Source organism: Enoplosus armatus, chromosome 12 (assembly GCF_043641665.1).
Source record: "Enoplosus armatus isolate fEnoArm2 chromosome 12, fEnoArm2.hap1, whole genome shotgun sequence".
Classification (NCBI taxonomy): Eukaryota; Metazoa; Chordata; class Actinopteri; order Centrarchiformes; family Enoplosidae; genus Enoplosus; species Enoplosus armatus.
Genome location: NC_092191.1, coordinates 7,214,982 through 7,287,070, shown reverse-complemented (window position 1 = coordinate 7,287,070; position 72,089 = coordinate 7,214,982). Strand labels below are relative to the sequence as shown.

Below are 72,089 nucleotides of genomic sequence, written 5' to 3'. Positions count from 1 at the left end.
GAAGTGCTGCAGAGCTGGAGACATTTGGGTTGTAAGTTTCCTAAATGACATCCAAGAGAAGAGAGCAGCAAATGTAGGACACAGAGCGACATCAGCAGCAGCGTTTCTCCCTGTACAGAAAAAAAGGGACAATTTTTAAGAAAGGGATGTTCAAGTACTCAAACCAGGGTCTTGAATTTAAAGGGGGGTCACAGAAACAGAAGGAACAACAAGTTAATTGTGTTAAAGCAAGCTTAAACAGAAATAAATCTGATCATTCGTAGGGGAGGGAGTCATAAATAGACAAAATAAATAATTTAGTACACTTAGAAATGACTACTGATCAGAGGTTTCACTCTGCAGCTGTAAAATTATATCCAAACATTTTTAAAAACCTTCTCAGACGTGGGTCAGTGGGACAAAAACCTCCATCGAACGTCTGTCATGGGAGCGCTGACATGAAAAAGTTTGGGCAGCTCTGGTTGCTTGAATGAGTCTGCGGGCCTATTTGCATCCCCTAAACCTGTCCCAGTAAACTAATTGGCGTTACTAATAGATGGCTGGATGAACTGCAGCCCTGTATGGTAATGAATTCACACGATCCGGTGTCATAGCTGAAGGAATTGTTAAAATGCAAATGAATGATGACCCTGTTATGTGTCTATCAATTTGGGGATCCACGTTACCAGCGCATTACAATGAGCCCCTTGTTCATGCACAAAAATACAATTAGGCCCACAGGCAGGAACAGTTCAGCATGAGGCCCTGTACAGAAAATTGGATTTAACAACAGACTTTCAAAACTGTTAGCTAATTTGAGCAATAAATATAAAGTAGTCCAACCATTTTGAGGGTAATTGCAGATTTCACTGAATATTAGGCCTGAATATATTTTTTGCATAATTTCCTCTCAGTGTGCAGGAAGATGTCACATGTGGAAGACTCACCTCACTGTCAGACGGGCTCTTTTGTAGCTCCTATGTATAGGATACTGTTGAGAGAAAGGTGCACTTCAGATAGCTTTGAATGCACTGAAATCTGCTGTGTGTGTGTGTGTATGTGTGTGTGTGTGTGTGTGTGTGTGTGTGTGTGTGTGTGTGTGTGTATGCCTCAAGAGATTCCTGTGCAATTTTCTAAACTTCTTTCAGCGCTCCTGTGTTCCCCTCTCTGATCCACATATTGTTTTGCCACTGACAGATGCCAGAATACAGCCGTGTGTGTGTGTGTGTGTGTGTTCATGTGAGCCAAAAAAAGCAGAGCCAGCCTGATGTTTGAAATTATCTGTACTACTATTTCATCTTCCCTACAGCTCAAAACTAAAGACAAAGCAGAAGGCAGGCAGGAAAAAAAAGAACATAGAAAGACCAATATGCAAAGCAGAGCTTGCATTCACACTTCCACTGCAAAAGACAACACCTTTTTGTTTGGGTTTGGTTCCCTTTTTCTGCTTAAAACTGAGAGGAAATCCACAAATAGTCTCATATATTTAGAGGGTCAGACCTTCCTCAGATCTTCAAACACTGTCACAATGATGATAATTGTTCTATCTGTTGTTTGTTTCCTTTAGATATTAATTATACAGTGCACAGTTACATAGAGCCCAACTAATTTGAGTATGTGCATTGTTCTGGTGTAAATACAGCATCGCATGTAGCTGATTTTCTACTTTCCACCTCTGGAGGTCGCTGTAGATCCCATGTTTTCCACTCTAATTCTCTCTCTATTCAGTTCAGTTCAAGGAAGCTTTGTCGGCATGACATTTTGATCAAAAGATACGTTGCCAAAGCATTTACAGAGAGGAAGTAAATAATACATACAGTGAAGACATTGAAAAGCAGAGATGTACAGGGCATGTAATGAAACAACTAATTACTGAGCGCAGATGATGAAGTACCGCACATGAAAATAAAGAAAAATCTTTTCGATTTATACATAATTTGTTTACACTTGCATGATACACAGCGCTGCTTTTTGTGCTACATTCAACTTGTTTTCTGTGTCTGTTCACTGTATTTGTGGTGCTTATTTCAGGCAACGGTGTATTTTTATTTTTATTTCAGTCCCCCTGAAGCAGATAGCCCTTGAGTGCAGGTTTATTTTTTGTCTGAAGCAAAGAAAAAAAGCATTTTATGAATCTGGCAGAAGAAGCGATTCAGAGAAAACCTCTGGCCATCCCTGAGACATTACGACTGTATGCTTCACAGCTTCTGCCTTTCCTTGCCAGCATTCATTATATTTTGCTTGTCAATGGGTTTTTATATTCAAAGGTGCTCAACACAGACAGCTGTTTGAAAGCAACTCTGAAAAGGGATTCAGATGATGATCTGTATTTTTCCCACTAAAATGCAGCATAAATGGCATCTCAGCATGCTTTATGGAGGATTTCTTTACTGAAAATACATTTAATAAAACATTTTAAACACACAACAGTCTCATTTACAAATGGTATGCTTGATGTAAAACCCTTTTATCTCATTATATCTAAAAAGCTTTCTCTTCAACTCTCTGTCCTATATATTTCTTTCAATGGACACAGACATATTGTTGCATCTGTTGCCAGCTTGTTGTGAATCTGACCTTTAATTTACTGGTAAATTTGGGGATAAAGACGTTTAAGCCCATTTGCACTCGTTGTAAACTGTTTAGCTCAGCTTCAAAGCAGCAGGGGGCCAAAATAATGAAATAAACCCATAAAAAGCAGCTCACAGGGGGCAACAGAGAACGCAGCATCCAAGATCAGTGTCTCACTCACTCCTTTGACAATTTCTTAGGCAACTCTGACTGATTTGAACACAGTAAGTTGGTTGTGCGATTAGTGGATCATTTTTGATACAAGACAAGATACAAGAAGGGGATTCTCCAGTTTGGGCTTGGCAAAATCACCTGTACTGTCTTGGTAGTTTGAGGGACACTGCGACCACTTGGAACACATCCTGTCCATCTATCCATCGATCCAGCGGCCCTCCACAGTGTGTCCCACAGCTTCCCTCATCATGCTTGTAATAGAGGCAAGCAAGACGGGAGACATTCTGGGAGACACTGGCTGGCTGACAGAGGAAGAGGAAGGGAGGGGGGAGGGGGGGGCAGCAGACAGATGTTTGAATCTCAGCCCTGGGGCCAATGAGATCAATCCATCCTCCAAGGCAGAGACAGAAACAGAGAGAGATGGAAGCAATGTCTATTAGTACAATTGGCTGCACTTTTTCCTCTCTGCATCCCAGACGTCCTGATCCTCCTTTTTTCTTGGCGAGGTGAGCAGCACATCCAAACCCATTATAGATCCAAACACCCTGAATACCCCTGGACCGAGCTGCCCCTGTGAGGAAGAGAAAGAGCAGTAGAGCTTGGAGGAGACTAGGTGAAATAACAAGAATCATACAAACATGTTGTCTGTCACATCTTCTCCTCTCAAGCTCATATTTTTAGTGTGAGTACAGTAACAATGTGGAGATCTTTAGGTTGTAATAGATGCTGCAAAAAATATAAAGAAATATTCAAATGGAAGGCAGGGTTTTTGTTTTTGTGACTCTTTTTGAAAGTATTTTAATGCCTCCCCAAGTTTTGTATTGCCACATTTTACAAAGTTTGATTTTATGAGTAGATGTCAAAATAACATTAAACTGGAGATTGAAAAAACTTTCTTTGCAGGGTTTTCTCAGTTGTAGATTTACAACAATTCACACAACCATCGAGAGTGATTCAAATAGAGCATAACGTTGACTTAAAAATACAAAGGAACATACTATACACTTCACTTCAAACTACAAACCCAACGTCCCCTCAGCTAACTCCTCTCAGTAACTCCACAACACAAACTTTTTGTCTGCGTCTGAACCTCCCAGAAATATTCAAATATTCAAATATTATATATTCATTTCCAGCTGATGGTGGGAGGAAGTCCGTCCATACAGTTTAATGATCTGATCATCTGGTCCAGTGTGGCTTCTGTCGTAGGAGTCTGGAATGCAGCCATTTTGACTGAGTGTAAAATATTCATGAACTACCATTGGTAGCCCATCTGACTGGCTGGGGAACAGCTGCTGGGTCTCTGTGCCTCTAGAGGTGCAGCATCTGCCCATTTGAGGAAAGTGAATATGTGTTTGTGTAAGTGCATGCTCGAGTTTACATGTGTGTTTCTGTGTGTGTGTGTGTCTGTGTCTGTGTGCATGCATGCCTTTACAGACATGCACTTTCTGAAGTATGTGTGTGTGTGTGTGTGTGTGTTCATGTCTCAGGGGGACTAGACATCAGGAGAAACAACTGTGTATTTAACTTGCTTTTCTCCAGATGGTGGAGGATCATTTTAGAAATCATCAAAAAGTCTCAGTTTTATCAGGTTCTGTGCTTGTCAATCAAATATCACCCTCACACACACACACACACACACACAGACACACAAGGAGAGCAGCAGCAGTGCAGTGGGCTCTGCTGTGTGTGTGATGTGTTAAAGTGAAAGCGTCTTGTACATCTGAAGTCTCTGTCATTCTATATGTATCTGTTTGTGTCTCAGCATCAGCACATCACAGCTCAGCAGTGTGTGTGTGTGTGTGTGTGTGTGTGTGTGTGTGTGTGGGCTGTTCACACCCGTGCGTGTGAAGCTCACAGAGAGCTGTGCAGCTTTGGCTATGGCTGCATGATGGACATCTGGAAGCTAAATTGGTTAATGGCGCCTCCAAGCCAACAGCCAGCCGGCCGTCCCCTCGCTGAGCTGAGAGAGGGAGTGTGTGTGTGTGTGTGTGTGTGTGTGTGTGTGTGTGTGTGTGTGTGCGTGTGGACTGGAGTGGTGGGGGGACTCTACATCTGGCCAGCCGTGCTGCCACATACAAACACCCCTGCTGGACATTTAGGGGCTTTTCCCTTCCAAATTAATTTTTTTGTATTATCTTCAGAGTACACTCCAAACAAAATCAAATTTGTTGTGTGCACACAAGCAAACAGGCATTAGAGACCATACAGAAGCAGCACATTTGGCTTTGATTGCCGCACCACAATCTATTGTTGCATGCGAAATAGTTATACTAGTTTTAAGATAAGATAAGATGAGATAAGATCCTTTATTAATCCCTCAGCGGGGAAATTTGCATTGTCAATGTTAATGCAGCTTGATATTTAAAAATACTTCTTGTTTAGAGGAACTTCAGCCTATGTCGGCTTTCATAGTGACTCAGCTGTCTAAGAACACTTCCTTTTATTCATCTGTTTATGTTTGCACTTCTTTAAATGAAAAATAAACAAATACCAGAGTGGCATGTGGCTCTGTGAGGCTGTACAGCAGTGCTTTGAGCTAAATGCTAACATCAGCATGCTAACATGCTCACAATGACAATGCTAACATGCTGATGTGTAGCAGGTATAATGTTTACCATGTTCACCAACCTTCGTTTGTTAGCATGCTAACATTTGCTAATTATCACTGAACATTAAGTACAGCTGAGGCTGATGGGAGTGTTTTTAGTTCTGCTTGTAGACACTTGACCTGATGATGGCACAAAGGAAAAGTCAGAGGATCATCAAAGTGATTATGATTCATCCTGAGGGATACACGAATGTTTGTACCAAATTTCATAAAAATCCATCAAGTAGATGTTGAGATAACTTTGAAAACATTGGCCAGCTGGTGGCTGGTGGTGGTAAAAGTCAGGGGATCACCAAGGTCAATGTGCTTCCTCTGGGGACCGTGAATGTCTGTGTAAAATGTCATGGCACTCCATGCAATAGTTGTTGAGATATTTCAGTGTGGATCAAAATGATGGAGCAGCCGACAGACTGACATTGGCGTCTCTAGAGCCACAGAGCTAAAATTAAAACATTAATTAATTACAAATAAACCAGACAATATAAAGAACATGCATTGATAAACAAAAATTACTCACGAATACAAAAAAATAAGGAAAATTAGAGACACATAAAATAAACAGCAATGCCAATCATGATATATAGATATATATAAAAAGACAGAATGTAATGACCAGATAATAGATGTCATGTCAATTTTTATTTCATGTGGAGCACAGTGTTGACCTTATTGGCATCTACAACAGAAAATAAAGGAGATGGAAAGTCAAGAGAGGAGCCAATCGGTAAGGTCAAGAAAGAGATCAAGAGGGTAACGCCAAGGCAAAATTAAAGGGTGAAACAGATGTGTGACCAAGGTTGTGAGGTAGTAAGTAAGCAAGAATACGACAAAGGACCCATATCTGCCGCCATTTATTACAACAACAACATGATTCTGTCATGTAGAGCAAAGCACCCATAACCACAGTGTCCATGGGGGTATTATGATATTTCACTTTTGCACGGGTATTATAAGAAACACTTCACCGTAAACATAAATTATAATAAACGGCTGAGGCAAACAACACAACACTGCTCTGTAGGTATCTGAATACCACAAAAGCTGCCATAGCAACCAGTGAAACACGTCTAGCAGTGCCTTATGGGAGCTGAAACCACCTACAGACTGAAATGCTACACAGCTCTTGCATATGAGGACTTCTTTGATGATTATAGAGACAAGCTGCTGCTGTTTTGTGTCAACATAGTGTCACAGCATCCACTGTTCAGATGAAAATGAATAAAATGTTCTAGTTTATTTGTATTTTTTTAAACTACACACAACATGCTTTCTGGATTTGCTGATAACAAAAATCAGATCTCCAAAAAAGGCAGATGTGGAAATGATATTCTGTCCAGGCAGAATGCATGTGCAAACAATGAGAGAGGGAGAGAGGGAGTGGGAAACACTAACACTGACAGAGCTTTAAATAAATACAGCCACAGCAGATGCATAACAGCCGAGTCCAGGCCAAGACTGCACAAACAGCAGAGTGATCTCCTCAAATCTTCATTGTAAAATCTCAGAGATCATGTTGAAATGAAAAGTGCCACTGTAGCCTCTGTTCTGTCTCTCTGCCTTCATGCCTGTCTGTCTCTCCTCAGTCCAGATGTCAGAAGAACTAGCCAACAGCTGCGGCAGGAAATGAGCCCTGAGGCAGTGAAAAGGCTAATACACTTCCACACAGAGGAGGGAGACCAAAACAAAACATGCACACACACACACACACACACACACACACACACACACACAAAGATGAACTCAGAAGAAAGCAAGTGGATGACACAAACAGTTGAGAGACCAAATCAAATTCTTTGTGTGTGTGTGTTTGCTTGTAACTGAGCATCTCCATGAACATGTTGCTGTACATGTGTATATGGATATAAACATACCCATGCAGTTCAGTACTTCTGTATGTCTGTGACAGTATTCATGTGTCTTTTTTCCTCTGGATTCATCCATTTTGCGTTAAGTGTGTGTGTGTGTGTACGGGCGATGGTGTGCCAGCCTGCCTGCCACATCGCCAGCCCCCGAGCCAGCGGGAACATTTGCCTTGTGGCTCCAATTCCCAGGAATGCCTAACCTGCGCCAGCTGTTGAGAACATGTTACCTGTGCCAACAATGCGCCGGCTCTGCCCACCACATCAGCTGCCGCTCTGTCTCCATCTGGGTGCGAGATTGGATCTGTGTGTGTGTTTGTTTGTCTGCAGCTTACTGTATCTTTAACTCTTCCCACATCTGTATTTGTGCTTGCATCTGTGTGCATGAATCTCTCATGTGTGTATTGTGCACAGCGCCGATGTGTATATGAATGTGCGGATGTTCCTAATGTTGTGTGCACTGTATGTGTGTGTGTGCCAGCTCTGGTGTGTATGTGTGTCTCCATCTGTGTGTGCTGGGCTTCCCTTGCCTGCATCTGGAACAGCATTGAAGAGGCTTTCCAACAAGGCCAATGGCGGCCAGCCTGCCAAACAGCCCAGATGTTAGTTCTGTAAGCCTCAGGCTAAATGGAGGGAGCCATACTCTCATTATTCAGGAGGAGTAAATTGCAACCACTTTTTTTTTAGCAGAAGAGGGAAGGAGAGACACCATGAAAGAATAAAAGAGGGGAAGTAAGAGAAAGAGACAGTGACAGAGATGTATTTTGATGTGATTGTGACTATAAGCCTCTTCACAGAACTCAGAATAATTATGATAAATAAATCAGACAACTTTGATGAATTACCTGTGTCAAGTAAGTTTCAAGCTGCTGCAAGTTGATTTGCTCAGGTATAAACTGAAACCAGCGGCTCTCTGGAAGGTAGCAAATTCATCTAAAGCCTCATGACAAGCCTGGGAAATTGTGGGGGGTAATGTTAAAGTATAATTCTTACTTTCTTAGTTTAAGCCATCATTCCTTTAGGTCATAATAACATTGTACTCACAAAGTTAATCGCTGTTTTCAACAAAACTCCCAGAGGAAACAAAGGAGAACCGTAAAACTATTCTACTTGATCTACTGTACTTACTGTAGGCGTATGTGCACAGTTTTCCTGTGTAATAAAAGATTATTACAGATATTTCGGGGTCCCTCACTTTTGGTTTCATCTCTGAGTAAAGTGGTTTAGATAATCTGGTCAAACTGTTGGTTTATGTACAACCTTATTCTTATTATCACCTCATGAAGTCGATATGACAAACTGTTGCCTATCTATCCACCCGATTAATGTAAGTCCAATATTCACTCTCCTTTTGGTCTACACCAACTCCTGAGGAAAATATCTGACTCTTTAGCTGCTAAATGCTCCACTATGTTTCACCAGCTAGTCGCTAATTGTATATGTCTGCTGTTTGGTCCTGAGCAGGTAGGCTCTTTTTGCTGAATAGAGCTGTGAGAGTGAACCAAAACAATAAAGTTGTGGACCAGAAAACCACCACAATGAGCTGAAGGATGCTAAAATGCTCCGTAGAGCTTAGGGGATCTGCAGAGTTGGATGATAATTCTCTGTGGGTTTGTCACTACAAGCGACTCTTTTCACACTTTCCTTTACACATAATCATTTAATCCATTTTTAATATAAAAAGGTTTTAAGGTTAGACCACTTTACATGGACACACTCACACACACTCACTGTCATACTTAGACACACACTGAGGTAAGTGTATGCCTTTGAAATGTCTTAAGCAGCAAAGTTTGCACGCACACCATACCAAAGGCATAAAGACATCAAAATGAAACAAAATGGCCTCACAGAATCTGGTGACGTATGATAAGGTTACTGTGAGGTCACCCTCTATCCTTTCTGTGAACTCCACTGTTTTCCAAAAAGCCAATATCGCAAACAGGAGAGCAGTTTTGGAAATAAAAACATGTTCATTCACCATCAAACAGTAGGACACAATTAGCTTGATCATCTGGACGGGTGTAGCTGTGATGTTGGGGCAGATTTGGCTGTATATATGTGTGTGTGTGTGTGTGTGTACTATGGTAACCACAGAGGTGGCATCTGCCAGGGCGCTTTAGCTCTGTTTGTGAGATCCATGTGTGTGGACTTCCACAGGGCTTAGAGAACGCCCGCTCCCCCCCATATGGTGAGCTGTCACTGGGTGGAGGTCCCCTGTGTGGGACCTCCAGCCAGCCATCAGACTGACCGAGTAAACAACAACTGGACATGGGGTGATGGTGTTGTATTTGTGGGGTTATTTTTTGGATAGGATATTATCTCCTAAACCTGTGATGAAAGACCACAGATGACATCAGAATAATCTATTTCTCACGTGAATTACCTCGGTCATATGTCGGTATTTATGCTTCAGTGATATCCCAAAATCTGTTTAATCTTTTTTTGGAAAACACTTTTTGTCAACAAACTCCATTATCAAAACAGATTGACTTCTAAATCATTTCACAGGGGTTAAATGTTTATGACTGACAGGCGTCAGAGGTTACTGATATGACTGGTCGAAAATGGCACAACATAGATAAGCATATAAGGTGTTTTCTTTTTGAGTTCATTAGAAAAGAAAAGAAGAAACATGTAACTAAGTAACTGTGAATTGGTTGTAGCTTCTCCACGCTAGTCTGCACAACAACTTTCTATCAAACACGGCATACGACACATTTGGGAAATGCAAATTGCTGAGAGAAAAACATGACTGAGAGACATCTCCTCCCATGACAGATATCTTTCTCACATCTGTCTCTCTCTTCCTGCACACAGAAGTTACACAGCAGTTTGTTCTGAGAAGGAGAAGACGACTCCTCCTGTGCCTCCCCAAGGAGCAAGTAGCCTGGGGAAAATCACATTTACACATAAAGTGTTAATGTGTCTCTGTGAGTGTGTGTGTGTGTGTCTGTGAAGACAAAAGAGAGAGGGAGACAGAGGGAGGGAAATGTGTCTTACAAAGGAAGTAAAGGAGACGCAGACCAGAAATAGGAAGTGGCAGGATTGGAAACTGGGGGCCCTCGGGGGCCATCAGAGGCTTTGGAAGTGGGTGGATGTGGGAGGAGGGTTACTGCTGCTCTATCCTCTGGCTGTACTCAAACTGTGTGTGTTTATGCTGTTGATCTCACCCAGTTGCTGGAAAGCCAAACACAGTCTGTGCACCCAGATGTTGACAGATGTGCTGTGTACAACCTAACTTCCTCTGAAACTCACACACACACACACACACACAATGAAACACATACACCTACAGTAACACATATCCTTCCTGTACCCCCTCTAGAGACAATCCTCCTGGCTTGCGTGAGATATCAAACAAATACCACAATATTTCCTAAAACCAACGTCAGCCCCGGTGGTGAGCTGCTGCGCTCTTGAGAGGCCGATGTCCACTGTGCTTTTCCAGATGTCCTATAAATAACTAAAACACACAGAATTTGCCTCATCCAGATGTGTTCACTTCATAAGCTGCAATCTCAGAGAAAGACGGAGAGGGAGAAAGACAGACTGGAGCTGGAGTACAACTATAACTAATGCAGCTCTCCCTAGTGGCCTGGAGTGGTTCTAGCACACATGCAGCTGTGCACATGCAGTGAGGATGTGGGAGACTGGGATGGTTTGGTGGGACATTTAGTTTATCTGTCACCGGTCGAGCTGGTACTGATGTTTTAGGGTTTCAGCTCATTTTTCATCTTATCTTATCCTGTCCTGTCTTGTCCAATCCCGTCTTGCCCTGCCCTATCCTACCCTATTTGTCCTATCCTATCCTGTTTGCCCTATGCCATCCTGTCCAATCCTATCTCACCCTGTCCTATCCTATCCTGCCCTGTCCAGTTCTGTCCTATTTGACATATCTTGTCCTGTCCCATCCTACCCTATTTGTCCTATCCTGTCTTGTTCTATCCTATCCTGTCCTGTCCTACCCTAGTTGTCATATCCTGTCCTATCCTTTTCATATCATATCCTATCCTATCCTAACCTGCCTTGTCCTGTCCTATAGAAGATCCATACTCTATTATAGTGGAGTCAAGGGGCTCCGGTGTCAAATCTTAAGAATCTCCTTATAATTTCAATACAGAAATCTGTCATGCCGGTTAAAATGTGCTTATAAAGTCTTCGGCTTACAGTAAGAAGCTAATTTAGAAAATGAGTTTTCAGGGCCTTTAAGCGTTTATGTACTGTAAGACAAAATGTGTGTAGTGTTGGGTAGGCAAGATAGAAAAGAGGAAGGGAAGAAGAAGTAGCATTTTGGCTGTCAGCAAAGGGTTACAAAGATCAAACTGACAAAATAGTCAAAATAATAATTTTATTTTCTACAGCATACAAAAACAGATCATATATTGTGAATGTAGCTTGGGGAAAATTCTTGTCTTTTCTCTCTCGGCCGGATCTCGAGAAGATCACACTTCATCATCTCACTTAGATTATTGTTTTCAGAGTTAAAAAGAATCTCATGCCTTCGGCTAGTACAAAACGCAGCCGCTCTGCTTTTAACAAATACTTTTGCAGTCGTGGCCCTTCAGCTCTGGAACTCCTTGTCTGAAGATCCGAGGCTGCAGAATCAGTGACGTCTTCTAAATCACTTCTCAAAATGTATCTTTTAAAAAAAGTTTCATGTCTTGTCTGTTTTATTATCATTATTGGTTTTTATCGTATATTATTGTTGGGTATTTTGTTGGGCAATTATTTCTAATTGTCAGATTTGTACCATGTGAAGCCCTTTGTAACTTTGTTTTGAAAAGTGCTGTATAAATAAACATTTTTATTATTTCTAATCCATTTTTAAGCATACGTGTTCAGCCATACGTCAAGGTCACACCTCAGCAATGGCAGCCCTCCTCTGGATCTCTCTCTCTCTCTGTCATCCTCCAGCTGCTTCACTGACTCTACCACTGAGCAGAATCTGCACTGATGGCACCCAGTGAAACTCCAGCATGCAGCTGGAAGAGCAGTGAGAGAGGAAGTGTGTGTGTGTGTGTGTGTGTGTGTGTTTGAGACAGAGTATTCATAGGCATGTTCATGTCACACAGTCCAGAGCCGGTAGATGTTTGTGTGTTACTGAAGGAAGGATGGGGTCTCTGGCTGCTCCCACTGCCTCATGCAGGTAACATCTGTCTTCAAACATTAAGACCTGCATACCTAATATTCACTCAAAACATTTCTCATAGCTGACAATAACACATAGCCGATAATACCACACAATATAACAGTCTGTCCAGCCACGTGTAAACAAATCTAACCTCAGCCTACAAACTGCAGTCTCATTCTTACAGTCACTGCCAAGAGCTTATGACGCTAGGATGTGCCAGAACAAACCTGAGCAGTAAATCAAGAGCCTTTACTTAGTGGCTCAGCTCTCTCCCTTTATCACCGTGGTGCAAAATGACTCCTACATTACTGCAGCAGCTGCCCGCTAAGCAGCGGTCAATCACATAATTGCTTTTACCCTCACTCATAAATAATCCTGCCGTCACATGCCATCACAGATATTGGAAATACAACTTGCCGAAGCAGACGTTGCACATGAACATCTGCTCGGGCCATCATTGCAAGTCAGAAATCATTTTGATATACATGTTCCCAAGCAGAGATGTTTAACTGAACTGTGAACTCCTTATCATCAACATGTTAGCAGCATTCTGCAGTCATAAATGGCTGGATTTGAATTTATTACTCGCTGGATGTATTTACTTTCAACTTTCTATTTCTTTGCCCTGGATCAACACTATTTTCGAAATTATTTTTCCCAATATATTTCCTCCATATTCCAGAGTGTGAAGCAATGGTGGAGTGAATGCAGTGGTTTCATAATTAGGAAGTGCAAACTGTACAATAGGAGCTTTAAATGAGTATAAGTAGGCAGATGCTGTGTGAATGAAACAGCAGAGATTCATGAAAATAAATGTCCAGTTTACTGCTTCTATGTAACTGCTGATGCCATACAATAGTGATTCAACCTAACAGTGGGAAATACTTTACAGGTGTTTTTACAGATTTAGATTTGCCTTCCAAAGATGAAAAGTCCTCCAAGAAAGGGGATGACAAGAGATGTAAATGTGATGTTATAGAGTGATATTTATTAACTGCATTCTACATTTTGAATATGTGTGTAATATGAAGCAGCACAGGGCATTCTTTGAAAGACAGTTGGTTATTTGGTACTCAAACACAGTCAAACAGACGTTTATATCAATAATGTGTGTTTTTATCTTTGTTTAAAGTACTAATATAGGTGTATTGTCACAGCCTTTTGGCAATAAACAACTATTTCAAGTTTTTGGTTGTGAACATTGATTGTAGATTACAGATTATCACTTTAATGAAGAGGTTATTGCAGTATTATTGCTACTCTTGTAAAGTTAATCAAAATCTGTTTCCACTCCTCTGGCCCCAAGCCCTGCTGTGTGCAGAGCAGCTGCACACAGCAGAGCAACCTGAGAAACCAGACTGCTCTAACCTGGGGGTGGAGGCATGTGTGTAACGTGGGGCTGGGCATAGAGGACAATACGAGTGTGTGTTTTGTGTGTGCGGGATGGAGGGTCGGGGGACAGGGTGTTTTTGGGGGAGTGCAACCTGTCTGCACATGAGCAGAAGGTATCCACATACACAGGTGCACACGCACAGTGCATATGTGAATATGTGAACATATGCATGGATACAAGCACATAAACAGACAAGCAAACACACACACACATGGAGGTCTGTACGCACAGACAAACACCAACATGCATGTTCACACTAAAACAATCGCGTCAAGGTCTAACTTATAAAACTAACCTCATCGTCTCGCTTCCCCACAGTGCTGGAGTGTAGCTGCGTCAGAGAGGTGTGGATTAAATATGACTGAATTTTGTGAAGATGTAGTTTGCGGAGTTGTATTGGATTGCACTTGGCGTTCCTTTGATTTCATCCACCCCCTTTATTTAACTGCATTATTAATTGGGGTCACTCTAACTGAAATGTTACGAGCAAGTAACAAATTTTGAGCAAGAATTTTTAGTTATTTTCAGGACAATATTACACTAAAAAGATGGTGGTTTCTGGCAATGAAGTAAAGCCACCTTATTGAGATTTAGCTTCACTATCATACATTTGTGATCACATGACAGTCAAATATTATGTTTCTACTTTAAAATGGATCAAAGTGAGATTTATCCACTCTTTCTCCCTTGATATATCAGCATGAAATGTGAAGCAACAATAACATAAAACATCAACAACGACAAAAAATGAGTTTATAGGCAGGAGGCTGCCTTAAATATATATAAATTGTATCTGGTCATCTGGTACTCTGCAAACTACATTTTACACCTGAGTGCAAAATAGGTGACCCAGAACAGAACACAGCAGAGCAGAGCCATGCTGGACCATACTGGCTCCCAAGCTGTCCTGCTGCACAGCACACCTTCAACACCGTGGCTGCAGCTGCTCTGTCCTGTCTCGTGTGTGTGCATATGTGTATGTGTATGTGTGCCTGCTCTTGTGTGTACGTATCCCCTGCACAGAGTCTGTCTGACCGCAGCTGTCCCTACCTCCATGCGGGTCTCCGGGGCGAGGCTGACCTCTCTCTCCTGAAGCCACTTCAAAGAGACCAGGGATGGGCTGAAGGGGTACAGGGTGCCGGGCAGGCCAGCACGGCTGCTGCCTCCCTGGGCTTTGGGAGCTGGGGAGCTGGGACTGGAATTAAGGTAGGGGGGTGGAGGGGTGGAGTGAGGTTGGGTGTGTTGCATGAGGTGAAGGGAGTCGCAAACATGGGGGGGGGGTATGTGAGTGGCAGGAGAGCAGAGACAGGAGGCATGGAAATGGGGGTAGGGATGTTGTTATAGTCAAAAGCTGGAAGTTTGGCTTTGTGCGTGTGTGTGTTGTTGTTGCCGTTCAACCTGGACAGACCTTCTGCGCTGTGGTGTCACATCGGAGTGTCAGGGGTGTGTGTGTGATTCACTCGGCAGCGCACCATCTCACCCACAGGGAGTCAGGGGTCCAGCTTGGTGAGAACTGATGGCACAGTGTGCCTGGGGGCCACCGTTACACGTGGGTCCCGATGGAAAAGACAGATTACCGACCATACACACTCATACAGAGGGAAGAAAGCTTATTATTTTCAAAAAGTCACATAAAATGACAAATAATCTGTGTTTTTCTGCAAAGAAATCATTAAAAAGTAGGAGTACAGGGGGGTAGAAATGAAAGGAAAACTGGGGAAGGAAAGGAAAGGATACCTTTTGCAGAGACAGTTTTCATTTACAGACATTCATGGTTTCCACACAATGAAGCCCACTGACTATGGTGATCCCCTGACTTTTCCTCTAGTGCCACAAAGACGTTCACATTTGTGGTTATCAGGGAAATATCTCAATAAACACTGAATGGATTGCCATGAATGTGTGGTACACACATTCACGTCCCCCTCAGGGTAAATTCCAATAACTTTGGTAAACATCTAACTTTTCATTTTCCGCCCTCATCAAGCCAAAATAACTGCAAAACAAATGACATTCCCATCAGCCTCAGCTGTACTTCGTGTTTATTGCTGATTAGAAAATGTTAGCTTACTTACACATTAAACTAAGATGGTGAAAGTTATACCCACTAAACATCAGTACGTTAGCATTGTCATTGTGAACATGTTAGCATGCTGACATTAGCATTTAGCTTGAAGTACAACCTCCTGAATGTACACTCACATTCTTACTATTACTTAATACATAATATTCTTACATGCACTCTGCCACATATTCAACATCATCTATTATGTATGGTTAGACCTTATCTTCCTCTCTCTTACACACACACACACACACACACACACACACACACACACACAAACTGTATATATGTACATGGAAACCTGCCTGAAGTTCACAAACATACACCATGTGGTGCACTTGTGTGTGAGATCACACACTGATGAGCAAAACATACCAAGAGGATCCCACCTTAAAATGTTGTTCCTCTCTAGCTGATCTGGCTGACTGGACAGACTCACTCTTCCACTGCAAAGATTGTGCATAATGATGCCTCGAGGGGACCCAGAAAATAGGCTAGTGCGCTGATTATAAGATCACTGTTTATCCAAGTCCCTTTGAAATGGAGGTCATGTAGAGATGTAGAGAATAACCGGTAATCAGTGCCAATACGTGAAATGAAACTCCATGAACCCAAGTATTTTTATATTGGTTCATACAGAACACATCCTATGAAATATGTATGTATCCATTTGCTATATTGACTCTCAGTTGCATTTTATTCTATTAATTTGAACTTTTACTTCCATGTGATATTATAACAATATTACAGTCCATGCAGAGAAAAACCAGATCGTCCACATTTATCGTTTCTTAAATAATTTGTAACATTTATTTTGGAAGATGCTTTCAAAAAACTTACTTACTTACTTTCAATAACTTTTTATAGTAGTTTTTAGTCAGTGGCTACATTTCCCCACAGAACAGTATTAATATGCAAACATTCAAACATGCCCTCTCCAGATTACGGTATCAGTACAAAAATTTGTCCCACTTCCAGCATATGAAAGAGGGAAGTGACCTCAATCAATCACTCAATCAATCAAGCCACACACACACAATGAATTATGAGAGGATACAGTAAGAGAGAACATGACATGACCTCTAAGCAGCCAGTGAGGACTTGTCAAAGAAAACTGGCTCAGGAGGATGTGGATTCAAGCCACTATGTTGGTAAGCATCTATCCAGCAAGGACCTTTATTCTGTAACAGATACAGACAACTCCTTGAAGAGAGGTGATTATTATTATTATTATTATTATAGTGGAGTCATTTTTAGCTTTTCACCACCACTGTTGTCCAGACTGTCCAAACAATTATTGAATGGATTGCCATTAAATATTGCACAGACATTCATGGTGCCCAGATGATCAATTCTATTGATTCTGGTAATCCTCTGACTTCTCCTCTGTTGCCACCAGCAGGTCAAAGGTTTCACTTATCCTGTGAAATATCTCAACATCTGCAGGATGGATTGGCACAACATTTTGTGAAGACAGTTTCTCAGGTGATGTATCCTAATAATCCCCTGCTTTTTCCTCTAGCGCCACCATGAGGCTGACATTTGTGGTTTCGAGTGAAATGTCTCTGTGGATCATGAAAATTGGTGCAGACATTCATCCCCCTCAGAATGAATAGTAAAAAATGTTGGTGATCTCTTAATTTCCCATATAACGGCATCATCAGAGCAAAATTTGATGAAATACTTTTCAGTAATATAAACATTATGTTGGTGTCCTGTCATGTTTTTGTAACAGTGCAGGACTAACAGCTGAAGTTTACAACTGACTCTAAATTGTTTGAGAGTGTGTGTGTGTGTGTGTGTGTGTGTGTCATAGGGACACGTCTGGTCACAGCAATGGCAACAGAAGGGCTCCCCTGTGTTGCCTTTTTCCTTTTCAAGCTGTCTCTTTACCCCCACCTCCATGACTCCCACCTCCCCTGCACACACACACACACACACAAACATACACACCTTCCCTGGCTGCTGGTTTGCGCCCATACTCCCCCTCTGCACACTGTGAGCAAAAGGCCAGCTGATGGCAATATGTGTATGTGTGTTAAGAGAGGCCAGAACGGTACACACACACATATATTATCCAACACGCTAGGTCCACCTGTGTCTGCACTCTGTGCCCAGCCATGGCCCCATACCTATACTCTCTGCCACTGCTGCCCAGCTCCACGCTGCACACCATCTGGGGAGAGAGAGAGAGACAGAGAGGGAGGAGAAAAGAAGAGGGAACAGATGAGGGAGTGGATCTTCGTGTCAGAGAATCTCAACAAATTAGAATTCTACTTTTAAATTTACATCAATATATCGTTCTCAAAATACTATAATAGGGCAGCTGACCCCTCTGGCTGGAAACGGCCTGCACAGGAATTCAAGAAATGCATTGTATCAACAATCTGAGCCATAAATGTCCACTGAACATTGTGGTTTACACTTGACTGATCAGCTGTTGAGTAGAGATTTCAGTCATATGCTACGCAGCTGTCTGATCCTTCCAGCTGTAAACAGCATTTAAGATAACTGCAATGTACTGAAGTTGAGAGGCTGCAGGGATTGCTGACCCTACTGACAGTCTGTTCAGTTGCTCAGAAACCACAATGTTTCTGTAAACAATAGACTTTAAAATATGTAAACAACTACACGAGTAACTAAGGTAAAAGACAAAAACAAACTAAAAGAATTTCAATATAATTCAGTATGCAAAAAAAGTTATACTGTAATGTCTAACAATAACCCTGATATTTCATCAGGGGTTATCTCAGATTGAATTTTTAACAGAAAGCCTGCGTGACAAACTGAGTGTGTGCAGTTTGAAAGACATGGGCATTCATGTGTCTGCATACAGTAGCTGGCATTTGTCTTTGTTCAATATAAATCAGAGATACAAAGTTTTTCACCTTAGAGGGTGAAAATCGATACGAATATGGATTTTCATTATTTCCATGATATCACAGGGCTTTTTCATGGAAGGTATTTGGTCACAGCAGGAAGATCACAGGTGTAAATTATGCAATCAATAATGGTCCTTGTATTGTTCATGTTGGCTCACTGTCACACTGTCATGGCTTACTGGGACACTTGGTAGAGTTATTAGTAACATATGTGTTTTGTTTCCAGTTTGGGGGATTTTTATTAACACTTAAAACTTTTACTATTTTTACTTACAAGGCACATGTTCCATCACTGCCGTCCACAAACCTTCACTGAATGACCCATGCCTGTTTTACTGTAGCCAAAGTTAAGAGGACCAGACCCAGTTGAGGCCTCCTCTCGTCTGGCTCTCATGGATAAACAGCCTTAACACCGGGTGATTCTCGCGATGGTTGGCTTGTTAGCTGGTGCAGAGACACACGGGATGTTGGAATGGAATGATGAGAGAGCTCCACAGTGGAGGAGAACCAGACGCCGAGCTGAAACCGTTGAAACCGAAAACGGGAGGACGAGGCGAGACGGTAGGATGCATATGTGTGTGTGTGTGTGTGTGTGTGTTGGGGGGGGGGGGGGGGGGGGGGGGTTGTCTGTGCGCGCGCGCAAAAGAGAAAGGGGGTTACCGTTCCTCCGTGTGACGTCACGAGTTTTCCTGAAAGTCAAAACAACCGTTGGCTGCGGTAACGGTTGCTTTTGTAGCTTCTCGGAAATCCGTTTGATGTATGTTAGCTCTAAACGATTATTTCTGCCCCGGCTCGTTACGTTGACAGCGACGGTTGGCTGGCGGTTTAGCTTAGCTTGGAGTCCAGCATAGCTTTACTCAGAAGGGAGGAAAAAAAAAATAACCCGAGCGGTTTATGAACAGCAGGTGCACGGGAATACCACAGCACCTGCCGCTACAGGTAATACTGTTAGCTAGCCACACTGTTGAGACAGTGAACATGACATTAACCCCGCTAAAGCTAGCAAAATAATGTGTGTTTATGTTGTGGTAACGTTAGCAAGGTGGAGGCGGTCCCGTGTTTGACAGGTCACTTGGGAATGATGCTAAGTGCTGATGGTGGAGAAGTAGCACAATCAGCGTCCCTGTCTTGAAAAACGGTAGCGTCAGTTTTTGTTTACCGGAAAAAAGTAGTGTTTTATTTTTATTATTTTAATGTGTAACGTCCTCACCGTTTTCTGCCGTGCTGCATGCAACATGCGTCAGTTTGCATGGTGACGTAGATGATGCAGTGCTGGGAACTGTGTGTCCTGCTCATTCATGGTTTACTGAGGAGCAATGTTCAGTTTGATTGACAACATCTACACGCTCACGTCCATCCCAACAGCTAAATAGACTAAAACGACATCCCTGATGTTTGAGGCAAATGTCTATTATGTTGATTTTCATAGCTGTAGGAGAGAGCAAACTAGGCCTGGCTTGATTTGTGTCTGCTCAAGTGGCCACATGTATGATTTAAGAGGGTGTGTCACACTCATGGCAGAGCACGATATCTGATGATAATGATGATGATGATGATTCTGCTGCTGCATCAATACCTGACTCAGGAAAGCCTGGACCTGTGATAACGGCTGGTTGTTGCACCTTAGCAGTCTGACTGAAATGTGTCCACTGATGTAACAGCTGGCATTGAAACTTTTTCATTGGCCAAGGAAGCAAGACATCCTATCTTCATTCTCTTTTATTTTCCAATAATATGGACGACATGCCTAAGATACACTCTCCCCCTTACATAGGGCTGCAACTAACAGTTATTTTCTTTATCGATTACTCTGCCGACTAATTTCTCGATTCACCGTTTAGTATATAAAATGTCAGAGAATTGGCAAAAATGCCTAACGCTTCTTCTCAAGTTCACAAATTCAAGTGTTTTGTTTTGTCTGACCAACAGTCCAAAACCCAGAGATATTTAAATTGCAATGATTTAAACAGAAAAGCAGAAAACTCTTGAATTTTAGAAGCTGGTACCAGTATACCAGTTAATACTAGGTAGTTGACTAATCGATTTATTGACTAACCACTTCAGCTCTATTCTTACACCCTGTCTACACAGGCTGCTTTGTGAAAGCAGCGCAGCTTCTGTCCTCCATCAGTATATACACAGATTGCTGTACTACTGATTGGTCACCTGCGTTTTGGCAGTGCTTACAGAAATGGACTTGAATCCTAATGTGGCTGAAACACATCCTGTGCTATCACAATGCAACACTTGAGTTCCGTTCAAAAGCTGGCTTGCACTTTAGGAGGAAGATTGTGGGCTCACTGCTGCTGATGTAAGAAGCCACAGTTTAGGGTGAGGAGGGGTGAAGTGAGGTGAGGTGTGCTGTCCTGACAGGAGGGTGGCGTATCTACAAATATCAAACTGTAGTGTCCTCCTCTGTGTACGGGATCTCTATTAAAGAGCCACACCAATCACTTTGCATGTTTCAGCTCAATATTGTGCCACTTTTCAAAGCATACCATAGGTGTATAGATTGATTCTCTACCTACTAGGTGTCAGTTCATGATAGTAGTACTGTATAAAAAATTGTATGCAGAGATTTGAGATAGGTATTCAGTACAGTGAATACTTATTCTGCTTTATTTACTGTATTTCAAAGGTATATTAATATGCAGTAATGTAATTCCAGGTATTGATTTCTTCTGAAAGCCCTAATTGGTATGTTATTTGTCGGTCTTGTTTGTGGGCATGGAGTAACTCAATCAAAACATTGGAGAACCTTGGTTGGAAGTTGTTGGGGTCTAAAACATGCAAACCTCCAGTGTGGTCCTTTTTTAAGATAAGGTAAAGAGCTTATAGTTTCAGCCAAACTTGTTGGCGTCCTGTCAGAGAGGATGATTCTGTGTTGTCAAATTATTACTCAATATTTAAGTCAACTTTACCACTGTAATATGAGCAGAAACCAAGGATGAGTACAGCAAAGTTCTGGTCACCCTTGATGTGTGTCAGAGCTGTTTTTTGATTGTATTAGTTTTTTCCAGTCGCCGTCCTTTATTGCCTTGCAGTGTGGCTTGACACATCCAGACTGATTAATGATGGGGTAGCTGACTGTCTGGTCTCTGCCCTCTGTTTCCATTTCTCTCCACCTCTCTCGCTCTCTCTCCATTTCTGTCTCTATTTCCTGTGATTCTGTGTTTCTTTTCTCACTGTCTTCTTTTTCTTCATTTTTTTGTCCTTGTTGTTGCCTCTGGAATGAAATATCATGAAATAAATGTTGTCTGGCAGGTGCTTCCCCTGGCATGGTTGGTTCATCGTGGCAGTGGGTATCTCCATAGCAACAGCTGCCCTGGTGACGAGGGGTTGCCACTGTCTGGACATTCAGCTCCTCTCCTCTCCTCTCGCCATGCTTGTCCAGATTAAGGTTAAAGCTAACTGAAGCTTCATTGAATTACACTGTAGTCTTAAACCTTAATCCAGAATTGTGCAGTGCCTATAAAAAGGTTCGATCCCCTTGGATGTAATTACTAGGGCTTTTTTTCCCCTTTATAAATCAGTGCTAATACAAGTTTCAGTTTCAATACAGAAATAATACTTTTTTTTTTACCTTGTACCTTAGTTTGACAAATATAAACATGGTTTCTACACCCTTTTTCTCATTTAACAAAAAGCCATTGGCTGCGGTAATGGTAAACTTCTCAAATATTAACTGTGGTTTAATAAAACAAGTAGCTGTATAAGAACTTTCCTTAGATATAATAGTCTAAAACTGGTAAAAGTTTTTATCTGAATGAGCAAAATTCCGAGTCTGATCCGACATTTGATGGCAGCTTTCAATTGTTTTCTATACAGTGTAGACATTTTGGTCAGTAACAAAAGCAAATTGAGGATTGATACCCAGCCCTTATAATTATACTATAAGCCCTCGATTAATGACTTAGACAATTAATCGTTGGCAGCCCAAGGCACTCGTATGGTGAAAAAGACCCCCGCAAAGTAATAACACCATTGGTGGTCAGTGTTCCATTTGGTGTTAATTCTAGCATAGTTGTAGTTTTCAATGACGATTTGTTGGCAAACTTGATCAACATCTCTTTAATCTGGGCCTTCAAACCTTTGTACCATCCATCTTCTTATTAATCCTGAGTAATCAAGCCTATCGTTTTGGCAACTTAAGAATATGAAAGGGACAAAAATGTTAAGTTTGAGGAAACTGATACCTGATAAAGGTAAACGAAGTGAAAGCCTGAGCTGAGCATTGTAGCAGCCCTTGTGACAAATAACTTATAACTCTGGTCTTCTTGGTCACTATTCTGCTGCCTCAACATTAAAAAAAAGAGCTCTGTGTCACCTACTAGGGTGTGTGCTTGAGTGCGGCTGTGGGTCTGTTCCAGCCTTCGTTATGACGCTGCAGTCCCTCCAAGTGTCGGCAGCAGTGCAGACACTAGCTGATCTGAATACTGATTTCTAGCTAGATGGCTACGACTGCTAGCCTAGTCGCCGTAGTGCCGATCTCCATTCAAGCTGAGCAGCGTAGTGTTGTTGCGCGTTGTGTAATACAGTGTAGTAGGGTGCATTTGAGGTGAGCGCAGCAGCTATGCAGAGAGAGAGGGGAGGGAGAGCCAGAGTGAGACGACAGAGAGGTGCAGAGATTTGGGCAGAGAGAAAGAGAGTGTGAGAGCATCCCTAACTGCCGTCGTTGCTATTTATAGCCGAGCCCTACTCCACAGTCCTGAGATGCTCTCCCACCTCCCACATATAGACAGACAAATCAGCCTACACACCCACATGCACACACGTTGGCAAAATAATTTGAGACACAGCAAGCACAGAAAGGTAGGCTTTTGCACACAGCTCGTCCTGCTCACCAGAACAAAACAGATATATGAATGAATGAGAGGTAGAGCTCAGGGATATTTGTTTGGCAATCAAGGTCAGTTTTTTGCTTCATCAAGAGCTCTGCAATAATTCATCCTGTTTATCAGAGAGAGTGTTAGCGACAGAAAGAGGAACTGAGTGGGGAGGGGGGGAATCGGAGGGAGCATTTGTCCTCACACTAACTAGTTGTTTGTCTTGTCAGATTGTATGAAAGGGCTTTGGAGGGGAAGAGGGGAGAGAGGGAGCAGCAGAGGAGGAGGAGGAGAAAAATAAATCCATGCCATCCTTTTTCTTTATTTTTTTTCTCCTTTCACTTCCTTCCAGGCTGAGTCACTGCTGGTGAGGAGGAAGGTCTGGAGAGGGAACGAGAGAGGAGGAGGAGGAGGTGGAGGAGGAGGGGGAGAAGAAGAAGAAGAAGGGAGGGAGGCAGGGAGATAAGCCACAACAGGAAGCAAAACGACACACACTCGTACACATACACGCCGCGTGTTTGTGTGTGTGTGTCTGAGAGGGAGACTGCGCGAACGAGAGGGTGAACGGGAAAGGAAGGGAGGGAGAGTGACGCGGAGGCTGGGAGAGCCGGCCCCCCCCTCCTCTCCTCCTCTCCCTCTCTTTCTCTCCTCTCCTCCTCTCCTCCTCTCCTCCCCTCCTCCCTCTCTCTCTCTGTGGAGCAGGCGTGTAGCGGCATCAGACTCGGCGTGAAGGAACCATGAGCGATGTCACCATCGTTAGAGAGGGATGGCTCCAGAAACGGGGTAAGTACATTCAGTACCTCTCTTCTGCTACTCCCCTCCTCTCTACCTCTATTTTCTCTCCTCTTCTTCTCTGCCTCTTGTCTAGACTGAGGGCCTGGCCGTGCCTGTCCACATGTGCCGGTGGGAGGATGTGAGTGTTTGCGATTGTGTGTATGTGTGTGATCACATGGATGTCTGATTATCTAGTGTGCGAGTGTATACATGTGCGTTTTCCCCCACAGGGATGTGTCTCTTTATTATAAGCTTGGCTGTCTGGTTTGTTTGCTAAGCCTCTATGTGCTTCAGTCAGGTTGTGTCTGAAAAAGAGTGTGTGCATGGGTATGTGCATGTATTTGTGTGTGTGTGTGTGTGTGTGTGTGTGTGTGTGTGTGTGTGTGCAGTTAATAACATCTACGAGGCCCGTAGTTACACTGCTGGTGCATAGTGTTCTGTCAGGCCAGCGTGTCTACTCGCCTGTGAAATCAAGTTAGTTCTGTCTCTCTGAGGTATTGTTTAATGTAGTCGTGTCTTAAGTTTGTAGAAAATCCTGAATGGTGTAACAGAGAGTCATATGACATGGGGTTGGTTGGGGTGGAGTCGAGGGGTGTACTGACAACACATCCTGCTTACAACCAACTGAATGAGAAATAGGAAAACAGATTGTAATGGTTTAAGAGCATGTAGCAAAGATAGTACTCCCCTGTTTTCAGACATTCACAGCTTATGTTCAGTGAGTGGTTGCTGCAACAGGTGAAAAGTAATTCGCTGCACGGCCAAACTGACCTAGGAACAGTCAAAAAGTGATATACAGTAGCTCTGTGATGACTGCAGCGCTGACTGTAAGGCTCTTTAGGACTTTTCTAACATATTGAACATTGTCCCCAAAACCAGGATTTCATGGGGTCTTGTGTCTGCTGATGCTGGTCCCTCCAGGCACAAGTGTATGTATATGTGTGTGTGTTTTAGGGAGAGAGCGTCAGGGATAGAACAAGGGGGATTTCCAGACTTTTAGGCCAATGAGCATCATCCCCCTGACTATGTGATGGTGTCTAGGAATGTGTAACACAAACTGTTGAACAGGAAGTGACATGGATACACAACAGACAAAAGGCTTCTGGGTAATGTAGGCTAGCACTATGGCACAGCAGGATAACATGTTGGAGAACAGAGTGCTCCTTACTACATGGAGTGGATGCTCCCTCTCACTGTGTCTCACACACACACATACACAAATACAGTACACACTCTGTATTGCTGAAGTAGAGGGGAGGATCTTTGTCAATGTGTGCCAGCATGCCAGTGCAATCCTCAGACAGTCGTCTGTGCATATTAAGAGGAACACATCGCCCTCAGTCACGACGCAGCGCTACCAGTGTTCGTCAGTGTGTGAGAGAGATAGAGGTTGTAGGGAAGGGGGGGGGGTGTTTGTTTGTGTCAGGAATATGAATGTTTGTCTGCATCATATGCTAAATCATTGTCTGTATTTGTGTGTGTGTGTGTGTGTGGAGAGAGGATCAGGGTCGGGGTGCTGACTCACTGTCCAGGTCGTGATACAGCAAAGACTGCAGTCTTAGTCATTAGAAAGCTTTTTACTGAAATGGAACTGCGAGAGAGACCAAGAAAGGTAGTGAAACCTCTATACAGACAACACAAAACCTTTTGTACTAATAAGATTACTTTTAGTTGTGTTTTGAATGTCTGGAAGGCCCTGTACTTCTAGTCTTCTACCAAATTGCACATTGTTTTGTTTTGAATTGAGAGACATGAAGATGGTGACACAAAAAGAGAGAGTAAAAGACTGAATGAGTGGAGGATGAGGAAGACAGACTGGTGAAATAGATGGAAAGAGAACAGAGGAAAAAATGTGATAGAACTCTGTATGAAAGAGAGGCGCTCATGTGCTTCTTAGATGCGTCGAAGGCTCTTCATTAAACCAATCATGAAAAATGTATACTTCCTAAAATGAGTGTCAGAGGAGTAAAGAACTGAGTTCTTCTGTATTGTTTGCATATTAAACTATGCAGGTTAGACGAGTACTGATGTATCTGACTCTTTTCATGTCAGTAATGCTGTAAGTCAGAGTAATATATTATCTCCATTCTTGTTTGTGTGTGCAGATAAATGTTTGTTAAAACAGGTTGTGTTTTTTCTCATAATTAATCTCTTCGTTAGATGAATTGGTTAGGTTATACTTTCTTCCTGCAGTTCTTAACAGCTGCTAAGTATATGCTTCTATTATGGTGTAGATGATTATAGAAAATGTGTATTTTCCCAGTTTTAGTTACACAGATGTTTTTCTTAAAGTACACAGTCAGGTCAAATATCTCGGTCATTTTATGGGCAAGTCAATGCACGGTAGAGATTTATATTGATTTATCGTACATTTTATTCTCAGGGCAACACACTGATTGCCCCTGTACAATATACAGCTCACGCATGGTTTAGGTATAAAAGAGCTGTATGCAGAGAAACCACATGTCAGGAAACAATAAGGAATCCTGTGTGTAGATGTATGTGTATATTGGATAAATTAAATAATAGTTTTTGAGTCCTACCAATGACTACACAGTTGTGGCGAGTGTATTTTACCATAATTTGACCGAAATGGATAACTGATAGTGATGATGAGGATTTCATGAGATGGTTGTTGTTTGTAAATGTCTATTTTATACTCTTTTAACTTTTTTTACACTATCTTTTGTGGTCTGAGTAATGGGTCTGGCAATAAAGTGAAATGATTGATTGAAAGAAAGTGTTTCCCATTCATAGTATTGATGATGACTTCTTGCTCATGCACCCTCATGGGGATGTTCTGCCTCTCTGCATGTTTTATGAAGGGACTGTATGTGTCTGTGAGTGTGTAGCTTTTGTTTCACGAGCCACCAACCATTAGAATAATTGGTCAAACATGACAGATCTGTTCAGCACAAGACTAGACTCACCGACCAACTTACAACATGTCAGTGGATGCTGAGCACTGGCCATGGTGTGTATGTGCATTGTCCTCAATAAACATGTCCAACAGCACTGGCCTCAGGAGTGAGACTGTCAATAGGAAACATTTACACAGAATGAAAAGAAAGGAGGAAGACTTGGGCTACTAATGTTGAATGTACTGTAACAATATAAAAGCTTTAGGGTGTTTATTTTTAATTCCTTCCTTCCTTTCTTTATTCTGTCCATCCTTTAGTCAATCAATCAGTGCAACTTAAACATTTCACGTGTTTTAAAAAGATCGATCAGAGATAAAACACAAACCAGAACAGATGATACAAATAATAAATAAATAAATAAACATAAAAGCATGCATGTCACGAAAGCATAAAAGCAAACATCTCTACCTATTGTATATGAAGTCAAAGGTTGCTCATCACCGCCAGCTAATCATCGTCTTTGGAACAGAGAGATGAACCTCAGAAACATCCCCTCTGCAAAGCACAGTACAGTATGTCCTCAGATGACCAAGCCTTTCACTACTCACTTGCTCACTACCATGGCGATGATTTCCTTCCTCCTTTCATTAAATCAGAGTGGGGAGTCCATTTGGCGGCATCACTTATTTATCTTTGGAAATAATGAACAGTGGATAAATACCAGAATCTGTAACAGAGTCTGATTTAAAGGCAAAAGATTTGCAAGTAAACCAATTAACTAATGTTTGGAAACATGCTGTTCTGTTCTTAATGATAAAGACTTAATGATTAAAAAGATACTTTGAATGAACTGTAAATCTGGTGGATAGATGTGAGCTACAGGTGTAGCCTTGGAAGGACATTGTGTTGTGTTGCTCTCCTTTCAGTAGATAGAAGTTACTAACCTGTTTTATTGCACCTTAAACATTTGAATCTGAAATGAACTCCACTTCAAACCTGCCCAGGCTGGGAGTTTACCTTCTGTCAGTCCATGTGAGGCCACAGAGGTCACAGTCAGCCACTGTAGTCGAGGATAGTGTTACCTCCACCAGCATCAGCCCACACAGCAGTCTGCACAGCAGATGGCCAGGAGGGAGGAGAGGAGGAGAAACACTGAAGGAGAGAGACGGAGAGAACACCATCATCTTTTCTTTGACATTTTCTGTCCCCCAGAAGTGTTTCTCAGATGAGATATGACTATGTCTAAGTGGAGTGAGCCTTGTTACTGATTGTTTTTGGAATAATCTAAGATCAATGATTCTTTGTTTTCCAGGATTTAGGCAATTGCATGCAAGATAAATAACATGAAGTCAAGAGGATGTTAGACATTCTCTTCCTTTTACAGTTGTGTTTCTAATTACTTAGATTTGTCATGCAAATTAGCTAATGTAAGCTATTTAGAAAGAAAAATTAAGATATTACCAAGCCTACAGTATGTGAAGTCACCAGACTTTGAAGGGCAAGTGTTTCATTCTTGAACTGCAGAGAAATTACAACTAAATCTTACTTGATCATAATTTTAATTTAAATTCAGCAGCTTTGAATGAGTCTCAGTGTACATATTGTATTCTCTGTTTTAAAATATGTTGCAGTTCTAAAACCCCCTTTGCATGAGACTATAATCAGATGTGAATCAGCCATGCCCGTACTCACGACAAATAACCATATTTCGTCAAACACAGTCAACTAATAATATTAGAGTCACCATCTCTGTAATCAGGAGTGTTTCTCCTTTTTCTTCTTCTGGCTGTTCAATCATTTTGGAGGCTGCAATGGAAGTTATTATTATTGATTTATTTGATAGCATTTTGGGTAAAGATTCAGGGGGCTTGTGGGGGCTATGGGCACATTCATACCGACATGATTTTTATATTGGACATGATGCGGTATTGAATTACGTTGCTGCATCCCACACATTGACTGAAATGTTTGTTCTGCATGTCTTGCTGTGGCTGTGTATCTTTAGATCTGTTCATCTCATGCTCACTATATCTTTACATTGTTTGTTAGCAAATCGCAACCATAACATGCAGAATTCTGATCACAGTATGAGCCCCTGGAGACAGTCAGGAAGTGGCTCCATCAGATATTCAGTGTCTCCCTTTATGGAAATCCCTGTATGTATGCCGAGCTGTCACTTAATGCATCTTGGCATGATTGTGTGATAGACATGAAGCTGAAATGCGAAGCAACAGACCTGTCTTCCTTTACAGTCTTCATCTCTACAACTTAATCCTTTTGTGAACTGTATGTACTGTACTGTGTACATTAGACTGCTGTGGGGTTCATTGGGTGCAGTGCAGTGAGGCAGCCATCTTGGCTCAGTGAGTTCAGTGAGTTCAGTGTTGCTGGAGGCTGGCTGGCTGGCTGGATCAGGTGGCAGTGCCAGATCTCTGATATCAATCACCAGCCGCCGCTGCTGCTGCCGCCGCCACCACCACTGTCTGCTGTGTCGCCCATCTACTCTCCTCTCCTCCTCCTCCTCTGTCCTGCCTCTGCTGTAGAGCCTGTCAACACAACTCACCCCTTTTATTGCAATTCACACTTTCTTTCTCTCTCAGTCTATTCATGTATCTCCTTGTACTCCTCTTTCTACCCCTCTGTTTCTCAAACTCACATGCATATGCAGGGCAGTAGCAGACAGGCAGACAGTGCAGGCTTTGTTATGAATGGCATCCTCTTGCACATCCGGAGGAAGTGTACGCTCCAGTGTGGCTTTACAAACTGTCTCCATTGTCCTAAGAATGACTCACTCTACACTGCAGAGAATGGCAGTCAGCCAGACAGTCAGACAGACCGACAGCACAGCGCAAACAGACAGACTAGTCTGCAGAGCCTACAGACAAACAGCACAGGAAAGACAGGCAGAGAGACAGATAGTTTGTGACAGATACAACCAGCATAGAACTGAGGCAGACAACTTGCCAATGCAAAAGAGACCTGCAACTAGCGGGTATAGACACTAAATGAAAGACAGATGGGTAACCTACACAGACAGGCGGCAGAGACTGTGTCACCTTTGTATTCAGTCGGAATATGATATTTTTGTTTTGCAAAGTTATTGAGTACAAAAATGAAATAATAAACCTTTGAAATTGAATTAAACTCCAAATTGAAGCAGAGGCGAGCATGTTATATAAAAATACATCTGTCTTATCTGATGCAATTCAGGCTGCAACAGAGAGGTATGTCCCCTTCAGGTGTCCTGTATAGTTGCTCCAAATCTGGTTCATGCACAGGAGGATGTGATGAATGAAAACTTAAGAGGACAGTATGAAACTAAACAGCAATGAGCAGCATCTCAATTAGAAAAGGGCTAGACGATATTCTGATTCTCAGAATTACTTTTTACAACCAGTCAGAGAAGGTGCGTGAAGAGATGTAAATGTACATTTTTGTCACCAAATTGCATTATAACTATGCTGGCATTACTTCACATTACCAAGCATATGTCATATGGCATTTGTCCAGTTAACCGTTGCCACCACAGTAGCTGCTTGTGTGAATGTCCCAGCTTTTAACTTTCCTTAAACGTATATGTACTTACAGATAAGCTCAGAAACAATATAATGTGCAATTTCTGAACTAAATTGTGTGAAGCTGTGTAACTGTTCAGACTCAGTCAGTCTATAAGATGAGTAGAAGTATCCTTGTAAAGGCCATGCTAACAGAGAGATGGATTAATGGATGGGTGAGTGAATGAACTAATGTAGACTGAGGCAGTCTTGGATAAATGAATGAATGGATCAATGAATGGAGTGCTGATCGCTGCAGAGGGAAAACTTGGATAGAGGAAGAGAGAGAGGGGTGAGGAGGTTGAGTAATGGGATTAGCTTGTAGCTCAGGATCATTGAAATGCTCACCTCGAACATTTGATCAGTCTGGATGGATTCATGCACATGCATTCACACATATACACTTTACTAGATTACAGCATTATGCTTCATCCCATTGTTGTTAATATACTAATATCATATAAATCACCATTTCAACTAAGCTTATTAGACCTTTTGACCGTTGTAACCCACATAAAAAACAAACAAATGATTTACTATGGATTTCTATAAACATAAACAACATCTAATTTTCCTCTGTGTCGCCCACTTGTTGCATATATATTGTGCTCCATGATGATCCCTTGGCTGCAGCAGGTCTTTCCTTACTTCAGAAAGCAATTTGATTTAAAGCTGAAACCAGATTCTATGTTTAAGTGTGCTAACACACAGATTAGACCAGAGGGGTGGTGTGTAGTCTAGCATCTTGAGGTATTGTGGGCTGGTTGGAGTAGGCTTTGGGCTGATTAGAGGAGGCAGGTTAGAGTGGGGGTTGGTTTGGCTGATTTAGGCCAACAGATTAGTGGCTAGTGGGTAACAGCTAGTGTAAGTGTTGGCTGACAGAAGAAGGACCCCAGAGTGTGACCATTTGATCTCATATTGCCACTTCATTATTTTATTTGGCTATCCAAGTCTATGAAATATTGATCCATAACTTTTCCTGTAGTGAACTTATACTCAAAGTTTATGTTTTTTGTTTTCAAAAGCTACAAAAGAATTTCTGGGAAATGCTGTTTAAAGGGCTTGTCTAACTCAGTTCTAAACTATTGTCTCTCCGGTATTAGATAAAAGAGATAATGAAATGTACACTCCTTTGGCTCCTTATTAAATAATAAAATGGCACAGTCTGATAGTATGTTTTAGAAATGCCTTTCAGGCTGACAACAGGACATCAGTTGCCAATGTATTGCTTACCTAAGTTGACAGAATGATTGAGCCATTCCAGTAATAGTTTATAATTCAAGTGATAATGATCCTACATAAGATTTAGTATATATTGTATATCAGTGCTGAAAAACAAGTTGCTCAGTTTTGCCCCCGTTTTGGCTCTAATTTATTCTGTGATGCTGTTACTCTGAGGGTTATTCTGTGTTGCTAATTTTATGATTTTTAATTACACACTTAATTAAACTTGTTGAACTCTCATTTACCTGAGCAGATGATGGTACAGTAAGAGTGAGTTGGGTGTTTTTTGTCTTTCTCTCTTTTTTTGGCAGAGGAAAAGTGGTTTCGAACAGGGGCAATCACACCACCTATGATAGTGGACGGTGGTCTACATCTGGTTGCTAAGGGCAACTGAACAACCATTGTTGCTCTGAAACATCAGTTACATCCTTGATGCAGTTTCCCTTGTCTTCTCTGTAGCACAAAGCTCTGTGTTGCTTTTGTAAAACAGAGTGTCAGTTCCAGAGAACAACCTCTGTTACAGGAGCTTATGTGGAAACCATAAAGGCAGCATCTGTTTGAGGCTACTGCAGGCACTTACCCAGTCTAATGGTTGTCAGATAAGACACAGCAATCACTCATGTAAAGCAGAGCCACAACTGCTGGCCCAGTCCTTACCTTGCTTAACTGCTGAGCAAAGGTGAGCAGAGATTTGGGAAGCCATTAACCACTGTTAGTCAGTTTTGTTGTGTGTGTGAAACAAGGACATACTAACACCTGACTTGACTTGACACTGACTTGTGGCAATCCAAAATCTGCTATACTGTAAATAAATGTGAACACAGCTGCCTAATTTAATCTTCTATATTACCCATAACATATTTCTATCTGAATCCAATTAATTCATCACATATAACACATTCTTTAAAGGCATAACAAACATTAATTTCAATGGGAAATATATTTAAATTAACAATATTATTTATGAACGTCATCCCCGACTAAAATATTAGGGCCTTAATACGTGTTTTGGGCAGCAGTGTTACAAGTTACCAGTAATTTCAATCCTTGCAGAGTGTTAACGAACAGGTTTATATGGTACCGTTGCAGCCATGACATTACTTTCAGAACAGCAAAGCTGGTAGGTGTAGCTGTTGTAGTAATTTCAGTTTGTGAGTATAATACAGATGGCACTGCTCTGGCAGCCAGATGTGATGTAAAGATACAATAAAAGCTTGTTTGTTTTCTGTGACAACCTGTTGAAACATCTGGCGATTGTGGCCACATGTAAATAAGCGCCACTGTGGACTGCCTTCGGTGGGTTTGGTTTGAGTTTGCTCCTGTTATGCCTGACTTAATAGTTGAGCTGCATGCTGATGTCACAGTGGCCAGGTTAAAGGGACAGTCAGTCTATTTATATCTTCCCACCTGTAATCTGTCTCTGACAGGATTAACTAAGCCACTAGCTTCAGCTTGCTGTGCCACCGACACACTGAAAATGTGAGCCATGAATAAATACATGCATTCACAAAGATGTACAGTACTTGCAAGGCACACAAGTGTGTAGAATGCGATCAATATTAGCATATTCTAGCACAGGAGGGGCAAATATGTCTTTTTTTAACCAACCAGAAAATTTGACACTATGTAACCATATTACATGCGTGCACGTCTTTTGCATGTATGCATGTTTCACAGAGTCTCAGTTAGTTAGCCTGATTAAAAACAGAGCAGAAGAAGAGACCAAACAGTGACAGAATTTTTCATCCTCCCTCTGCTTCCTCCATCTCTGGTTGCCAATCTCCAGTCATTAATTAGCTGTCCATGACAAAATTCCCCATTCCCAATCTGACACTAGTGTAGATCAGCGGACGGTAGTGGTAATCATGTCAGCGAGGCTTGGCTCAATGTTCTGAGGGGGCTAAATGTCCCCCATATGGTGCACTGGCTGCGGCCCACACCTCACCAAGCTCTCATTAAACTAGTGCTTAATATACCAAGGTAAAGAGGGACACACACACACTAATGCATAAGAAACAAATCAAGACATCTGACAAGGGATTGGGCACAAAGGGACAGGAGCACAAGGAGGTGGTGTTTGTTTGTGTGTGTGTGTGTGTGTGTGTGTGTGTGTGTGTGTGTGTGTGTGTGTCTCTGTGTTTTGAGAGACTGATGCTGTACAATTGTTGACTTGCCATCTGTCATCAAGAAAAGACTATCCGTGTATGTGTGTGTATATATACAGAGGAAAGATGAGACGGAAAAGAAAGAAAGAAACAGTGAGTGAGGTGCAGATGTCTCACAGCATAGAGGCTGGAACATGAGGTTCAATGGCAGACTGCTGTATGAGAGGAGTTGGAGGGGGAGAACAGAGAAGAAAAGAGGATGAACATCTGCCATATTCAGATATTGCTCGGTGGTTTGAGTGTTTCTACACAATATCTTGAGTTTGAATAGACCTGGGAAACGGCCTGCTCATTAAGTTCTTTGCAGGACTCGGCAGGGCACCAATATTATTGGGGGTTTCACATATATTCTTTAGCATATTTTACAAATAATGCAGAAGCTGAGATTACTTTTCATCTTAAGAAGGTAGCATGTATATCTGCTTATTATGAAGAAGGTTTTTTAGTGCTATGCTGGTTTTAGTACATTCTTTGTTAATTATTGAAAAAATAATCAAAAAATAGCCTTGTAAAAATCATTATTTTTCATAAAAATAATTGAGAAACACCTAATGATATTTGTAAAATTGAGATTTTATCCTGGATTAAAGGAGACTTGTAATAACCATCTTTCAAAGCAGATCATCTTTCTGGCTGTTCCAGGTTCACATTATATACAGTAGTAATAAGTGTCCTTGTGCAAGACACACAGTCCATAATGGCTCTAGTGGATCTGGTCTACGGCTGACCTCTTGTCTGACTTTCCCCACAGTGGTCAATGAATTTTCACATTACTGTCATTGGTCATAAGAAATATAATACATTTTTGTTGCAGAATATGATTGATATAAAATTTGTTATGTGCTTTGGTTGTGACTTATTTTTCTAGAAAATGCAACTAGCAGATTTAAAGAATAATACAGAATACAAAAATAATACAGTTAAATGAAAATATATTTTCACATGGTATTTGACCTTCTTATATAAATGTGAAAATAAAACAAAATCAATTTTCTTTTGTCTTATACTGATTACAACATAGATAGCACATATAGTTTCTTTTGAATTGTCTCAGAGCCTCAAGTGCCTGATGCCGGCCAGCTGAGGTGGACACGTTGTCAAAAACAGCCTCTTAGACAGACAGACAGACAGACGTTACAACATGACAAACACCAGCTCTCAGGGAAGGAGAGAGAAGTGTTTGTCTGAGATGGACTGACATATAGAGCTGTCTGTCACCTCTGAGTGTGACAGACAGGCACACAGCAGTCACTAATTGCAATCACACTGTGATTTTGTTAGTCCAAACTCTACAGTGGTTACACTGCCTAATCACAAGCAAACAGCATCTTGTAAACACAAGTCACATGGGCTTACAAGTAGCTCTTTTATTGGACAGTGTTTTTGTAAACTGTCAGGGACATCAGGGATCTTTAGCAGCAGATGAGCCAAAACTATTATGATTCCAGTCTCTGTAACTTAGGCATGTCAGTTACGCACGATGTAGCATGACTGATTGTGAGGGAATCGGTTGAGGCTGTGTTTTACCCTTGCTTCATTGTGTAATGTTGTGCTTTACAAGCATGATTAACTGCAGCCTATCACATGTCCCCATAAATCCATAAAACTGTGATTCATCCGGATATAACCTCTGTCTCCTCCCCTGACAAACCTTATGCTTGGAAACAGATAGAGGTGTCACACTGTGGTTCACACAAACAAAAGTTAAGGAGTGAAATGATCCAGAGTTTGGATTAGAGTTAGGCGCCAAACGTACCCATTGTGAACGCACCCTGATGGACAGATGCGCATAGACTTGGGCAGGTGGAGAGACAGACAGACAGGTAGTCAGGCAGGACAGGGGAGAGCAGAGAGCAGCAGTTCGTGAGGTGGAGAGCACTTACTATCGGCCCTTCAGTGCAACACATGAATGGAACCTTTAGAATGAGGCACGGCTGGGCCTGTGTGTGTGTGTGTGTGTGTGTGTGTGTGTAGGGGGGCAGGGGGTGCACTTGGCAGTAGTTGGGGTATAGTACTTGATTGTTTACTCTTGCCTGCTGGGCTGGGCTATTGTGCTCTAGTGTGTGTGCATGTGTGTGTATTTGTGTTGACAGAGTACAGTGTGTGTGCGTGTGCATGTGTATAAGTTTACAGGCAGACGGGAGACATACAGCACAATGCTTCTCTGCTGTTCTAGGAGAGGAGGGGAGGGGGCTTCACAAAAGACCAGGGGGGTCTTATGTTGTCCACACACACACACATACATGCACACGTAGCACCAGCTGCCGCCCACAGCCCCAGCCCAGCATTTCTGAATTAATAATACAGAGCCAACCACTCTGGAATAATAGTGACTCACACACATAGACACATGCACACACACATACATGCACAAAGCTTTGCACCTGTTCACCACTGCTCAACTGGACAGGGTTGGGCTGGTTAAGACCCCCCCACACACACATATGCACACACTCCTTGTTGCCTGTCTGTTGTAGGCAACAGTTAGACAGCTGTGTCCATCTCCTGACCCTCCCCTTCTTGTTCTGATCGACAGCTACTCTCATTGACTGATTGGTCCAGCTGCCTTATTCTATTCCTCTGATTGGATGGTTTTACATCCAACAAGGCAAAGGAACAGAATAAAAATTTGAATATGAATGTCAGATTTAAATGGGGAACCTCAAAGAAACCTACTCCTCTGTGCGATTATGAATGCACAAGAACTACTGAATGAAAAAAAGTAGCTAAGAACTGGTTAGGTTCTGTTATTTTTAGCATCATTATTATGATGATAGTCGTATGAGTATGTAAACAAGACAGTTCTCAGATATCTACAAACTGAAAATAGATGACAGTTATTATTTGTAGTCACACAAATTGTTCTACTTTTAAAGTGGCAATTTAACTTATCGTTATAAGTAAATGTTGATTGCACCATTTACGTTTAGATTGGTTCTTTATAAGCCTCATTTTCACTGTGTAATTCTGTCTATAAAAGCCGAGTTAAAACAAGAATGAACCTCAGACGGGCATTCACTCAATGGAGAGAGCTCCGAGACTTAACAGAGTTACAAACCGACATTCAGTTCTTGGAGATGTGTTTAAGTATATTGGGAGCTACTTAAAATCGGTCAATCGGTCAAACCCACCCATACAAATTTCTTGTATGTGTACACATACAACGATAGAGCTGATTCTGATTAGAAAAGAATATACAGTTTTTTGGAAATAAAGTCTATTTAAGGCAAACTTCAATGATGTAAAATAAATGAAGAAATCAATTATGCCAACACACAATGCTGTCCAAACGAGAGAACAGAGAGAGGCAATATACCAGCAATCAGTGCAATTTGATTAGCCTGCTCATTGGCTGTGTGTGCCTTTCCTAATCGCATTGGATCCACTGCATTCTGAACACAAGCAGCATGGCATTCCTAATGTTATTGGATGTTTGAATGCAAGGGCTTTTTGTACTGGTTAGCTCGGATTGTATTTTTACCTTCTTGACATGCTAGAAGACATTCAAACAGATCGGCCTTTGTGTTTTCAATGGTATGTTATGCCTTGGTAGTTGTGTGTGTCTTTGAGTGTGTGGGTGGATGGATGTGTGTGGATGTAGGGGAAATAGACCATCTAACAGAGCTGTGTTTAAAATTCTTGATAGAGTTTATTATGACATAAACCTGAGTTTGCCCTGCTTGGTAATAATAATAATAAAATAACATTATATATGCCTCCTACTGTATGGCTGCAGTGCGTGCTCAACTCTTTGAACTGTAGAATATGCTGTCTCTGCTTACATGTGTTTGTAAGAAATCAGCATAAATAACAGGACTTTGACTTCCTTCGTTACATTTCTTTTTCACATGTTTCATGTCATATTTTTAGCTTCATTTTCTTGTGGTTGAAGCTGTCACGGCAGTGCTCTTAGACTGTGACAAACAAACTATGAATTAAGATAATACAAACCAATCAGTAAGTCTGTAGAATCGTTATTGTTGTGGGCAGACGAGTAGAAATGGGCTGTTATCTCAAAATCAAAAACAGAAGCCACCACTCTGTAATGTGTGAGGAGAGTTCTTACTTAAGGTTGACCCGGCATTATATACTGGACAGGAGGTTATACTGGCCCCAGGTGTGTTTCCTGCCACTAATGGGCCTGCTTCACAGGACAGGCCTCTGCAAACACAAGAGCACAGAGCAGAAAACCAGCAAGCAGGGCAGAGGGGCCATCACAAAACCCTTTGAATTACATCATTAAGGTGGAAAACTTGACTTTAGTTGTGCACTTTCTAAATTTCAACAGCCTCCTTGAGTATTATTTGGTGTTACATGTCTACTTTTTTTGGAGTAAGAAAAGACTCAATGTTTGGTGTTGAAACGGGCCCTCAATCTGCATGAATTTGATAGTTGTGAAAAGTGACAGTGCATCTGTAGAGATGTTTTGCTTGCTGACGTTTCTTTGTTCCAAATGACTCGTAGTTTTAGAACAAACACTTATATGTATCAGTATTAAGCAACAAATAATGTATTTCTGCAAAATAATTTGAAAGTCAGGAGAGCAGCCTTAAATTGTACATTTTGAGTGTAACAGTACCATATCGTATAGAAATTCAGAAATTTCGTGTAAATGGCCATCTCTCGATCTGCTTGATAATGTCATAGAAACACCAACTTGCTGGACTGACCTTGAATTTAATATTTTGAAAATAAGGTGAAGTTAATTATAATTTGATATGACAAAAAACAAAAATGAAAACAAAGTAAGTATCTTCATTGTAATAATGTACAGCATGTGAAGAGACAGATAAAGTAGTTACAGTAAGGAATTAAAGACAGTAAGCTTGTATTCGCTGTAGCTAAGTGACCTTCACCCATCCACTCTGTATATGTGTGTATGTGTCTACATATGTGAGTATGTGTGGTTGGAGGGTAGAGTAGGGTGAGGGGTTGGGGGTAGCTGGGTAGCCACAGCCTCCTGTCTGGCACAGGTGGTGTTGAGCAGCAGCCCTCCAGCTAAGATGCTAATATGCTAACACCGCACTAATCCTAGGGTGCTTTAGGAAGCAACGGACCCTGCCTCCTCCCCAACAACACACATGAACAAACACTTGTGTGTAAACACACACACATATATACAGATTTAAGCTGACTGAATGCCTGCATGCAGGAATACACAGACTTGCACCAACTGACACATATGCTCATGGCCCCCCATCTTATATATATATATATATATATATATATATATATATATATATATATATACATATACATATACTGTATACACACACATCAGTGCTGTGAGGGGGATTAGGATGAGAGGCGTCTTGGCTGTGGTGTGTCTGTCAGTCACTCTCCAGCTCTATGTCAGCATCACAGCGGTGGCCACCATGCTCCAGGGAGCCACCACCATCTACTGGACTGTAGTGGTACTGCAGGAGAGGAGAGAAAAAGACTATAAGAGTATACGGGAGAAAAAAAGGAAGAGGAAAAGACAAATTTTAAAGAAAAAAAGATTTTTTTTTTAAAGCACTAATTTAGTAGTAATTTAGTAGTCAAGTCATTTTTTCCTGCAATATGTTGGCAATGTATGTGTATTAGTGTTGCATGTGCCTCCCTCTGCACCAGCTGGGGGAGAAGAGGGGCACCAGGGCAGCCTGCGCGTGTGTGTGTGTGTGTGTGTGTGTGTGTGTGCGTGTGCGTGTGCGTGTGTGTACATCCAGCACAGCCTACCAGGAGGCTCTGGCTGTGTGCAGCTGGCTGGATGAAATCTCCTAGTGGCCCCCAAGGGATGGCCACACTCCCATGGGTTTCCACTCAATCTGGCCGCCTTGTGACTGCCCTGCCCTGTCCCAACTCTCTGTCACTGTCATAGCCTTAACCGCATATACCTAGTCTCTCTCTCTCTCGTCTCTTGCTCAGCCCTCTTTTCTTTTCTCTCATCCTTCACTCTAGCGTCCTCTTCATCTCTAGACTGCCGTAGCCTCCATGTAGTCTCATTCCACAGACTGAGCCACAGGCTTGTACAATTACTCCAGTACTAAACCTTTAAACCCAGCCCCAGCCCCAGCTTCAAACTGAATTTAATTCTTTGATTCTTCAAATCTTTTTTAACCCTCGTTCTAGTCTTCTGTGATCATTACACAAGTGGCAAAGAATGCCTTTTACAGGTAGCACACAGCACCACTTTTATGTCATCAGTGATGGTGGCTGTATTTAAAGCACTCATGCATTCACACACACTAACACCAGTCCAGCCCCGATGTGGTAATGAGACTAATGCACTGTAAGTGGATTGGCTTTGAAGAGCCTGGATTCGCCTTAAGATGTCTGAGCAGACTGGAGTTAGAACTGCTGGGGTCGGGCTCACGCACACAGCCGTATCCTCATGAACACACACATGCACAATGAAATTGTGTACAAAGTCTTTAAAAAGTATTTTATTAGTCTTTATTGTTTTTGAACCAGTAACAGTGCCTGCAAGTGTCCTGTGCAGCTCTGTAACATGCTTTGTTGCTTGCTTCTAGCGCTCATGGACAGATTCAGACAGATGTCCTCTTCAAGCGTCTTACCGCACACTTCCTCACTTTCTTAACCCCCAGTGCCCTCTCTGCTGCACACAGTCACCTCCACCTTTCCCTCACTCCCTTAACCCATTAGTTACGTGCCTGATGTTTAGCTAATCTCTCTTCCTCTTCATCTTCTTCCTCCCTGTGTATTACTGCTTTTATGCAATTATCAGCTGCTAATATTCACATACAGAAACACATGAAATCCCTCCCCACACTGTTGTGTCTGGAGGTGTCTCGACCTTTGTTTATAAGGAGATCAGCTCAATCAGCAATCATTTCAGCTCAAATCTACCCATCAGTTTGACTACATACTGCTACATTGTGCATTAGTGATTTGCATTTCATTGAGCTTTGCCTACAAGAGATCTATAACATTTAGTATTATACTACATACTTCAGTTGAACTGTACAGTACATATGAAAAAGTTGAGATACTTTTGTACTTTAATGTTGTTGAAACATGATAGGCCTGCAACTGAAGATAATTTTTATTGTTGATTAATCTGTCAATAGAGTGAAGAATACCTATTACAAGATCCCAGAGCCCAGGATTGTGATATATTATTAGATATTCAATTAACAATGATATAAAACAGAGAAAAGCAGAAAATTGCTAAATTCTAGAAGTTTCAATCAGCCAGCTACTCAGTCACTAAGTCAGTAAACTTATTATTTATTCTGTCCCATTTCAGCCAAACTCTCTGTGTTACTGCTCTGAACACTGAATGTGTGTGTATGGATGTGTGATAGCGTGTGTGTGTGTGTGTGTGTGTGTGTGTGTGTGTGTGTGTGTGTGTGTGTGTCTGTTGTTATGTGGCCAGACGACACATTCCTCTCCCTGCCGGTGAGCTGCTGTGTATGTGCTGGAACGTGGAAGAACCTCCCCTCCACCCTCTCCATCCGCCTCCCCCTACCTCCATACACCACCACCCGCCACCCCTCCAGCTCCCAGAGTGCCAGTCACACAGCCCTGTCTCTGCGCCATCTGCATATCAGCTCCAGCCTCGGCCAAAGCATTAAATTAAATCCCTGTTTGGGTTGATTAACAAATGGCTGGTGAGCTCACATAGTTATGGAGTTATTTATTTAATTGTCATCAAGGTTTTTCCTGCTTTTTCGCTCTCTGCTGAAACGTGGCATGCGGGAAAGCAGAAGAGCAGAGTTGCTCTGGTGTCCTGAAGGAGTGAATGTGAGACAGACTGTAAAGTTTGTGTGTCTCATTTCTGTTTTGCTGGCTGAAGTTCAGCCTTACCATTTGTACCTGTCTCCTATTTTTCCTCACTGCATTTCTCTCTCTCATTCTCTCCCCTTTCCCCCTCTGTCCTGAAATGAATGGTTAATCAGTCCGTTAATTGAGTGACAGTTAGTCAGTGCATTGTTGTAATTGTCCAATCAGAAAGCTTGGAACGGACACAGTCACAGCTGATTCATCTCTGTCTCTTACTGCTAAATCCACAAGCTGCAACTGGAGGATGTGCCAACAAGATTTATTTCTCCTAGAAATTCCAAAATAACTTTTTGAAAGTCTAGTTTCTTTTTTAATCCTTTTACTCACTCTGTTTTTGTTTTCAGCGGTCCCTTCTTTAGTCAAAACCTTGTCTAAGGCAAAGTACAGTGGATGTGGTTGTTTGTAACTTATTCTTTAAGTATGCATCCAATTAAGACATCACATTAGATGGAAGAGAGCACTTTAGAACTTCTGCAGAAATCTGTTTTGTCTGTGTTTTGAACAAATCTTGCCCAGAATTTAAATACACTTCAAAATGGTTTATCTTATCCTCCTCTGTTCCTTAGATGTTCCAGATCACCCACGTTGTCCTGTATTACTGATATCCTGTTGTTCTAACAAGAAACAAGAGACTCCTGTTGTCTTAAGCACAGTATAGTGTAGTATTTACTAATTGGCCTTAAGGGAAAAGTAAAGTTGTGCAGAAAACTAAATGAAACTGAAGTGAGGAGTCCGAGAGAGATGGTGTGGGAAGGAGACCGGCTGTTCTGTTTTCTCCAGCAGTCCAAACTAGAGACATGTGGCTCCCCAGACAAGCTGTCCAGAGTGGGAGAGCTCGCTGGACTCATTACAGGCAGGGCCAAGACGGGATAGCTTGACAGAACACCATTGGATCATTCGGAGAATTGGAACGGCCGAAACTGAATTGTGTTAGTTTGTGTGTGCGTGGATGTGCGTGCGCAGGCCTGTGTTTGTTTGGAACGGCATGTGTGGACAACTGTCCATCTCCTCTCTCCGTCTGTGCCACCCCTGGCTGCCCCCTCCCCCACCCCCCAGTGGACGTGTACACATACACAAACACACACATACACGCTGTCTAGGCCCGGCCAGAAGGATTGCTTAAATGTTTTCAGTTGTACTGGACAGCTGAGCGATGAAGTGGCCAGCCACGGGCTTCCATTGGTTGGACACTTCATCTAGAAACTGACTCAGAGAAATGACTGGACTTGGACCAGCAAGCCAGTCATCACTGCCAGTTTATAATAGTTTTATCAGTTTAACTTTCTCCTCATCCATTTTGTCAGTCAATTTTTTCTGTCCACTTTGAAGTCAACCAGAGTTTCTTTTTACAGATGATAATTTTTTTTCTTCCATCATTAGTTTTTATTACTTATATGTTTTGTCTGATGTGAACTGACTGGAGCTAAACACAATAACAGAAACACCTGTGCAAGTTCGCCAACACCACAAACTACAGCCTCAAATATTTCCATAAAGTTGAATCATGACCTTTCTGACACAAAAATGTAATGTTATAATCAGTTTTTATTGGCTTGCATTATATTGTATAGCTTTTGATATTGTGTCAATCCCCTGTAGTTTTCTAAATAAAAGATCACATGTATATTAAACATTGACTTCACTTACATTAATTTACAAAGTACTAATGAATGTATTTTTCTGGTAGAATTTAAGCCCATTAGGCTTGCAAACATTCATTCTCTCTCCGGGGAAGCAAAATTCCCACAATGCACGTCAAAATGCTGAACTGATTACATGCGACCCTGATCCCTCGTTTTATATACGGTTTTGGTTTGGTCTGAATTGATGAGGTATTCTCTTTCTGCTCACTTACAACCTCCCTCCATTCCTCCTCCCACCCCTCCCATTCAGCGCCTCTCACAGCGCTCTGTTTATCAGTAGCAAGTGATCCAAAGAAGATGCTTTTGTCTCTGAAAGAACAGGAGAAGGAAATGGGAGAGGAGAGCAGAGTGGGTGGATTTGTGAAAAAGAGAAAAATAGAGACTGAGAGGGGAGAGGAGAGAGAGAGGTGTGATTTGGTAATCCTGATGACGCACTGGCACCCAACAGCATTTTCTTATCTGTGTCTCACTGTCCCTGTGTGGTGGTTCAAATCAGCCGCTACCCCCCCCCCCCCCCCCCCCCCCCCACCCCCCCCCCCACCACCACCACACACACACACACACACACACCTCCACCACCAGCAGCACTCAGAGGTACCGGCAGGCCCCGCAGTCGCATGGTCCCTTCAGCGGAGCAGGTGTTTTTCTGCGACGTGTTAACGAGCACGGCCTGCTGTCATTTCCGCTTTAAATGGATGTCACAAATGGAACACACACATGCACACGCTGCCTATTCTCCTCTCCCAGCGAATTAGCCTCAGAAAGGTGATCAGAGCTGTTACTGAGCTACGTGCGTGTGTGTCTGCTATGAGCGTGTTTATGCGTGCAGGCACATATGCATCTTTGTTTCTTAGTCTTCACAAGGTGTGTAAATGTGTGTGTGTGTGTGTGTGTGTGTGTGTGTGTGTGTGTGTGTGTGTGTGTGCATGTCAAGGACGGGTGGTTAATTAAAAGGGGTTGAGAAGTAGGGAACATTTGTGTCCTTCTGTGGTTTTTATTTCTGTTGTTTGAAATGAGAAAGTGAAATGTTTACACAGCTCCCGGCTTTGGAAAGTGTTGAGATTGTCAGTTTCTTTCATCAGGAGCTGTGTGTCTCAGTATTACTTCAGCCGTGTATTCTGCACGTTTGTGCACAGTTTCATCCCTGTATTTGTACTCATTGTACTTGTCCAACTATGTGTGAATCCACGCACGTGTGTACTTTAATCCATGTGTGTATCCATGCTGTTTCCAGTAAGTGTTATCCGCCTCTGTGGTGTGGAAATGTTTGACACTCATGTAATCCTGCAGCGGGTCATCTGATAAAGCTGTGGTGCCACCTTAGTGCCAGTCTGTGCCAGCCAGTTGGGTAATACTGCCACCAGCTGCTCAGCAGATGTTGTTATTTGTTGCTGCAGTCTAAGAAGGGTTATTCTTAATGTGTAATCTTATCTCGTCTTGTGTCATCTCATCTCATCCCTCTTCTCTTCTTCCCCCTTTGCTGGCGACCAGTGGTTTTTGTGTGTATGTGCGTGTTTTAAATTGTGAGTTCATACGTATGTTTGTGTTTATATGTGTACACAGCATGCGTGTTTGGTAGAGGGGTCATCACCTCGACACCTGCCCATGTATCAGCCAGATGATGTTTCTGGCATAGATAGTTAGGTTGTTGTGCTGGTAAACATGTTTTTGTCATTTTTTACATGATAATCCGGTCTGAATCTGGCAAGCACTGTGGCAGTCGTAGAGATATTGTGTGTGTGTGGGTCTGTGTAAACACTACAGCGTGTATATGTGTGTGTGATATCCTTTGGACAGATGAGAGTTGAGCTGATGGGCTCTTATCTGTCCAGGGAATAAAATCTGTATTTAAAATCATCACCATCATCATTATTGCTGTTAATATTTTCCATATATCATCATGATCATCATAAACCCCCTGAGTGCACTATTTATGCCTTCAGCATCATCACCACTGTTGCCCTCATGATCTTAATTTGCTGTGTTTGCACCTTGACACATTGTGTCTGATTGAACATATTTGACTTAAGTTTTCCTCCCTCTCTTTGTATCCATCTTTTTCTTCAGGTGAATACATAAAGAACTGGCGACCGCGTTACTTCCTGTTGAAGACAGACGGCTCCTTCATCGGCTACAAAGAGAAACCTCAGGATGCCGACCTGCCCTACCCCTTAAATAACTTCTCTGTAGCAAGTACGTTGCCTATCATACATATATCAAAATAGCCACATGGCACTGTGCTCTTAACCCTACTGTGCATCTTTACATTGTGTATACACAGAACCGCAAGTGGGAAAAACACAGTCCACCCGTCCCATGCTTACAGATTCCCATCTGAAGGATGCAGCTTTTAGATTCCTTTTTGTTTTTGCTGACTTGTTATAATTTAGTCATTTCAACTCAGATTTTACCGCCTTTGCTGTAAAAACACATACATACAGAGAGAGTAGTAGCAATCTGTCCAAGCACCTGCATCTTTTCCATATACTGCACCATGTACCCTGCATACTCCTCTGTAGTCTCATAATTAACAGTTATGATGATAATGTGACACCTGCCGTAATTAACCCCTGCAGGGAACATCAGTTCAGTTTCGAGCAGAACCTCTGTATGTGGTAGGGAATCCGTTTCTTCACCTCAGCAGGGAATTTAACCCATGTCTTCCAGTTGAAGGACATGTAATATCTAGATCTTCTAATTGATTATATTTCATAAATGCCAAAGCAAATCACCTCTGTCATGTAAAGTGCTACGAGATGTTGCTGAAATGTTCTTGTGGTTTCATCACAGAGCTGCAGTGAAATGGTACAACAGTTATTGCATCACTTTCACTCATGACATGTCAAAGCATCTTGTCAGTCATCAGTCTTCACAGCGTCATTATGCTTTACAGAATTCACTGCGGGCTCTAATTAACCATTTATCAGAATATCATCTGTCTGCACCTGGTTAACAAGCTCCACAGCATCGTTGACATGTGTAATTAACCAGCTAATGAGTTAACAAGATTCATTTTAATGTCTCTCATTGTCTCATTATCACCATCACATTTCATTGTTCATACAATAAATGCAGATTGGCAGTAAAACTTTGTGTCTGTCTTCCAGGCGTTTCAGCTTTGGAATAAAAACAGTGGTCACCCTAAAATCCCATAATCTGACAGAACTGACTTACTGCTAACTGAGTACTCACAAGACGGTTGGACATCAGGACATTTAGGCTGACATCACCTTTACCTTTTAAGACTTTTAAAATGTTTTCAATGTGACATTACTGTATATTACTGAGTACATTAAAGACAATAAGGTTGGCCAAGCCAGCACATCACTGTTGAATTATTTGCTATTTAGAACTGATTCTTAAATCAATGTGTTTATGTTTTAAGATGTTCAGGTTTAGTTTTTTATTCTCTCCAGACTCTGCTGCTGTACTGTAGCTATCACACTTGTGATTATTACACACAAGAAATATACACAGTGCACTGATTCAGACTAGATATGTCAGTAATAATGGTGGTTCTTGAAGACCCAAAAGTGGAGCTTAATTGAACACCATTTACAGTAATACTGTCTCTTCTGCTAAATTTCTTTAAGAAATTCCTTTAATAAAAACAAGATAAAGTGCATTACAGTGGATAAAATCAAATGAGACATTATTTATAAAACAAAGCAAACAAGAAAAACATACACCAACTACATAAATCAACATGCAAATGTTAACATCTGTCCAAAAGACCAAAAGAGAAATGCAAGGCAAGCGTTACAGTAGTTATAAGCTTAACAGCTGCATTTAGCTGTAGGCAGGAGACTGTTTTTTGGGTTAGACCGACCAGAGGAGTCACTATAATCAAGTTGAAATGTGGGCATGAATTACTTTTTTTGAATTGTTTGAATTTGGAAAAGTAAGCAGGATTATCTGGTTATTTGAATTTTTGGAAAAATTATACCCAGATTATTGGTAGATCAGCATCCATGATCTGCTGAACAGATAAAACACTTAGCCTATATGCAGTATATTATACAGCATACGTCTTAATAAATAAATGGATGCATGTTGTGTAGTTGTTTACTCTTTTTCATGTTCATACATCGCTGTCTACTCAACATAATCTGATAGGTGCTAAACTGGTGTTTTACCTCTTGGCACAAGGCCTGATGCAGATGCCGCTGAATTTACTTGCATGGATTGACATTTTAATACTGCACAGGACCTTAGTTTTGGACATGCCATCAATTATAAATTAACTATAATCAAAACTGAATATGTTTAGTCAATTAAATCTTGTCAGGTGTTTTAGTTGAATGGCTTTGGAAGAGCGCTATGAGAAATATCCTCAGAAGAGTGAAGTGGGGATTGGTGATGGAGGGGAGGATAGGACAGGCAGTGGAGAGTACAAGAGAATAGGTGTGAGGTGAGGGCGAAAACAGAAAAGAAAATGATGACGAATGGTAGAGTCCAAGCTGATACCTCAGAGAAAACGATAAAGAATGGAACATCGAAGGACGGGGGAGGAGAAAGAAAGATAGGAGTCCGGAAGGGAGGACAAGTATGGGGAATGAGCGATGGGAGTCGATCGGAGGGGGCAGAGGGAGAGAAAATTGGAGATGTGGGGAGGAGAAAGGAAGAAGAGAGAGGACAGAGATGGAAGGATGATTAGGGTGTAGAGCAACGGATGAGAGAAGGAGAGAGGGATGGAGGGATTTGAGAGTGAGGCTTTTGTGGATGAAATATGGGGGAGAGGAAGGGAGGATGAGGAAGGAGAGGAGGATCGTCAGCGCTGAACAGACAGGGAGGAGGAGACGAAGACAGGATTGGGGAACGAGGAAAAAGGGGAGAGGAAAAGAGTTTGTGAGGAGGACAAGCCAGGCCATACATCCGGCCCCGGCTGCTTGGCACAGCACTGGCACTGCCACATCTGTTGCCCAAAGCTGGGAGGCCAGGTGGCGTGTGTGTGTGTGTGTGTGTGTGTGTGTGTGTGTATGTATGTGTATGTGTACACGTAAGTGTGTGTGTTTGTTTATTTGTGTGTGTGTGTGTGTGTGTGTGTGTGTTTATGTGTGTGTGAACAACAGAAGTGGTCAGATGGAACAGAGATGGTACAGGCCTGTTCCCTGCAGAGGGACTCATACATACAAGCCTGTCGCTCTCACACACACACACACACACACACACACACACACACACACACACACACACTGATGCATGCACTCACATACACCCACTAAACTGCTACACAGATTTCACAATTGCCTGCTGTGGCAAACAACCCAATTTCAGCTAACATTCAAACTTCAATATCACTTTTACGTGTGTGTGTGTGTGTGTGTGTGTGTGTGTGTGTGTTCGTGTGTGTGTGTGTGTGTGTGTGTGTGTGTGTGTGTGTGTGTGTGTGTTTTTGTCCATGGATGGGTATGAGTGTTTTTTGGCATCAACCCATAGCATGACCTTGTTGTCTGGCAGCACAGCAGGCCATGTTCACGAGTCAGGTAGTAACTTGTGTGTGTGTGTGTGTGTGTGTGGATTTACATTCAAAGTCAGCCGTGTGTACGACCTGAGCAGTGTTGTCATTAACCTTCCTGTCTATATTTAGGCTGAGCCATGACGTGCTGTGCTGTGCCACACTTAAACAGAAAGTAATTGGAAGAAGGGATAGTCGAGGACGGGAGGTGAGAGGAAAGAAGAGGAGGGAAGAGGAGAGGAAACAGGTGGAGGAGAGATGAGGGCCGGAGAGAATGACAGGAGACAAAAAGGAGAACAGAGAGGAGGGTAAACAGCAGAGGGAAATGGAGTTTGATCTATGTAGAACAGAGAAGAAGTGGGGGAGATGAGAGGTCAGAGGATGGATCATTATGCTCGTTTACATCAGCTCTTGTCCCCAATAACCACAGAGACTGCTGAGGGACAATGAAGATGCCTTCCTTCCCACAGCGATCGCACAGCCCCATCTGGCTATGTGTGCGTACGTTTCTGCGTTTGTGTACTGTATTACACATTTGTGTAATAATGGCCAACTGTACTGCCCATTTTCACAGAAAAGTGTCTCTTCCGATATTTGCCAGATGCATATGTGCCGCAACACATAATATCCCTTGGCACAGGAAAGCACCTTTATTTGAATCATCGGTGGCTGAAGTTATTGCCTATTTTTAAACTAACAAATTAAAAACCAAGCGACACCTTTTCTAAATTTTACAGTACAGTTAATAGCAACTTGATATTCAACATGAATGGCTAAAGTTGTAGGCCTACATTATTTCCCCATAGAAATGTTTGTCATAGATGGCTCTGCTCTATTCAAGTGCCCCAGTGAGCCATGGCGGTGTGGCAGTGAGCCAGCATGCACAGTTTGTTATTTACACATCTGCTTTCTCCTACTGTGACATGTAAAAATGTTTTTGGAATGGCTCAGATTCTTTCAAACCATAGTTGTTCAATGGAAGGCAAGACAAGGGAGAGTTTTGTTTACATAGCACATTGTATTACAAGTCAATTCAATGAGCCTTATATTAAAATGCATGTAGTGAAGAATATGATAAATAAAATGCAACAATAACTAAACAAATGAAGAGAAAAAAAACACCAACCCAAGACATTGACAAACTCCTCATACACACATATACACTGTAACTACTCATAAGCCTGAGAAAACAGAAAGATTTACTTTTAGCATGGCCACAGCTGTGATTGATATGAGCTCATCAGTATAGGGCCAAACTGCATGAAACTAAAAACACCAGATCTGAGTTACAGTGTAGGAGCTCCTAGCTCTTCCGAGGTCTGTTTTGTCCCTCTTTGTGAAATATTGTTGTAATTGTACAGAAAAGACAGTACTGAACCTCTGGCTGCCTGTTTCAGAATGTCAGCTGATGAAGACGGAGAGGCCGAAGCCAAACACCTTCATCATACGCTGCCTCCAGTGGACCACCGTCATCGAGAGGACCTTCCATGTGGACTCGCCTGATGAGAGGTCAGTTTCCCAAAGACTCCCTGTTCTTAGAGCATCTTCCAGTTGTTTTTGGTCAGTGAACAACAAGGATGTCAATAGCTACGTCCTCCTAAATCTGACTAGAGAGCTTTAATCACATATATCAAGCTGAGTTTGGCTGAATTATAATTTAGATGCTACTAATATTATTTAGTCAGAGCTTTCTTGAAAGCCTGAAGTGAGAAATAAAATGTGCAGGTAGCGTCTTACAGATGCATCTTGAGTTGCTTTTGGACAAAACAGGTGACTGAATGCATACTGCCTGTATTAACATAGACTGCCTGACATTTCTCTCACAGCAGCAGTTTGGATGAAAAATTGACATTTATGTTAGGTAAAACCAGTTAAAACACCCAGATGTTTCAAAAGTCAGACTTTTTATTTCCTCCCAAATAAGTGGGGAGGCATTTTTGAAATCACACTGTGACTGGGGTTGTTAAACTTGTCAAACATAAAGATTATGTACAACTTCTGTACAAGTAAAAGAAAGAAAAAGAAATCAACATGCTATCTTAAAAGCTTTTAAAAGACCATGACATTAGACTAAACATAGATAAAATATATTCATGTGGGTAAAAGTATCATCAAGGGCAGAGGTATGTGTGAGGAGGTTTGTACTGTACTGTTTTTTCGGTGTGTGTGTGTGTATATGAGGGAAAGAGAGAGGGTGAGAGAGACGGAGTGGAAAGGAGACCTTTCAAGTAGCGTTGGCATAAATTCTCCAGCTGCTCAGTTCCTTTCTGAGGAGCTGAGGTGTTTATCTCCAGAAAATGAACAGCTTTGCCCAGAAGACCACAGATGCTTCTGTGCATCCTTTGAGTTTGTGTGTGTGTATGTGTGTTTTTATGTGTGTGTGAGTGTTGCAGCTGTCTGTCCAACTTTGTCTGTGTTGTATGTTGCTTTATAATAGTTTTGCCTCCAAATAATCAAATAAACATTTCAGAGTTAACATTAAACTAATAACTTTTTTTATCAAATTTTTTTATAAAGTCAAGTGTATACAATACGCAAGTCTATAAGTGTACTACTGTAAGCTCCAGATGTGTGTACGTTTCGCTGTAGAAGTGTGTGCATCATTGAAGTTTAAGTGGTTTGGAAAGATGTGTGTGTGTGTGCCACAACTGGGTGTCTGTGCTTCTGTGTGTATTTTACTGTATCTGTTGTACTGTACCAGTGCTGGCAGGGCTCCAGCTACCACAGCCCCAGCCGTGAGCAGAGAGGGTGGCACGTGTTGGCATGGTGCCCGACTGTAGGCAGGCCCATTATCTCTCATTAGCAAAAAAAAAACTCATTATACAAAAAACACTCTAACCAAGAGAGAGAGCATTTATCTGCTGCCTGACCTTGAGAGAGTTCCCATTGCTTTTCATGTAGCTACACGCACACACACATCATGGGTGCCACAAATTGAGTGCTCCATTGTTGTAGATGAAGAGTAACTTGAGTTTGCCCTTGTACTGAAGTGTGTAGGGTACGCTCAGAAGTCTTTGCAGTATAAAGGGATTCAGATCTTAAAAAAACGCACACACACTGCTCTATTTAGGTTCAGATGGATGTTCTTCCAGATCCCTCAAGGAAACATATCATCTAACTCAAAACAAAACAAAAGACATAGGGGTGATCGTTTGGGAGTCAAACAGGTTTCATTATTATGATCTCCTCTCGGCTTACACTGGGTAAGTGTATTTGAAAGTGCTCACTCGTAAATCCTGACTTGCTTCTCTGGAGTCCTGAGGATTTCTGAATATTTGAATATCATCTTGGTTCACCTCAGTTCAGACTCTGTGGTGTTCTCTGCTAACGTAACCCCTGCAAGTAGCACTGGATTTACACTGTTTGAGTGAAGATTAGTGGGAAAGAAATTCATTAGAGAATTCTTTCTGAACCCTATCAGATCTGAGGAAACTACATTTTCAACATTTTCCTTTTATGTTTAAAATCAGAAATAAAGTATATTATTCCCTTTTATACGAAATTAACCAGATTTACAATTTCAGGACACTGCTAAAACCTTAGAAATAATGTAATGTTCTGTTCTAGTCTCTTTTACTTTAGTCTTTCTCTTCTCGTTTATCAGAGCAGAGGGAAGCTTGGCCCTGTGTATAAACCATTATATTCATCATTGTTAAATACAGTTAACGCACATACACATCCTGATGCGTGGCTGGCCTTCTGCTACAGATGATGATCACTCTCTCTCTCACACACACACACACGCACACACACACAGATACATACCTACATACATACATACACACAACAACACTCACACTTTCTTTCAACAGATGTTGAACAACACCGCTAATGGAAAGTCAATGGGGAGGAACAATGTTAGCAAACAACAATGCATTGTTCCCTCTAATGCATGGGTGTGCGTTTGTGTACATACACACTCACCCTCTCACACATACACATACACATAGCCACACTCTCACATGTGCACAGACTGGTAGGAATTAGTTCTGCTCCATGATCATTGCTCATTTGGTTGATTCTCTAGTTGACCATGTTTCCTCTCTGTTGAACAGATAGGTGTTTAGGTTAATTGAAAACACTTTACCGCCTTTTACAACCTGGTTAAGTTAGTGAACTAGCCGTCCTATTGGAGAATATAATCAATATTATATTTTACACCTGTGTAATGTATTGTTACCTGGTTTCAATTATGTATAACTGTATGTATGTATTATGCTGTTCGATCAGTTCAGCATTTTAAGGGGGCACAGGGGCAATAACAACAACCAGGCTCATTGTAACACCTACAGGCAGCTTAGACCACCTGATTAACCTAACCTGCATATCTTTGGACTGTCCGAGGAAAGCAGAGCACCCGGGAAAAAAAGCCACACAGGCACGGGGAGAACATGCAAACTCCACACAGAAAGGCCCCAGCCAGCCGGTGGATTCCTAAACTTGACTTCCAAACTGAGGAACACTGGATCACATGAAACAAAAATAATAGAAATAATAAACAGTAATGTGAGTCAGACGCAGTGGATGGGATACAGTAGCTAATAGTATTAGTGCCTCCCTAAACTTTGTCTTGTTATATGTTGTAAACTCAGAGATGAGTGGACGGAGGCCATCCAGATGGTGGCTGACAAGCTGCAGAGACAAGAGGAGGAAAGGATCCAGTGCAGCCCCACCTCCAACATCGACAACATGGTCGAGGAGGAGATGGACATCTCCACCACACACCACAAACGCAAGGTAACACATGACAGACATACAAACACATTCTCACTCTCACACACTCTATTCTCAGAATACAGAAATTATTCCAGCTGTACTATTGCTGTTCATTGTCATGTAATGGGTTATTACCTTTGACTGCTTGCAATTTTAAAAATGGTCCTCTCAGTCACAGGTTTGTGTCAACATGAAATAGCTGTAACAATAAGGGTGTAAATTGGTTTTCCCAAATTAGTGTTCCAGCAAGCAGTCATGTCAAATAATGTTTGTAAATGTAGTTGGTGTCAAAGGAAAAGGCTACACAAGGCCATTCTAGATATATTAACTAACAACTAAACAGTCTAAAGTACAGCTTTTTGGAACTGACCGAAATGTGTCTGTAGTGCTAAGTAAGTACAGACGGTTGGCATCAGATGTTTCAGAGATTATTTCTTGTTGACATGATCAGCTCCTGATAACGTGAAGCATAGATGAATCGCTGACATTGGTCTTCTGTGTTTCCCTCCCCAAGACAATGAGTGACTTTGACTACCTGAAGCTGCTGGGAAAAGGAACCTTTGGTAAAGTGATTCTTGTTCGAGAAAAGGCCAGCGGGAAATACTACGCCATGAAAATCCTTAAAAAAGAAGTCATCATAGCCAAGGTTAGTCTGGCAGAGACTGTTTATTTATTGATCAATATTTTTATCTTTTTGTACTATATTTCAAATGGACCACATCAAACTAAAGTTTGTGGCACTAAAGCCTTTTAATTTTGAGTACAGTGTCAGATGTCAGGATCTGATGTTTTGAATGCATTTTATGGAGTGCTCTTCAACTGCCTCCTTATTTAGTTGTTTGATTGAAAAGGTTTTTACCATATCTGTGCAGGATGAAGTGGCTCACACACTCACAGAGAGCAGAGTACTGAAAAACACCCGACATCCCTTTCTCACTGTAAGTACCTCATATACACAAAACACAAATGGTTCAAATTCAGACATATGTGCATATGCAAATGTACCGACATCTGTAAGAGTACATGTCACGTGCCGCGCACTCACAAACGCAGACAGCATATTGATCCTACACATGCCTGAGTCTCTGGAGGCTAATTATGAGTTAGACACCAAATTGTTGAACATTAACGACCGCATCTGTTAGCTTTACATTCTGTCTTTGATGTACACACATTAGCCGCTGCTCATTTCTATCACACTCCCTGGAAACACACACACTGTCGTGAGAGCAATTACAGTTCACATCTGAGTTTACCCCTGTCACACCTGCAGCCACAAAGAGACTCCGACCAACTGTTCTTTTGTTTAACAGCCTTCTCCCTCGAAAAGAAAAGAGACACACACCTACTTGCTTTGAATAAGCAAATACAGACATAAACTGTTTGAAGCTATGAATGATCACGTTTTGTTGCTCCTGCTGTTTTAGCTAGAATGGGACCAGACTTCTCGCTGTGTTAAAAAAACGTTCGCTCATTCACTTCACCGCGCTCTGTATAGGGAGTGCATGTAGAGGACGAGTAATGTGTTATTTGGCAAAATCAAAAAACAAGTCTATCTAGTCAGCTATTCAAGTCATCGCTCTGTATAACTGTTTATGTCTGTGCTGAAATGAAAGAGAAAGCTATTGCGTCAGTAAATGCATCATGGTAGTTAGCACTTGAGTAGTAACAATGACTTATGCACTACTTTTTCCATTGCACTGTGGGATAATTTTAGTCCACTATCTGCTATAAGATTCAATACATCTGACTATCTGAGAAACAAAACGACATGATAAACTTTGAACTGTACAGTTGTAATAATAATAGTAATGATAACAGTTGATGAAACTCTTCACTAAATGGTGTTATGTTTGTGACACATGAATCAGTTCAGTTATATATAATTGTGTTTATGTCTCGTTTCAGTCATTGAAGTATTCATTCCAGACTAAAGACCGCCTGTGTTTCGTCATGGAGTATGTGAATGGAGGAGAGGTAACATACACACACAGACATACACACACACACACGCACTTTCATGATGATTGTGCTGTATGTGGTTACCCATCTTTGTGTTACTGCTTTAAACAGCCGGTTAAACCACAACCCCACCACAGTAACTGACAGCGATTAGCCACTCCACCTATTCTACTGTGAGCTCAAAGCTGTGTTGAAGCTCAGGCGACAGAAAATGGGTCATGGCTACATATTTATAGTGTTTAGAAACATATATTTCTTGACTCTTTTGTCTTAATTTTGTGGAGTAAAAATGTGTCTTAAATAATAATAATTTATCAGGGTTATTACAAGTGTTAATGTGCCAATATTCATTGCTGCAGATGTCAGTGTTAAATCAAACTAAAATAGTCTGTATTCCAAGTGTAAATGAGTTGTTTTAAAGATGATCTCCTGAACATTCGTCTGGGTTTTTAAAAGTCTCTCACAGATAAATACACAATTTCTAAATGGGGCATATGTAGTCTAATTGGAGGTGTGTGAGTCTGCGACAGCAATGCAGCAAAGGAATGTTAAGACGTGCAAACACTCAAGAAGTGGCTGAAGTTTGACTGTTCGAATGCTTTCTAACAAAGTTAATTTGCCAACCAACTGGCCTCTCGCTTGCCTTCTCGTCTCCTTTTTCCATGCCATCCTTCTCTTGCTTGTGTCTATTTATGAACACACCTATGGGGAAGATACAGCCAGAATGACAGTCGGAGATGAAATGAGTTTGGATTCCCCCACTTCTCCACTTCTCCGATTTTTAATCGGGACGTTTTTTTGCAATCTTGGTTCATTCCCTCAGTGTAACTGTCACCTGCTCCCCTCCCAGTTAGTTAGACAGTTCAGCCAGCGCCAGGCCTGAGCAAACACACACACACGCACACACACACACACACACACACACACTCACAGAAAACACCAGCAAACACACACACAGCAAATCTTTACCTCAACGGACAAATTGTGACCAAACAGGCACACACACACAACCCATTACAAACCTGCCACAGTCACAGCTGCCAGTACACTGATGAAGGCCCACCTGTCGTGTTACCCCCCCCCCCCCCCCCCCCCCCACCACCACCACACACACACCCACACAGACACACACGCACACACACACAGACACACACACGGACAAACACACGGACACACACACGGACATCATTTTAGCAAGGTGGTCTGTGAGCATCACTCCAGCGGCCATATGCAAACCTCCCTGAACAATTAATGGGGGGATGTGTGCCCCTTGGCCTCATGGGTAATTTGTACGACTTGACTGGTGCGCCGCAGCAGGCTGGTGTCATTTTGGTGCCACATGTGTAGGTGTGTGACAGTGATAACTTGACAACTGACAGCTAGGGAGAGAGTAAGAGAGAGAGATATGAAGGGAATGTGAGGTGAGCGATAAAAAAGCAAGACGGGGGAGAAACGAGAGGTCAAGCCACCTGGGGAAAAAAAACAAGTTGTGGAGTCTTTAAAGTAAGAAGATGAGCTTGTTGCCAAAAGCAGAGAGGGATGGATATGAGAATGGAGTAAATGAAGACGGAGGCTCAGGGGGCAAGGCCAGTTAGGCCACTAATGAGTGCTGCACTGGAGGCTGTAAGGATGAGATGGGAGGGGGGGGCGTTGGCGGCGGTGGCAGTGGCGGTCGGCCTGTCTTTAACTAGACTGGTGTATTGATTAAACCCTTGATTTGGCCCCCGTCACCGAACTCCTCGCCAGCACCGTGCCAACCTAGCCCAGAGGGTAACGTGGAAGAGGTATGCGAGCGTGTGTGTGTGTGTGTGGTGATGGGGGCTGCTAGATGAGGCGCCAGCTGCCGAGCGCCTCCACCCACCCTCCTCCGAGATGCCCCCCCCCCCCTCCAACCCCCAACCCCTCTCCGCGTGCACCCCTCACGCACACCCCCCCTGCTCACCCTCCCCTCAGCTATCTATCATCTCAATATGGTGCGGGCAGCCAGTTTGTGTTGTGCTAATTTCCTCCAATAAATCAGTAATTATTGCTGTGCCGTCCCTGCTGTCTCTCCCCTCTCTCTCTCCCCCCCGCCCTCTCTCTCTCTCTCCCTCTCTCCATCTCACCCTCTCTCTTCCTCCCTCCTTCTCCCGCAGCTGTTTTTCCATTTGTCCAGAGAGCGGGTGTTCTCGGAGGAGCGCACACGCTTCTACGGCGCAGAGATTGTCTCGGCTCTCGACTACCTGCATTCAGCCAAGATTGTGTACCGGGACCTCAAGGTAAACAGAAATAAGAGCGGAGGCTGGTTGGGGGGCATGGATGAGAGTGATCAGATATTTGAGGGAAAACTTTTAGCCCCCCTACCTCCTGTATTCCACAGTTATTTATTTATTTTTTCATCCAGGAGGGGAGGAGTGGCTCAGCATGTGTGGTAATTAAAGAGAGGGACAGGGACAAGCTCACACAGACATAAAGCAGTAAAGAAGCGTGGGAGGTGGAGGAGGTGGGAGGGAGGGAGGGAGAGAGGGAGGGGGTGCTGATGCCACAGAGGTAGAGAGGTAGATGGCTCTGTCTGAGCGTCTGCCTGGCAGCCTTGGCCCCAGCCCTGCTCACAGCAGCCAAGAAAACAGAAAGTAGAAAAAGCAGAGAGCGAGAAAAACACTTCAGCCATTAAAATTAAAAGGTTGAGTGGCTTCACTACACGCCTGAAGTTTATTTCCCTCCTCTGCTCGGAGTTTGTGTGTCTGAGTGTGTGTACTGCCACTATGTGGGGTAATACAGCACAGTTTTTCTTACCTGTCCGACTCCACCGTACAGAAAAAGTATTTCGTTAACAAAGCAGTAAAGTATTGTGTTGATTCTCAGGCTTGAATGATGAGAATTAAATATTATTCAAAACCTTTGACAAAAATCTTTTGAGATAAATTCAGGCCAGTTCCCTTCTTCATGTTACTCCAAGAAATGCATTGTCACGATCAAATATTCCGATGGTGAAAGTTGCATAGTGGGATTTGTTTCTCTTCCAGTTGGAAAACCTGATGCTGGATAAAGACGGCCATATCAAGATCACTGACTTTGGCCTCTGCAAGGAGGGAATCACAGACGCTGCTACCATGAAGACCTTCTGTGGCACACCAGAGTACCTCGCACCTGAGGTAACTTTTTTTTGTTTCTCTTTCTCTCATGCCTTAATCCTCTTACACCCCCTTCCTTTTCCTATCTTTATCTTCTGACATGTTTCTTTCATGACGTTAAGTAATGATGATGTTTTTCCAGCATTACTGGCTTTGATCCTCACCACCATTTTACCCATTGGTACTCTATGTAGCCCTATTATGCAACAAGTTAAGACAGTAGAATAACCTTTAATTCTTGGGTCTCTATGAAGTTTAATGCAAAATATAATGTCACAGCATCTACTACTATACTAGATGCAACACATGTATGTGCCCTGACAATCCTAGGAGAAGTAATAAGAGCCAGGAGGAAATGATAGAAACTCAAAACGGCACATTTCTCAGAATTACTGTCACTGACTACCACATTGCAAAAATCAACAGTGAACATGAAATTACGTGTTAGATGATATTCTGTTCTACTTACATTAGATCACAGATGACCTAAGAAAACATAATTATTGAATTTAGTGTGTTTAAACACTGAGACTACGTACAGTACAGATGTGGGAGCCATGTATTTGATTTGTGTTTAAGTGTAATATGTCCTCCGAGCCACTAGGGGGTGTATGGTAAAAGAGTTTTTGACTGTGCTTGGACAACGTTGTATGGATGTATTTGTATTAAATTTGTGTTGGAAACTTAATTGAAGTGAAAGACACTATTAACAAAATAAATTCATTATGAAATAAAGTATTGAAAAGAATGAATATCATGAGTACATGTCTAAACAATTCAGCCCAATTAGCAGCCAGTAGCGGCTAAAGTGTAGGACTTGGTCACTACAACAGGTACCTTGGTTACATTATGAACATGTGAAGTGTCCAATGAGGCCGAATGGTGGTGGATTTGATGACCACATCCTCAACACAATGTAGACTCTTTTTTAAATTGCATTAATCAATTGATAAATGACATAAAATTCAGGGACTGTGTGTTAAGTTCTGTAAACTGAGCAGATTGACTGAGGCTTTGTTGTACATAAAAGCATCTGTGGCATCCACACATACACCAAACTGTTTAAGTCATGAAGTGATGATCCAGGTACTCTCTCACAACCCCTTACCCATAATATCCTGTGTTTTGTAAGGACTCTGGTGTTTGAAACCTTCTTATAGTGGAATTTATGTATGTACATTTTCGTTTGCATATTTCACAGGCGAACACTTTCCATAATATCGGGATGAACAGTAAATATGCAGCTCATGCGTGTGAATGAGGGTGTTGGTTGCATTGAAAAAGGGCACAGCACAGCGCTTACACACATAAGCACAAACACACACACAACTACATTCTTGTAATATTCTTTTTTTTTGCAGCCATCCGCTGTCCAGCCATCGGCGCTGCTTCACTCGAAGGCCAGCAGATCAACTGGCGAGAGTGTTGCAGGACCGTGGGTGGTGGAGACAGAGCGATGTAGATGTGGAGATGAAGGCAGGAGGGGAGAGGCATAGTGTATATCCCACTTGAAAAAGTATGGAGGACAATTTGGCGCAGCATTTTGTGCTTTTTTTTTTTTTTTAGAGTCCCTTCCTTTGCGTGCCAAAAGCTGATTGGAGGCTGTTGGTTATTTTTCACAGGATGTGCGTCTGTGTGCATTTATGTGTGTGTGCGCGTGTGTGCTGTGTGTGTGATTGCAGTAGAAAGTGCGGGCTAAAGCGAGGCAGATGGCGGCAGATGGGCGAGGTTGGAGGAAGGTGCTCGGAAAAAACCTGGAAATCTACACCACCGCCGCCGCCACTCACCCGCCCGCACGCTCTGCTCGCCCGCCCGCGTGTAAAAATAACACAGTTTGCTCGGAGCCAAGTTACAGAGATGCAAAGTAGCCGGGATTAAAAAGAGAAAGGGGGAGGTGGGGGTTGAAGACAGAGGAAGATGAGAAGGGAGAGAAAATATTTCAGGGTTACGGGAGTGAAATTCAGACAGTTCCCATGTTTGCCGTCAGTGAAAAGGGCAGATGAGAAGTGAATAAAGAGGGTTTGTGTTTGCTGCGTGCCTGAAGGAACTCGTACACAGATACTTCAGCAACACAGCGCTATAAAGTGAATAATTCTTCAGCCAAACTTGTAAAGCATTAGATTGAAGTGTTAGTTTGTTTCAAGGATAGTCAAAAACAAAAAAAAAAGATTAATGTGAGATTAATGAACAATAAGCAGTGTAAGGTCCTTGTAAAGGGATGGAACAGGATCAGAGAAAACACATGGAGAGTGTTTTTCTCATATTTTTGTGTTTGACACATTTCCTTGTGGCTATTTGTTTTATTTTTGTTGAAAGTGTTGAAGGGGATGGGTTTGGGCTTTTTCCATTTATTTGTGTTTGTTTTTATTTTGTTAGTATGTTGTATATGTTGGGCATTATGAATTTTTTTATTGTAATTGTAAATGTTTCATAAACATGGCAGCACAGTCAGCCATTAGTAAAACAGTGCAAAATGTCAGAACAGTTTCAACATAAACTGATTTCCAAATGATGACACTTTGGAGATACAAGGTCTCTGTGTGACACCAACAATATGTGAGTGTATCTTCACTGTGCCGAGTATATGAGGTGTGTGTGTGTGTGTGTGTGTGTGTGTGTGTGTGTGTGTGTGTGTTTGTGTTCCCTGTAGCCTGCTGGGTATCTGGGCTGGTACAGCCACAGGCTGTGTGTGCCCGTCCCGTCCCATCTAGTCCTGTCCAGGCTGCCAAAGCCCCCGTCCCGCGAGCAGCATCTAGCTGCCACATGGCTGCCCCAACAGGGACCAGGACAGGACAAGACCTTCTCCCTCACGGCTGCTTTTAATCAGAGCTCTCCTCTCCTTCTCTCCTCTCCTGCTGATATATCTGATTTGTCTGTCTTGTCCTATTTATTTGTCCTGTCTTTTTCTAAAATATACACGCATAACCACACATACTGTACACACACACACACACACTCACACACACACTCCCATGCCTCCATGCCTAGGGCTGTGGGGCAGCATTCTGGCTCTGTGTGGATTAATCTGCTCCCTGCCTGCAACCGAGCTGCCACCACTTTCTTTGGTCCCAGGACACACACAAATACACACACACTTACACTGACATGCACATACATTTACATGCCCAACTGGACAGCTTGCATATGTATACATTTCTGTACCTTTTTGTATAAAGACTCGACACACAGCGCACACACACACACACACACACACACACACACACACACACACACACACCTGTAGATCACATCGAACACAGCCTTCTAAGCTGCTCTGAATTTCATAAACCTCATTGTGTGTGTGTGTGTGTGTGTGTGTGTCCCTCCTCAAGGTGCAGGGACTGAAACAACACCAAACATCTCTTAGTTTGCCTCACTCTCAAAACTTTATGAATTTGATGAGGACGGATAAATATTCCATCTGCTGTGTGTGTGTGTGTGTGTGTGTGTGTGTGTGTGTGTGTGTGTGTGTGTGTGTGTGTGTGTGTGTGTGTGTGTGTGTGTGTGTCTGACAGTCTCCCAGCAGTCTAAGCCAGTGTTATCCCTCCAGCCGTACCAATCAATAGTATATCTGGAGCTGGCGGCGCGCTTTGTTCCCCCAGCTCTTCTCTGCAGCTGCCAACAGGGTGACCAGCTTAATTCTCACACAAACACACACACACACACATACACACTCGCACATAAAACAGCACTCATAACTCTCTTATTCACTTCCACGCACATGTTGACTTGCGCACACAGAAGCAGCCGCCTGCATCATTAGCAGTTTAGTCTCAAGTGTGTGAGCTCAGTTCAGTTAATGACCAGCTTTCGGTGTATTGAGCTGCTGTGGAAACTCGCAGGCAGCTGTGTGGTGTTTTCTCTCACCTGGTCCCAGTGCTCCATGACACTTGGCATCATTTACAGTTGGAGTTGTACAACAGAACCTCGTCTGAACCTTCAGATGAGTTAGGAGAAACTGCCAAGTGAAATAGTCGAAGAATAAGAACCCTGCGTTATGACTGTAAATTAACTGTCTCACAGAATTGAGGGCTTTAAGATGCAGGATTCCTGATGTGCAATGTCAATTTAACATTGAATACTTATCACTGACTGAAACAAGACTTTTTTGGCTCCTGAGTGAGAGGTGTTCACTTTCATTATATGAAATTGATTTATAAAGGGTAGTATTATACAGGTTAATTTTGAAACAGTCCATTTTGTCTCCAAAGCTGACATTTTATAAACTCAAACAACCTTTTCATCTTTTGACACAGTTGGTCTGGAACATTGGAGCACAAGTACTTTAAATATTTAAATGTCAGTATGCATTACATTTGATTTTTGTTTGTGTTGTGTTTGGTGGTGATGTATTTTCACAGTTTGCAGTACGGATGAATATGTCTCTATTCTAATGAATCTAAGCTATTTATGTATTAATGACACTTGTGCTATCTGCACCTGCCATCCTTCTCGCTACTGCTAATTGCAGATATTAGTTCAGTGTGCAGTATATTTTTAAATCTTTTGATAGTATGTCATTTACTGAATAGTTTTATCATGTAATTTATACACTAGTTGTATCAAAAACATGTTTTTATGTGAGTATTTTTGTGCGTGTTTACATTCATGTATTTGTGTCAGTTAGCGTGTGCTCACGTTCACCCTGCCTGGTCCATTATTAACAGTGAGTGAGATGTTATTATTATTGGCGAGATGTACAACATATGCTGTTCTGGCTGCTCTCCAGCCCTGCCTGTCTGTCTGTCAGTCACACACACACATGCACACATGTACACTCATCATGTTAATAAGCTTATTTTGTTAATGAGGGCCTCAACAGCACCTGAAATACCTCTCTTCCTGCGTCTGCCTCCCTTTTCCTCCTCCTGCTCTTCCTCGCTCTTCCAGAGGTGAGCGAACGGGCACAGGAAGACATGATTAGAGGACGGAAAGACAGGATAAGACAGGATGGAGTGGAGAGTGGCGTAAGGAGAGCAGACTTTGATACGGGAGTGACTTCTTTCACAGGACTTCTTTCCTCTCCACACACACACACACACACACACACACACACACACACACAGCAGCTCACAGTACAGTACCTGAGCTAGCCAGCTTGGAGGTTGGACTGGCCCTGACTCATGTTGCGGGCTGTTCCTGCCTTTTCCATCCAGGGACGTTCCTCTCTGTCCCTGCCAGGAGAGGATCAGTGTGCCAGAGAGAGCTGGCAGGGACCAGAGGGGGGCATCTGGTGGACCACGCCAGCAAACCGACTCCCTTACTGTAACAAGGGCCTCTGAAGACCTGCCATCCCATGATGTTTGCCTCTGTATGTGTGTGTCTGTGTATTGAGAGAAAGAGAGAGTGGAGGGGGGGGTACCGTCTACACCTCAGCTCTTGTTATCTGTGCAGCCACTTCAGTACATTTGGGACAATTTTTACTGTTTTTTTTATTTTTCCCTTGAGCAAAACGGCATATTGACTCTCCTTTGCTGTGTTCATCAAACACCTTGGGCAGTCTGAATTGTCCAATAAAGTAAATGCAGAATAAAAGCAGATGTCTAATAAAACTAATGGTCCCATTTAAGGAAAACTGTCTCTACTGTCCTCAGGTCCTGGAGGACAACGACTATGGTCGGGCGGTGGACTGGTGGGGTTTGGGTGTGGTGACGTACGAAATGATGTGCGGCCGACTGCCGTTCTACAACCAGGACCACGAGAAGCTGTTTGAGCTCATCCTCATGGAGGACATCAAGTTCCCGCGCACTCTGACGTCCGACGCCAAGTCCCTGCTGTCCGGCCTGCTCATCAAAGACCCCAACAAACGGTGTGTGTCGAGGTTTAGTGTTGGTAACTGTGTGTGTGTTTACAGATGTACTGTACAGACAAAGAAAATGGAAAATTGAAGTTTACAGGAGAATAATTTTTGTCCCATTCATCTCTTGGTTGCTACATTTTGGACACAGTGATTCATTTTATTTTGCTAAATCTCTGCATACGTGAAGGAAGGACGCACAGCTTGAATACACATTTTAAATTCTAATATTATTCTAATATAGATATTTTGTAACTTACTTCATTACCTGGAAGTGATTGTTTCTCATTGTGTTTCATTCACCAATTGACCCAATTTCTGTAGCCCTCCTGATTGGATAATTTACCCAGCATCTATTTATAAACTAGCAACAATAAAGACAGTGTGCAGAAGTTTTTTCTCCCACTTTTATTCAAGTAATTTTGCCAAAGAAAGTAATAAAAATCTGTTCATCTCTTCTGATGACTTATGAATTTGATTACTCTCTGTTTAGCTTGTTTGCTTCCACTGATCTCAGTTGTGTTTTATATTATTCCTCTCCTCTCCTCTAGGCTCGGCGGAGGACCAGATGACGCTAAAGAAATAATGAGACACAGTTTCTTCTCTGGCGTTGACTGGCAGGATGTCTATGATAAGAAGGTACGGAGCAGCATGATGGTAAACCATATGTTTGCCATTGTTTTGTACTAATAAAGCATAACAGGACGGTGGAAATAACTCACCATAAAGATTTAGTTATCTAACTCCCTGCATTTTCTGAAGTTCAAATGTTGTGAATTGTAATTGTGTGATGAAGTATGTACAGAGGTTAACTCATGTAACACATGTAAGCATGCACATGTCACACTTGAACACACATGGTGTGTGCATCACAGCAGACAAGCAGCAGTATAAGGCGCAGGGCATCATGGAGAGGTGTGACTTTGTATCCTGGAGGTCTCTCAGTCTGTGCATGTGTTTGCTCATATAATACTATGGAGTGTAAGTCAGGTCCTGTGTGGCAACACTTATAGCATGTTAGACAGGTGCTGAGCTTCTCTTCTCTCCCCTCTGGATCACTCTACCTCCTCTTCTGTTCTTCTCCTCTCTCCTCCATCTTTTCCTTTCCTTGTGGTAAAACAACACAAAAGTAAAAATATAAATAGAGACACATATCCACAGACACAAAGACATCTGACCCCGAAATGTGTTGAGATACTGGAAGCATGTCGGATATATATATAAATATATATATACATATACATATATATATATATATATATATATATATATATATATATATATATATATATATATATATCCGACATGTTTGCTAATCAGAGTGATGCAGTAATGCAGTATGCTTTTTTCCCCCTGCATTTTGAAGCTGTTCAATGGCATTTACAGGACAGGCAGTACTGTAACAAAGTCTGCTGATGAAGTGTCTCTGTATATGAGATAAAAAGCTCCACATTCTTTAAATATTGAGATGATGGAAGGCTACTTTGGTGATGCTGCTGAATTGTGAATAAAAACTGAGCTCAAGATCAATAATAACTCTGAGGTTTTTCACTTGGTCAGTAGTTCAACAGGATTAAGACTCCAAACGCTGCTTCTGTGCTCTGTTTTTTTTTTTTTAATTTGTTTTTCAGCGCAGGAAGCAACAGGAAATGTGGGGAGAGAGAGAGGGAGGGGTATGAAATGCAGTCGAATCGTGGACGTTGCAGTTATGTGTTTTGCACTTGAACCGCTCGTCCACTGGGGTAGTTTGGAACAGCAGTAGGTGTTCTTGTACAATCTAATCTTTGTGTCCTCCTCACGTCTCTGTCTCAGCTGGTCCCACCCTTCAAGCCTCAGGTGACGTCGGAGACAGACACCAGATACTTTGATGAGGAATTCACAGCCCAGACCATCACAATCACTCCACCAGAGAAATGTGAGTCTCTTCTGTCTCTCTCTCTATCTTTCTCACACATGTACGCACGAACATATGCGCACGTAAAAAGTTGACGACATCTCACTTTCATTTGTTTAACATAGCTGCAAATATTCTCAGTGGTGAGAGAAATATAGAAATAAACAGAGTGACAAAGACTTCATTGTCTGGTTTGGAGTGCGTTAGGGAGTATGCACTCTATACTCGTTATACTTTCTGCAGAGGATCATGCATTTGTTAAACGCCTGATAGTGATCAAATCCAGCTTTTTTACTCACATTGATTAATCTAATAATTGCAGCTCTAAACAATTTATCAGTGCTCCCTCTCTTTCTTTGGGTGAGACATTTCCACTTGAACTAACTGAGGGAACAAACACTCAAAAGTGCCGTTGTCTATTTATTCAAGTGTCTCTGTAATAGTCCTCGGGCCACATGCAGCTCTTCACAGGCTTTTTGAAAGAAAGACGCCGGTTTCAAAATGTTCGGCACTGAATTATGCATGAGTGGAACCGATGAGTTTCTCCGCGCTAATGTGAGGTTCCACTTGTTTTGTAGGTCGCACATCAGTTAGTTAGCAGGAGATTGGCACATCAAAGAAACACTTGTTAATTGAATCGTGTTCTGTTTAAATCCACAGTACATTAACGTACCGCAGACACAATGCTTTGTAATGTTTGATTATATTTTGAGATGATAAAATCAACCTGGCAATTTATACATTTTCTATTTGATTTTTTTGTGTTTATATTAAGTATTTATGTCATTAATTACCTCTAAATCCATCCAATCCATACATTTTTCTTTAGTTGACGAGGATGGGATGGACTGTCTGGACAACGAGAGGAGACCGCACTTCCCTCAGTTCTCCTACTCTGCCAGTGGGCGGGAATGATCTGTCCATCACGGTGACATCATCACAGCTGGTCTCTGAGGTCATCAATGTGGGACAAAAAGACCCACAGCTTTGGACTGACCCAGAACGACCCAGACCTGAAGGATTTTGCCCTCCTCCTCCTCCTCCTTCTCTCCTTTTCACCTCTCCAGCCTGCTTCTCTATTTATGTAGTTTTTTTTTGTGAATCCCTTTTTAGAGAGAACTTCCAGGCAAAATTACTTTCTAATCCTGCACTGCAACCCTAGGTGATCCGAACTGTGATGTGATCAGTTACTATGTAATGTCACTTTAATGACAGGAGCATCACCGGTGGCCTGCTGTGCTTTGACATGTGTCAGTCCTGCCAAACCCTTAAAAAAAACACTTCTGATCGAGTTAGACAACAGTTGGTGCATTTTTAAGACGTTTTGAGACGTTTTTGTGGCTTCTTATCTGTAAGGCGGAGAAACAGTGTTTTAAGTCGTTCAAACCCAAACTGCCGTTACTGGTTGTCTCTCAGGCTTTTACAAACAGACGGACACTCAGACTTAGAGAGGCACTCGGGTCTGAGTTCAAATCTTCACGTAAATGATTCTGGGATCGATTGAGGCTGCCTGGCATTGAGGAAGCAGTTGTCATCAGTGAGCAGAATCCTGCACACCTCATGTTGTCAAGCAGGATTTGACTCAGGTTTTGCTCAGTGCAATTCATTATTGTTGTTGCTGCTATTTCAACTACTACAGGTACTACTACTCTACCACTACTATACTACTACTGCTACTACTAAAACCCGGTGCTACACTATTAGCTTAATGCTGCAGATCATCATACAGGCGCCAGCAACACATCCATGACCTGTACTAATGTCTTTGCTTGTACAGCTGCAGAACAGGTGTTGCTACTACTCCTAATGTACTATTACACATCAACTCTGTAGATTAAGATGATGATAGGATGTCGTGGGTGTGGGTGTGTGTGAGTGTGTGCAAGGTACTATTATGGGTTTGTGTTTAAGAACGCAACTCAAAGCACAGCAGTTCAGAAGGATGAAGCTCCCCAACCATGAGCTTTACTGCGTTACCCACAATGCAGTGCAAGGTGGTTGATAAATCCATCACAGCAGAGGTGAAAATGAGAGGAAAACGGTTGTTTTGAGTGTCCCACCCCCACCTCAAAGTTTTTGTTTTTTTTTTATTTCTCAAAAACAAATCCCTCTGAGTTTAAATCTCTTCTGTCCCAAAAGGGAAAACAAAACCGAAACGGTCCTTTGTGTCGATGACGGAAAGCTTTACTGTGACGGGTTGCTGTCACGGCTTTTGGAACCACACGGCTGTACCTCTCTGTGTTTGTGCAGGAAAAGGAAACTGCAGCAGGAACCGATTCATCACAGAGTGAAAAGAGAAGCCCCGGATGGCAGGTTGGGCATTGTGATGAGAAGAGAGAGTACAGGTGAAAAGCTCCAAGAATGATGAAATATTTATGTGATAATTTATGACGTATTGATGAGTGAGGTAACAGCTGATTTCCTGTTTCCTGTGAGATTCTTATGATGGATTTAAAAAAAAAAAAGAAGACATGGTCTGTGAGGAGGTACGCATCAACAGTTATGGGTTTACACCAATCACAGCAATGGTTATAATATATATATGTTCTATTTATTGTTCTACTCATCGGTTTTATATTTAACTTTTTCTATTGTTATTACATTATTCTAGAAAAAAAAATTATTTCTTAGGGCTGAGAGGGAAAAAAAGGCACCTCAAGAAACAAAAATGGCTGAAGAATGTAGGAGGGAAAGCAGATAGCCTTCCTGCTCCATATTATTGTTTATTTTAATGATGTTTTTGTGTTGTTTTGTGACCAAAATGTGACAGGGGAGACTGTGACCGGACGCTTTAAAGACAGATGATAGTTTCCTGTGAGCTTAAAGAAGATAAAAATAAGTTTTGACAGTGATAGAGACCCAGAAATGTATTTATTTAATAATCTTTTCTTCAACTATATCCAGATCATCCCTCAGGTGTCTAGTATGAAGGTTCATCTAACCTGGTTGGATATTGACACAGATATCCCCCATATTTAATCTTGCCACAGGTGTGAGTTGGCGAAGGCTGAGGGAGAGTTCAGGGAGAAAGACGGAAGTGGAAGTTGAGCAGAAAGAAAGTCTGAATGTAAAGCGGTGAGGATTCAATACTGAACTGTAAGTGCTACTGTTATCTGTAAGTGTGTAGAGATGGAGTCGAGGAGAGAGTTTGTTAGGTCGGTCTGTGTTTTCCTGCGATAACGTTACCTTAATTTTAAGAGTGGGGATGATCAGAGAACCATCCCTGCACTCTCCTCTGTCTTTAACGTGTGCCGTCATTTCTCCGGTCTGGACTTCTGTTTGTTTGCGTCGTCATGTCTTCCAGTCTGACCAACAAGATTTTAAATCCCCTCAATTTCTCTTGTCTTCAAACGCCAGTAAGCCTTACGGTTTAGCTCAGAATAAAACTTCAACATCCAGCACTTCAGAGTCAAAAAAGAAAAAAAAATCACCAGATGTGAGGAAATATATTTTTAAGGATTTGAAATCTCAACTGCATCTAAGAAAAACAAAACATGTGGAAGACGTCACCTTCAGTATCTGAATGACACGGAGCACCAGGGGATGTGCTCTCATTAGGCAGAGAAAATTGTATTCCACTATATTTATTTGAATGTTTTTATTATTATCATCGATGGATAACTTGAATTTCTTTTCTATTTAATTTATTTGATGTCATTTTGTTTTGAAGTTTAGCAGTAAGGGGGTGTAGTCGTGTTTCACTCTGCAGTTTAAGTCTTCAGACTTTGTTCTAAAAATAAATGCCTCCTTTTTTTTTCCTTGACAGATATCTCTTATACGACACATTACCTGTTTTTCCCGCTGCTCTTAAGTCCATATGCTTTACTCTTGCACATCCATTCAATTGCTATTAACTAGCAAAGGCGCTTTATGGCAGAAAGTATAAAAGGATGGCGCTGGCCTGCATGCTGTAGTCCTCCTCAGTCCACACTACCAGTCCTGAGTCAAAGTGGCACTCAGAACTCTTATGAAAAATACTTCTCTGTGATCGATTGAGCCTGTCTGGCACAGCTGAAGCAGCCGAATCCCACCCAGCTGGCACCCTCGACAGGCTCAAGCAAACGCTCCCGAGTATTTGGAAGGATTTCAGCTTTGATTTGACCCAGGTCTGCGAGCGACTGAGGAGTTCTAGCTGTATGTGCACGCTTACCGCCAAAATCATTAGAAACCAGAGTTCATAAAATACCGCTTTGTGGGTTTGGCCACAGCACTTTCACATCCATCACTTTTTGATATGAGTCAGAGGAATCTGATTCAGCCCTGCTTTAAAGGAAGATTTTTAGCTTCTTTTTTTTAGTGTTTTTAAGAAAATGAGGATTTTTAAAGCACATCTCTCCTCCACATACAACCGATAGCTTTGATGTTGCTCTGATGTCCAGAGTTGGCAAGACCTGGGTGATTGTGTCCCACATGCCAGAGACGAGTCAGTGCTGCCACTGCAGAGTGGGCTGTGGATCACGCTCAGTGGACTTTTCTGTAAATTGGTCAGTCTTCATAAACTAAACTACGTTTGGAAAAATCCTCTGAGCAATCGTTGAAACTCCACTGATGTCACTGACTCCTTCTCCTCTTCTGTTCTGAAAAGTTTTCCCTCTGGCGAGCCTCCAACTCTCCTTGTTCAGTCCTCTACAGATCTCAGTTCTTTAACTGGCAGAAACAATGCCGGAGGCCGATTCGGAGGTCAGAGATCATAAAGAAATAAACGTTTTCTCTTCCTACTACTGTAAGTGGAGAAGGTGGAGTTTAGTAATCCTCTTCATCAGTGTGGGTTTTCCCTCAAAGACTCTGAATCAGTCGTGGACACGTCAGTCAATTTAACTTTGTCTCGGCCGTTGTCACCAAACAGAGGTTGTTAAACTGGACGCTGAAGTTCAGTTCAAGCCTCCTCACAGCTTTACTGGTGCCCTCTACAGTGTGCGAGATCCGGTGTTCACTCTTAAAGCTGCTGCTGTTTGTACTCTACATCTATCACACACCAGATCTGACTCCAATAGTATTTGAATAATATTTAAAATCCTTTCAAAGACCTCAGCTGCTCTGTATTGATCTCGCCCGTTGTTAATGAACGAACGGTCAGCCAAAAATCACAAGCCGCCCTCCGCCTGGCGTTTAATGCAGATAATAAGTAAATGGCTCCAGTGTTTGGAAGGATTTCTGAAAGTATTTGACCTCATGTCTGCAACAGAATTCCTCCCCTCTCTTCTCTCTCTGGTACTAGTCTACTATCATCATGATTATTAACATGAACAAGCATGAGATGCATTTATTTATAAACAGCAAACAAAAAACGGCAAACATGTACAAATATTCAAAGTGTAACTGAGTTTTAATTTCACGTCCATGTCCATCCACTGTAGCTTTACAGTTGTGTGAGGCGTTTTTCTGGACAGCTGCCAGCTGTTCTCAGAGCGGGCCGTGTTTCCCTGAAGTCAGCTCTGCTCTGCGACATGTCAGATGATGTCGACTCTGAGACGGAGTCGGGGAACTCGGCAGATCGATCAAACAGCCTTTTTCTGTCCCTCATGCTGTTAGGATGCAGTGCTGCTGGCCGGTGAGGCCGCGAGGATGTGAAAACAACAAATTACCATCAACATGAAGCTGTTTTTTACACTGTACATCCTTAGTATTTTTACACATAAAATGTATATG

At 42.1% G+C, this 72,089-nt stretch overlaps 1 protein-coding gene across 2 annotated transcripts; it reads left to right on the top strand.

The window, feature by feature from the left end:
• Nucleotides 1-24,231: 24,231 nt before the first annotated feature.
• On the top strand, nucleotides 24,232-67,362 carry akt3a (v-akt murine thymoma viral oncogene homolog 3a). Of its 2 annotated transcripts, XM_070916190.1 has the most exons (14): nucleotides 40,458-40,481; nucleotides 44,435-44,456; nucleotides 45,568-45,693; nucleotides 50,356-50,467; nucleotides 53,551-53,695; nucleotides 54,189-54,320; nucleotides 54,547-54,612; nucleotides 55,583-55,651; nucleotides 57,772-57,894; nucleotides 58,642-58,770; nucleotides 64,344-64,558; nucleotides 65,098-65,185; nucleotides 66,359-66,461; nucleotides 67,270-67,362. In XM_070916190.1, exons 1-14 carry the CDS (start codon nucleotides 40,458-40,460, stop codon nucleotides 67,353-67,355), a joined length of 1,440 nt encoding a protein of 479 aa, XP_070772291.1. In that variant the 3' UTR covers nucleotides 67,356-67,362. The 2 variants fall into 2 exon arrangements, with proteins under 2 accessions (XP_070772290.1, XP_070772291.1); XM_070916189.1 differs by lacking the exons at nucleotides 40,458-40,481; nucleotides 44,435-44,456 and adding an exon at nucleotides 24,232-24,277.
• Nucleotides 67,363-72,089: the final 4,727 nt, after the last annotated feature.

Coding starts and splice junctions, on each gene's coding strand:
- akt3a (XM_070916189.1), top strand. CDS start 24,232: ATGAGCGATGTCACCATCGTTAGAGAGGGATGGCTCCAGAAACGGG. Junction 54,321..54,546: donor AAGAAGTCATCATAGCCAAG/GTTAGTCTGGCA, acceptor ATATCTGTGCAG/GATGAAGTGGCTCACACACT. Junction 64,559..65,097: donor ATCAAAGACCCCAACAAACG/GTGTGTGTCGAG, acceptor CCTCTCCTCTAG/GCTCGGCGGAGGACCAGATG.